The sequence below is a fragment of the Scleropages formosus genome, chromosome 23 (assembly GCF_900964775.1).
Source record: "Scleropages formosus chromosome 23, fSclFor1.1, whole genome shotgun sequence".
NCBI classification, from domain to species: Eukaryota; Metazoa; Chordata; class Actinopteri; order Osteoglossiformes; family Osteoglossidae; genus Scleropages; species Scleropages formosus.
The window spans coordinates 4,649,749-4,716,715 of NC_041828.1; the positions used below are offsets into that span (position 1 = coordinate 4,649,749).

Here is a 66,967-nt window from a genome sequence, read left to right on the forward strand (position 1 = left end):
TACTTGAACATGTGCAACAGGGAACTTGTGAGTAGCGGATAAATGAAATGATCCTCTGCTCTTCTTTCTTTGCGAACTTCAGCAATTACAGTTGCTCTGCGTGAAAAGTTTTCCACCCATTGGTAAAGGGAAATAATAAATCAGTGCTGGTGAGGCAGGATCCCTAAACCCAAGGCTGTTGCTGTGTCCCTGCACACATGGGCAATGTGCGCTGCCCTGGTCATCATGTGTAAATCAGTGTATTTTCTACCATATTTTCTTCTGTTTGAACCTTGTTATTATGGGCGATATGAGGCTGCTCTTCCCCGCCCCCCCCAAACGCGCGCATACACACACACACGCACACACACACGAACACACAGCCCGAAGGGCCCCCCAGGGTGAACAATCAGAGAAATCACCCTACCTCTGTGTGGATCAATGAATGAGTGACCTTTGCACTCTTCTTGGTTCATCAGGAGCAGCAGACAGCGCTCTGGGTTGTGTGCCTAAAAGTCCTCGTCCCCCATCTCCCCCCCTACGTGCTTCTGTAGATGAGATGCAAGTGTTCTTACTGGAGTAGTCCCTCCTATTTTACCTTTTAGAAGAATGACCCCATTGCACCCTGTAACATTTTATTTTCAGAGCAGAGGGTAACGGTGAGTCCTGCTATCAGGGGGAATGTGAAGTGTGTTCCAATCACGGCTCCAACCAGGAACGGGCACAGTCTGCTCTTGTGTTCCAATGAGAGGATCTGAACTCCCGGCCCCCTGCAGGAGCAAAACTTATTCCTCGACTTCTTCTCCTGCCCCCTCAGCACCCCCCCAAGGGGTTTGGCAGAGACATTGTGCATTTACATTTTCGGGGGGGGGGTGCAGGACCTCGGGGGAGAGGTCAGATCGCACCATCCCTCACCCCTCGAAGGAGGCGAGACAGAAGCCAGTGGGGCTACTGCAGCCCAGGCCTTTTACACAGGTGGTGTTGTCTTCATTACTACTACTAGGAATGTCCATGAAGTCTGAAGATGGAGAAAAACTGAATGATGCTGTACACACTGCTACTGTTTTTATTTCTTCTGTTCAAGATCGTTCCCCCCCGGTGATGGATGGACAGCGGGATTCTGCCTGCTTGTGTTGTAGTGTTTGTTAGAAGAAAGAGACACACACACACCACTTAACTTCGTGGGATGTGAGTCAGACCTGGTGGTCCTCAAGGTCCTGCAGTCACTGTGTCTTTGAGTCCCACTTGAGTCCCACTCCAGTCCCATGTCCACAAAGCAGTGCAGTTGCACCTTTCAGCTTCTGCACTTGGGTTCACATAAAATCACCAGTGTCTGTATCCAAAAAGAACAAAGTACCAGATGCATACAGAGACATGCACACATAAGGGTCAAGGTAGGGTCACTAGTTAACCTAAAGCACATCTCTGGACTGTGGGAGGAAACCAGAGCAGCCACAGGGAAGCTCGGGGGGGGGAATAAAATGTATAGATTCTAATGTCATTTTCAATAATGACCTCTTCCTCCACCGTGGTCAAACTCTCCTGTTCACTTTCAACACCAATTAATCAAGTGCCCCCCTTTTGCGGGCGCCTGTCCCCGCCACGGGACACGGCGGCTCCCGACGTCTGGCCTGCGCGCCACCGCCGGGTAATGGAGCCCCGCGTTAATGAGTCTGCGCCTCCTGGTTAAGTGGTTGCGGTGGGTCCTCCCTGCCCACGCTGCCCGTCACGGGTTATGGATCCAGACTGGAGGAGGTCGGCGCACGCAGGAAGGGAGTTCGAGGGGGGCATCGATCGCGAGACACGCGTTGACTGACAGCTGTCACACCCATCGTGCGAGTTAATGAGGAGGCAGGGGGTCGGATGTCCTTGCCCTCCAGCTTCATCCAATAACCACTTGTGCTGTGCGGGGACATGATGGTCAGGAGCCTATCCTGCAGGAATGGGGTGCGAGGAGGCAGGGTACGCCCTGGGCGGGATTCCAGCCCATTACACACACACACACACACACAGTGGGAAGAAGATGCCGGCTCCACCCAGCCTGAGCCAGACTGGTGAAATACTTTCTCGTAACACAGTAAATACAGATCTACCCAGCAAAGAAATTAACTGTTTAACTATGAACGTGGTAAACTGATATTTTCCTCTCCAAGAGCTGTGGAATAATATTAGTCCTCAATAGTTTGTTTTCATCTGAATGTATTTAAAATGCGGTATTAAGTCATTTTATTATATCCATGTTTTCGGGAAACTCTGCAACACAATTTTAAAAAAAAAAAGGTCAGGGCAGCTCTAGTGTTTCACGGCAGTTCCGCTCAAGCTCCTCCCACTCCTGTCCCGCAGGCTCGTGCGCCGGCGGCTTACCTCGTCTCCATGGAGACGCGCAACTTCTCCCATCGATGGCCCCGACTGATCGACAGGAGCTCGAGCACCCGCATCTGGAGCGTGCTGCTCCATTGTTCCCCCACCGTGACGGGCTGGAGTCCGATCGATAACAACCCCCACCTCCCACACACACACCCACACACACACAGTGATGGCAATGACAGACACACTGAAACACACACAATGATTCACACGCGTTGACACACGGGCACAGCGACTCTCACCAGCCCACTTCAACACACGCACGGATCCACATCCCCACTTGTTTCTGGCAACTCAGAATCTCAGCCGGAGGTTTCATTCAAATGCTTTAAATTTACCCAGCGTCACATGTGAGGGCTGCGCTCGTTTGCTCTGTTAATTTCCGTATAAAACGCAGCCGAGGGAGGTAAACCTTTGCGGTAAACCGCGGTGCGGAATCCAACAGGAGCCACGTGGCGCGTCGAAGGTTCGGCCATACGAGGACACTTTCTTCGCCCTTTATTGGTAAGCGTGCACTTCGTCGGAGGGCGTTGGTAAGTCGGGGCCCAAGGAGCCCCGACAGCACCAGCTCCCCCCGACCCCCCCCCTGAGGCCCGGGTGCGCGTCGCGGCCCCTCCGTTTTCATGTGCGCCGGAATGGTGATGAGTTCGCCTCGGGCGACGGCCGCACCTTGAGGGAGCGCCACCTTTTGAGTTCGCCGCCGTGCGACTCCATCCGTGACCCCTGGCCAGGGGGGGCCTTGAGGCGAGGTTTAAACGAGCTCCCCTCGGCCCCCCTTCCCGTTTCCCTCGCCTCTAAAACGGTCGAAAGCATTTGAATTTCCTCTCGGTGCCTTGACCTTCGCTTCTGTGTGCCGTGGTGGTTGCAGAAACAAGGTAAATCGCTGCTGGTCCTCAGCGGCGCTCGCTGGTCGTCGCAGGATTCATCGGTCCTCGCTGTCCTCACTGGTTCTCGCCGTCCCCCATGGTACTCGTACGTACTCATCGGTGCTCGTTGTCCTCATGGGTCCTCACTGTCCTCATCAGTTTTCACTGTCCCCATTGGTCCTCACTGTCCTCACTGGTTCTCGCTGTCCTCCATGGTACTCGTACGTACTCATCGGTGCTCGTTGTCCTCATCATTCCTCACTGTCCCCCGTGGTACTTTTAAGTACTCATCGATCACCGCTGTTTTCATCGGTTCTTGCTGTCCTCCTCGGTCCTCAGGGCTTAATGTCCTCATCAGTGCCGACTGTCCCCATTGAAACTTACTGTTCTCATCGGTCCTCATCAGTTTTCACTGTCCTCATCGGTCCTCACTGTCCTCAACGATCATCGGGGCTTAATGTCCTCATCAATGCCGACTGTCCCCATTGACACTTGCTGTCCTCGTCGGTCCTCGTGGGTACTCATTCACGCTCCCTGGCACTTGCTGGTCCTCAGGTTCTCACAGGCCACAGTAATGTTACTACAGTACTCAGTGGTACTCACTGGTATTCACCAGTAGTCACAGGACTCCTTCTCCGATACTCAATGATGCAATGAACAAAGACGAGTGAAGGTATCAGTAACGATACGAGTCATGCTGAACATTCAAGTGCGCAATGAAGGCTTCAAGTGCTGAGTTCGCCGTGAGTTATGTTACGGAGGTGCAGTAAGTACCATGCAGTACCAAGCAGTACCATCCAGTACCGTGCTGCACTTCACGCTGTTTTGTGTTTCATTCCATTGGAACGAGGATAAAAGTCTCTGATTCGCAGGAAGACGAAGAAACTTCCAGAGTCTGGATGGAGATGAAAACGCAGAGTCTTGGAACATAATTGTTAAATCTGAGCCTCATCGCTTCCCCCGTAATTTCCTGCCCTCTCGCAGAGCGAAGTCGAGGTTCCCAATGACGGGAGGTGACAAAAAACATATAGGCCTCGATATGGGGTATTGATCTGCACCCATCACTCCAGCAAAAAAATGTCGGTTCAGGGGCAACACAATTCCGACCGGACACGGCGATCGATAGAACGCTCCATCATCTGTTTCCATGGCGACGCACAGGAGGAGGACGTGGCCTGTCACTCGGGTCCGTCTGCCGGCGCTCGAACCGAGCCGAATCGGGACTTACGGTCTTTCGAGGTGAAGAGCCGTTCAGGCTCTCCATGAGCACCTCTGATAAAAATCACGCATCATTTTTATTTCCCGCAATTATTACTGCACATTAATGGAGTTTTCAGAGTCAACGTTTCGATCGTTCAAGTTGCAGATGGAACGTTGGCGCTGGGCTGTCGTGCTGTTACATTACATGCTTACCGTGTTCCCCTGTTCTTATTCGTGTATTTTTATTTGGTATTTGATCTGAGAGACGATTTCTGGTATTTCGGCGCTCGGCCCCCCGGCTGCGAATGAATTAGCGCGGAAGCTCTTACGGTTGGGAACGAGGTCTTCGTGCCGTTGACCCCGATGCGGATGTCGAACAAACGGCATCAGCGGAGTCGCGCCTCCAGACCCCTGCCCTGGTCGTTAACCCTCGAGTGGCCGCTAGCCGAGATCGAACGAGGGCGGGGGGGGGCGACGGGGGGTTGTGGAAAATGAGCCGCCGTTTTCTTCTTCGTGGTTCTTTACCAGTCACCTGGTTGGGTCCTCACTGGGGGGACACGTGGACCGCTACCGCTGGAGTCACCGGGTTCACCGGACTTCATCACGTTCAATCCACAGAAGCCACCTTCGAAGGCTGATGGGTGGAGAGGCGTCCGGATGACTGAGGTCACCCGGCTAGACAGGTGAGCACCTTCACCACGACCACCTGCCTGCCCTGTTTCCACACATCATTTCTTCCCCCAAATTCCGCACCCGAGCTCCCCTCCGCGAATACGTGACGTCCGACGTCTTTAACTTCCCATCGCTGGAAAAATGAACGTTTCACCTGCATGACAATTGAAATGAATTTCGGAATCTCTGGATGCCTTTCCGGAACTTCTTGGAGCTGCCTGATCGTGTGTGAAATATTGAAACTTTACGTCCTTGTGTTATGTACTGTTACGTCAGTGTGTTTTCGATGTATCCGTGTGCTGCCTCGATCGGTGTTGCTGCAGCCCAGTGCTCTTCTGTCATTGAAAAAATACATAATAATAATAATAATAACTTAAAATGTGCTGGCTGCAGGTTAAAAAGTTTGATAAAGGTCCATTCTTATGCGACAAGCGGTTTGGAAAATGTGTGTGTATTACAGTAATCATATTATTATTATTATTATTATTATTATTATTATTATTTTATTAAACTTTTTAACCTGCAGCTAGCACATCATTTTAAAAACTTGATCCGCACGTCTTTGTACGGCCCAGTCGCAATGGTGTGTGTTTACGCTGAAGAGTGTATCCTGAAAGAGATGAGCACGGCGGTTTTGCGAGCCGTGTGTGACAGCGATGCTGACGGGCAGGTGTCACCGCTTCCTCGACTCTCAACAAAGGGGATGCGGAAGGCCGCGGTGACCCCCGACCCCCTGCGGCCACCGCTGACGCCTTTCCGAGGCTCGGTCACAATCGCCCTACCCCCTGCTCGCTCCTCTGTCCGGCGCGCGCTCACACACGCGCGCGCACACACACACACCCAATAACGATCAGTGTCAGGCCTTTGTGGTTTCTGGGCCCTGCTGTGACGTGTGTCCTATTGATTTATCAATGGCCTTGCGCATTACTTCATGCGGCCGTCCCAAAAGCTGCCTCTTCTCAAGAGGGGAGGTTGCGACGGTGTGGGGGCAAGGGGGGGGGGGGGGGGGTCTTCCTGCATTTTACCCACAAAGCCCGGTTCTATGTGGCGCCATTGCTGTTTGATCATGGAACCTTAGATTTTGAACAACGTGGTGGAAATGTGGCTTGTGGTTTGGTCTTCAACCTGACTGTGTGTGTGTGTGTGTGTGTGTGTGTGTGTGTGTGTGTGAGTGGCGTCTCCCCCAGCACGGTGACCCCCGTCCCATCCCAATTCGGCCCGGATGAATGCGGAGTGACCACTGAAAGCCTGGGGGGCAGCCGAACGCTCGGGCGCACGCCTCTTCCTTTAACGCAAACGCTGAGGGCCAAGGGTCGAGTTGCTGACCTGTCCGTAGTGTCCAGCTGCGGGGGTCGCGCCCCCTGCCCACGTGCGGCCGTGTGCCGCGTAGCCATCTGTGGCCGAGGGTCTGCGGGGACCATATGGGCAGCTAAAGCGCCGGCGCCGGGGAGAAAAGGCTGCGCCGGCAGTGAAGGGCGGGCGGTCTGTCCGCGCTCGTCCGCGGCCGCGGCGATGGCGTCGCGGACGTCGAACCTCGAACCTGAGGCTCAGAGCCACCGCTCCCTGCCGCTGCAGCGGCTTTCTTACGGAGCAGCTTCAAATCGGGGTGGTTTGCTCATAGTTTGACTCTGGTGTTTTGTTATTGTCTCTGCCGCACGTAACACTCAGGGACATTATGCGGAGCATTATGTGGGACGTTACGGGGACATTTTAGGGGCATCCAAGGAGACCCTACCCCTTGTCCAAACCCTGCCTTGTCATCCACTCCGGCTTAAACTCTTCAGGGTAATAGTATTTACGCTGCCCTCCTGCGTCCACACGCCGGGTCAAAGCGGGTCGGCCTTTGTCTCGTAAAGGAGGGTGGACAGGGATCGGAGCTTAACGCTGTGTCCCGTCACCAGCACCCCCGTCCTCTTTAGGCCAGCGGAAGCTGATTGTTTTTCTTTTTTTTATCGCCGTCATGGAAAGAAACACGGAAAGAGACGCGGCGACACAGAGAGACGATGACATCATCCACAAATAAAAGTTTAAAAAAAAAAATACAATTATTTCCAAAGTGCGATCAAGTACCTTTGTACGGTGTCCAGGAAGGAGCTTAGGGTCAGTATGGATGAACCGTTACTTTTTACTCAAGGAAGGAGCTCCGTCATTCGGCTCGTCCACACTCTGTTATACAAAGTGAAGTGAGTATAGACTGGGTAACACAGCGGTGGCACAGCGAGTAGCGCTGCTGTCTCACAGTACCTGGGTGGTGTGAGAGGGTGTGGGTTTGATCCCCGCTCAGTCTGTGTAGAGATTGTATGTTCACCCCGTGTCTGCGTGGGTTTCCTTTGGGTGCTCTGGTTTCCTCCCACACTCCAAAGACATGCTGATCAGGTTCCGCATAGAACGAGAGTGACAGAGAAAGTGTGTTCCACTGATGTATGGATGAGTGACCAGTGTAAGTAGTGTATCTAGCAGTGTAAGTCACCGCGGTGAATAAGATGTGTGGGCTCCTAACACTACATAGAGTTCATTGGAAATGGCTTTGGGGAAAAGCCTCTGATAAATAAATGAATGTAATAGTTTGCCATATTATCGAAAACAAACTAACAAACAAACATGTGACCCATCCCTAAATCCAAATCCAGGCTGTGAACAAACACTCCGACAGGCACGGACCACACGTCCTGCCTCCTAACGACACGGCGTTCATAGAGCGATACATTTAATAAACATCGTTAATCTTACGGCTCTTATGATATTTATCGCTTTCTGCAGCTGACAGCGAACAGTAAATGCCCTAACAGTTTTTATAAGCTCAAAATTGTTGTTTCCATGATTTGATATTTGCTCGTAAGGCCGAGGGAGACCATGGAAGAACTCGAAATGCACCTTAATTTCATCGATCCTTTCGCCGTACTTTAAGGGGCACTTCCAACGTGCTTGTGGCTCGGCGGACTTCGTCGCGCATTTCAGTTTTTCCCGTTTGGTGCACCTGCTCTCACACGTTCCCGTAAATGTCCGTAATTACAACGGGGCGAGATCTTGGCGCGGCCCACCGAATCGCTCCGGTCGCATCCAGACGAGCCCCGGGCAGCTGTTGGGTCAAAGCGGGTTGGCTCTCCTGCGCTACTCATGGGCCCCTGTGCTGCGCAACTTCCCCGGCAATTTGTCAGCCTCCGTTTCCTCTCCCTCTCCCTCCGGCACCATCGGGGGCGCTGGGAGTCGGGCGCACTTCGAGGGGCATTGATCCCAGCTGGTAGCGGAGCCCCAGCGAGTCCCTTTACAGGCTTTGAGTCGCGGAAAAGGCCCCGCGTTCGAGAGGTGAATTCCGGGGGAGGAAAGGAGCGGAAGACCGCGGACCGCGGCGGCGGACGCACCAGGAGGGGATGGGCTGAGTTTGGCTGCAGTCCATTTATTATCTGAGGGATCGATAGCCCAGGTCTCCGAGCAGCCACCCTGGTTACCGTTGCTAGGCGACCGCAACATCCAAAATGGAGGTCCTGGCGTTGAAGGACGACAGCGTGCAAGGGTCAGAGGTCATTATGGCCAGTGGACAGCCTGACACCACCCCCATCTCGGGGGACGTGAAAGGCACAGATTGAGGAACCTTAAGTGGGGCTTTTGAGCGGGGAAGGGTCCTTGAAAGAGCCCAGCAGGTCACGGGGTCGCCCCCGTCCTGGAGCAGGACCGCGGAGCGAGGCGGAGCGGAACGGGAGGGCCGTTTCTCCCGGCAATTAATCGAAGCGCCGCCTTCCCTTTCCCGCCCGTGGCACGGCCTTTCGCTCCCAATGCGCGTTCCTACGTTAACGTTTCCGGCGGCTTCCTCGGCGCTCGCTAATTGCTGCCTTTGGGTGGTGAACCCCAGAAATGACTCTGCCTCCTCCTGCATGTGCTGAGGGTCCCATCCGAAGTGTCGGGAACACGAGGGAGGACGCGTTCGCACGTCGCGCGTAGATGGTTCGTCCAGCAAAGCGTCTCTGCGGGTGTTTCGCAGCGATGGCGACGGTGAAATATTAATGGACGGAACCGTCAATTAAACATTAATCCATACGGGCGAATGTCACACGATGGAACATCAGGCTTTTGAAAATGGAGCCAGTTGCTAAATGAGACCCGAATGTGATATGGAACGTGGATCCGAACGCGTTCCTCGTGTGTTCCGCACGTGTTCCTGATGCTCGTCTGCTGGGCTGGGGAAAGTGGATTCTGGGCAATGGGGTCAGTTAGTGTGTGTGTGTGTGTGTGTGTGTGTGTGTGTGCACCTCTATCTGTTATTATTATTATTTTTTCTCTCTACTCTGCAAATATTTAAGGATGGAAGGAGAGAGGGGAGCACAGAGAAGAAGGGAATCTGGAACGAGTCGGGGAGGAAGCAGAAGGACGAGACGGACGAGAAGGCGCCGCGAAGGTTCCCGGCGTGGAGAGGGCAGCGTTCGCTCGCTGGGTAATTGGATTGATGTGACAAATTTGCCCCCCGCATTAGGAAAATGATCATTTATTTTGATTAGAGCCAAAGGGTTGAGAAACCCAGAAAGCCCAGAGTCAGGATGTGCGGGTGTGTGCGTGCGTGCGCGCGCGCGTGTCTGTGTGTGGAAAGGGGGTGGGTGAGATAGTATCAATCGCCGGGGCCTTGCCATTGAATGTATTGATTAGTTACCTTTCTTATTAACATGCTGATTAAAAAGAGAAGGGAGAGAAAGAGAGGAGGAAGGAGACGCAGGCTCTCTCTCCGAGCGAGCGAGAGGAGCGCGGTTGGGGCTCGGCGGATCGGCGCCGCGCGGATGGAGGAAAGCGGAGGCCGGGGGGCGAAGGGCTGCCGGGAGGGAGAACGCGGGGCCGGGCGCCGGAGGACGGGTGCCGGCAGGGCCGCCACGAGGCCGAGGTCATGGTCCAAAGGGGGGGAAGGGCGGTATGGAGAGAGGTCCAGCTGCCGCCTGGGGCTCCGCCGCCGGCCCCTGCCTCGGCCCCATCCTCCGAAAGGGCCCTGAGCGACCGGGGCCGCGGGGGCCGCGGGACGTTTGCCTCCCGGGCCATCCAGACAGGGACTTTGATGGACCAGCGCAAGAAGGAGGACGGCATCTGATCTCGAGCCAACATCTCCGTAACGGGGATGTGGTTTCCAGTCCCACAGCTCCACCCTGGTTGCGCTCACAACGTCCATGAGGGACAGCGGCTGCGGCACCGGGGAGGGCCGACCCTCCCGAGTGCCGCGTCTGAGGGCTCAAGGGGGACTGGGGATCCGGCAGCGTGGACACCCTGCAGTGACGGAGGGAGCAGAGGTAGGATGCCTTGTGGGGGGTTTGGGGGTTTGGGGTTTGGGGGTTGGGGGTTGGGGGTTGGGGGTTGCAGGGGCACCGCACAGGGCTGTTATAGAAGCCAGGTTTGATGCCAGTCAAGCATAAAGTCAAAGTGCAATATGGGTTATTTTGGAATTTATATTTATTTAAAAAAATTATGACTGTCTTGCCATGTTTATGACCAGTAGGACTGGAAAGGTGTGTGTGTGTCTGACGCACAGAAATCCACGAAACGGCAAACAGAGTCTGAGCACGGCCACTGGCTGCACTTTACTGTGATCCTTGGTGCTCTTAGTCCCAAGAGCCTGTGGTATATATATCCTTACTTTCTGCTGAAGTCATTGGGGGGTGGGGGTGGGGTTCAAGGTTCGGACAACATGCAAAACATTAGACGGTTTTACCGTTCAGCTATTCCTTCCCGCCGACGTTGTCCTCGCTTTTCGGAAACATCCGGCTCATTACACCTCTGCCCTTCTGCTTTTGGCTCTTATTCCCACATGTTAGACCTCCTTTGGAAGGGCGGGGGGGAATCCACACACTGGCAGGTTCCGTTGAGCACGCAGAAACATCCAGCGAAGCGAAAATGGAAGGAAGTGACGTCACGGTGTCGGAGAACGCGCGGCACATGGCCGTCGGCTGAAAGGAGGCGTAATAAATAAGAGAGAAAAACACGCGCAGATATAACAATGATGTTATAATAAGATTTAATCCATCTCTGAAGGTAGTACTGTGTTTCGGGGGACGGCCCCGCAAATGGCCTGCGGCGTCCAGCAAGGGTCAGTCCTCAGGACACTGACCTCTGGAGAGCCGGAGCAGCCAGTTATTTGGGAACTTCTGCTTTTTTTGAAGGTTTAACTTGTAGGACACGTTCAGTTCACACACCTGGGGGGTGGGGCCGTGGGGGGCTACGGAGCTACGTATCCCAGCAGATGCTTTTTGTACAGAAGCTGTATGAGCAGCGCACCATCACGGCGGCAAAGTCATTTTTCCAGAAAGTTCCATCTCAGACAGAAGGAGGAGTTCGGCCCCACGCAGCGCAGCGGCCCCCCCGAACACCTTTAAGGACCAGATATTTCTTTCAGGGTTCTATTAATCGGTGGATTATTTTAACCCCCCCCCCCAAGCACGCGCACACACACACACGCCCCGTTGCGCCCCCCCCAACTAATCGCGCGCCGTTAATTGCAGCCCGGGCGCCGCTGTCTTCTCGGGTCTCGAGAACCTGAGACAAAAACGGCTCGCGCTGGCGGGCCTGGCGGGGCCGCGCGCGCCCTTAAATGAATTTGTCCGCGCGCTTTTAGCGGACGCAAATGGAGGCAAATGGAGCGCGCGCGCGTGCTAATTCGATTGCAGCACCCTGCTATGTTACGTCTCGCGCCGGAGGGTGGGCGGTCGAGGTTGGGGGGGCAGGGGGTCCGAGGTCCGAGCGCGTGGAGTGGAAACGGGGATTGCGGTGTGGCGGCGCGGGGGGGTCAAACGACTGGTTCACGTGCACATCAGGAGACGGAAAGCGCCGCCAACCCCCCACCGTCATAACGGCCGATCGGTTAATATCTGCGTATCGATCCGCTGAGGGGCGTCTGCAGCCCCCCCCCCCCCAGCAACCCCCCCTCCCCATCCCCACCGGGCCCCCGGACTGGCCTCATTGTGCTCAAATATCAAACACATTTCAGTGCCAATCGTTCAATAAACTTATAACATCGTTTTAAGTCCGCTTTGGAACATGCAATAAAATGCAAACACACACACACACACACACACACACAACAGCGCCCGTTGATCGTGTGTGTTTGCGGGAGCGAAGGAGCAGCGCTGCCTTAAAATAGTACTGAGAAAAGCACCTTTGATTGAAAAAAACATTTTCACTGTTGCAGTAAATCATGTTTCGGTGCTAAAAGCCTAAATTACACGATCACGCGGGAAAATATTTGTTTCTACATGAAGAGCTTGTGCAAATATTTAAAAATTTTTCCACCCGCTTTAGTCCTGCTTCTTATTTTCTTCTAGAGAAATTTCACATATGAGGATAGTGCTATTAATTGCACAAACAAAGTTTTCTTTTGACATCGCTGACTTTGTAGATTTTGACAAAAATAGATTTATCATATTTGTGGATGCCGTTCGAGGCCAATTTTCAGTGTGAAAATGACTTAAGCCCAACACTTTAGGGATCGAATGCGAGGTTCTTGCGTTCAAAATGTGTGTGTGTGTGTGTGTGTGTTACCGAGGCTGTCATTTCTACTGATTCATCTCCTGATTTTTGTTGTAACTAATAATTTACGAGGAATTTTTTATCTGTTTCATGGAAATATATACCTGTGTGACGTCAGAGAGAGAGTTTTAGGTACTTTCTTCGTTAATCATCATGGTCAGTTATTTTTAGTGCCTTCAATTCCTTTTAAAGTAAGGAGACACACACTTGGTTTTGTGTATCTCAGTTCTGCCGTGAAAAACCTCGATGCATTTATAACACTGCTAGTTGGGTGTTTTTTTTTTTAGTGTAAACTCCCTAAAATACCTTCACAGTGGTATAATTTTCTAGCCCTGACCGGTGTGTAAATCACAGCTTCCGACTCTTTCTACACAGTGTTCATGTGTTCACAGAGGTGGTAAAGTTACTGTTCATGTGTCCATTGGCTGGGTATGGTAAAAGTGTTCATGTGTTCATAGAGTGATTGCAGTTCATGTTTTCACATGGTTGTTACCCACTCAGGGTTCATGTGTCCACAGCCCTGCTTCACTTGTCACTTCTACACTTGTGCCAAAGCTTTACTTTAAATACTGTAAATACCCCTGTAAACGTGCTTAATTTTTCAGCGCGATATATGTTATGTCATATTGTATTTCATGTATGTGATACTTAAAAATTACCAGAGGAAGAAATGTACATTTTTAATTGTGATTTTAATTATTAAAAAGCACAAAAATTATGACGAGAGACGTTCTTTATGTTAATATATAATGACGCTGAATGTTTTATAGTTACTATGTGATATTAATAAGTACCTTACTGGTGGAGTCCTACTGTTTCTCACTGTCTTTCCACCTGTTGCTGATTTTGCCATCTATATAATTGATGGTTTTTATCACTTTGACAGCTGCTCCTCTAACGGTGGGTAAAATATACTATAGTTTGGTCATTTTTGTTTATAAGCAGTATTTATTTGTTTAGACTATATGACATGTTGTCTCGTTCCCCTTTTTCTCGGTGTTTTCTACAGTAATTGATGTCTCTGTAAAATTTGTCAGACAAACGGTGTTTGCTTTGATAAGACTAGTCAGTTTTTTGCATTTATTTCTCATAATTCACATTAAACTCCGCTGCGAAAATTAGAGACATGTTCGATGGCATTGATGAGCCAGAAAGTGTACAATATATAAATAACCATGGCAGTATGAATTTCAGCACCATAATTCCAATATTTCTAACTAAAATTCTCAGTTTTCTTTGCACATCACGCGTTGCAATTTACATGTGAAATGTGTCGGAGAAAAATATTTCTGTACTTTCCATCGAAATCGGTTGAAGTTTTGAAATAATGTCTTCAACAAAGCAGTTTTTTTCTGATTTTCTTATTTCTGTGGTATTGCAGACTGGACCCCCCCCCCCCCCCCCCCCCCCCCCCCTTTGTCAGTGAGTTTATCGATTGTTATTGATCTGTATAGAGGGTCGAGCATCCTTTTGTACTCCTTCCACTTTAACCCTGTGCTTTTGCCCACAAAAATAATAATTTAATTTTTGTTAGTAGGAGCAAGTTAGTACGAGTAATAATAATAATAATAACAACAACAATAAGAAGAAGAAGAAGGGTGCAATTTACTTCAATTATATCGTGTCGCTTTTATAGTGGATTTTAGTGAATTAGATAATGGATAAAAACAACGCAGTTAAAATCGTGTTACTGTATACAAATATGAATTTTGTAAATATGTCAATAGAGAAAGTCAACAAGGCGCTGGTATTTTTGTGTTTTGTACTCTTTTTTTACACGTTTCTATTAGCTATAGAAGGATGATCAGGGAGCTAGAAATTAAAGTCTAATCTAATTTTTAAATAATAATATAGAGAATAACTTATTGTAATTGACAATGATATATACTTTTATGGTTTTCAAACAGATTTTACATTGTCCAATAAATTTAAAGACAGCTTAAAATACAACTTAAAATGAATGTGAAATAAGAAATATATAAACTCCGTAATGAAGCCATCTAGTAATTATTTTATTATAGGAAATAAAAGGATTTCACTATTTATTACATTGCACAGCAATTATACAGTAATATATGAGACTATATATGTAGTGCTAGAAAAAAATAATCTATAGAAAATCTTTTTGGTGTATTTTTCTTTCAGAAGCGTCTCTTTCTGGAATGCAATGAATCTCACAGTCAGACAAACCGCGGAATATTGTATGAATATGAATTATTATATACACGTGATCGATACATGTTTTTGTTGTTAGATTTTATTTTATTCCCGCTATTTTGGCCTTAACTTTACTCTACGTGGCGCTGGTATGAAGAGTGGGATTTCCATGATCAGCCTGGTGCATGAAGTGCGATTCTGTCCATGTTATTTCTGAGCGCATCACTGTAAAGTCTAATAAAAGTATAAAACGGGAATATTTGATGTTGGCAACACTGAAATCTTTCCACGCAGCAGGACAGCGGCTACGTGGGAGATTTTTCCCAACACGACACCACGTGTCCTACGCTCTTTTCTCTTTATTGCGCGTTATTTTTGCGCGGCGCCTGGACGGGCCCCCTTTCCCGGGGGTCCACGCGCGTCCTCGCGCGACAGAATCACCCCACAGCATCCCACGCAGCTCACACACGGAGACGGATTGCGGGGAAGGTGCTGGAAGGGGGGGGGGGGTGGGTAACAGGCCCTTTACATACGAACGGCTCTTATACATGCTCTCTGACTCCCCAAAGGAAGGGTCATCTGGCCAGTGTGAGGAGACCACCCTCGGGGGTGTGTGTGCGGTTAAAACTCTCCCACTGAGGAGCTGCTGAATAATTAAGGTGCGGGATCACACTGTGGTTTGAGAGACGTGTTTTACACGTGCGCACAGAAGTGTCGCGCGCGCGCCGCACACCTGAGGAGGTGCCTTCATTCTGGGTTATGGACATGGTGGCATCAGAAATGTTCCTCCACGAGGAGCTCCACGGGCAGCGTTCACATCTGCTCATCTCGGGTTCCCGGCCCTCGAGGCTCGAGCCCAAGCGCTTCTGCTTTATTTTCATAAGAGCGATTAATTCTGCAGGCCGCGAGCGAGAAACATGAGAATGATGAGTTCGCACAGATATTTATGTCAATCGTTTCCTGCGATTATAAGAAGCGATGTGGTGTCTCAACTTTTTCTGAAGACAGGGCTACGGATATTATTTACATTCACGGAGACTATGGACAATAGATGGGCACAGGCAACATTTAAAACAAGAAAATAAAACCCATTAAAAAGGGAGAAAACAACCGCTGCTCATTACTGGAATAATTCCAGCTGAATAAAAAATGTAAAAAAAAAAAAAAAAAAGTTTTTCTCCCCTCTTTAAATTGCACGAAAATAAATTAGGTAACTAAATAATAATCTTTCAATATATGTCCAATTTGCTGCATTGTTTGAATGTAGATCGAACCATGTTCCTCCAAACGTTATCATTTCCCGGCAGTTTATACTGTAGTAATTTTCCCGCCTCCTTATTTATTCTGTGTTTTTTGCGGATCACTTCAAAAATGATATAAAGAATGTGTCACTTACAAAGCTTAATCTAAATAAAAAAAGACTTAATCTTATTGAGAAAATTATTTCTTGGACAAATAGGTTAGATATACGTTAACTTTCACTCAGACGAATAAGAATTTAAAAAATATTAATTGAAAAATCTTTTTTTTTTATATTTTAAATATTAAGTTGTGATACATCCATTAATAAATACGAAAAAAAAATGAATTGTTAATGTTAATAATTGGATTGTTTCCATTTTCTGTAGTTATACTAATAATTGTTCCTTGCATTAAGGTTACATACGAGCCAATAAATTGTAATAATAAATTAATACTCATCCCTGTGATTCGCTAGCAGGTGGAAACGGGATAAATATGTTTGTCTATTATTAAAAAGTGGAAACAAAGGAGAACTCGGCTCACTCCGGTAAGAAGGCGTATTACTGTAGTAATCTTAGTGATCGCATATTCTGTTGGAGTCTGAGCCTGTGAGCGTCCGATGCCCCCCCACCAGCCCCCCATCTGCCCTCCTGCCCCGGTGTCCGTCTCACAGAGATCACAAACCCGGATAAATGACCCAGAGTGAGTGGAGCGCTTGCAGTACTTTCGCTGGTATTTACTGTGTTTTACTGAGCACACAAGGTAATCCGCGACATCCCTCAGCAGCAATCCGCCAGCAACACGAACATTGACATAAGCGGAGAGTCTGGCATGAACACTTTCCTAACCCCACGTGAATATAGTCATGGTTATTGAAATAGAGTCGCTGTTCCAATAACCATGTTTATTTAGCTTTAAGGTAAAACACGGGTAGAAATTCCAGACAAGATGGTAACGATTCCCACACTATAGTGAAGCTGCTGTTTCATCGTTTCATCGACTATCAGTGGAGTCATCTTTTTCATTTTATTTCGCGTCACTTATATTTGCACTGTTTTTATTATTGTATTGTTATTATTGTCATCATTGCACAGACAGGGCGAATTAAAAATGTATTCGCACTTTAATGTGGAAAAAAGCTCCTTGCGTGATGCGCTGGAGGCGGATTTAAAGTGTACAAAGCGGCATGCGGCGTATCGATCGGTCATTTCGATCAGGTGTTCCGAATGTTCGCATCTGGGGAGGTCGGAACTCGGGGAGCGAGTCAGGGGAAAATGTCAAATGTGTGTTTTACGTTTTGTGAGATACTCCTCCCTGCATATTTGAGCGAAAGGGACCTTCGCGCGTGCCCCTCACGAAAATACGCGACTCTCGTTTCTGCGTACTTCACACACGCGTAACAAAAACGACAAACGTCCGCGCGTTCGCAAAACCCGCAGAGCGCGCGGGTGAAATAGTAATTTAAGTCCACACACACACACACATTTTCAGAACCGCTCGTCCCATACGGGGTCACGGGGAACCGGAGCCTACCCGGTAACACAGGGCGTAAGGCCGGAGGGGGAGGGGACACACCCAGGACGGGACGCCAGTCCGCCGCAAGGCACCCCAAGCGGGACTCGAACCCCAGACCCACCGGAGAGCAGGACTGTGGTCCAACCCACTGCGCCACCGCGCCCCCCTAATTTAAGTCCAATAAGAGGGAAATAATGATTTTTAGGGGTAACGAAGGGGGCTGTGAGGGGATTCCTCACCGGGACATCACGGGTCAGGTGCGCACCTTTCCGCCCGACCCCCTCAAGGCCCTTTAATATTCCTCGCGCCGAGAGCCGCGGACCACTTTACCCCCCTTTTACCCCGATCCGCCCCCAGCACGCACGCGCCCTTTCCGCTCGCGCAGCCCCGCATGCAGCCGTCGGCGCTGCAGATCGATAAGGCAGCATCTGCTGCAGGAAGGCCGCGGTCCCAGCGCGCGGATCCGCTCGGGGCTGCATGCGCGCGGCCCAGAGCCGCTCATCTCTGAGCATTAAACTGACAGGTACATGTCATTAGTGTGATGCAGCCCCAACAGCCTCCAACACGCGCGCACACACACACACACACACACACACACACCGCCCTGCGCCCATATGCGTCCTGGGCTTTGTTTGCCCACTGGACCTTAAACTAGGGGTCTGTGATTTTATAGTGGATAATTGGGGGGTGGTTATGGCTATTTCTGAACAATTTTATATAGTGTTTGCGGGTTTCAGATTCAAACCCAGGCCTTTTATTGATGGCGATCCATTACTGACAAGGACCATTTATTGGTGATCATCATCATGTGCCGCTGACAACCTGCTTCACCACCGGTGTCACTTGGCACTTCACTCCTGCCCGTGTAACCGGTAGAACGCGCGTGACACGCGTACAAATGCGAAACGTCCGTGGTCCTGATCACACGTGTTCGTATCTTCATAGTTCGAATCGCACGTTTGCGTTGAAATACGAGCAGTGCGCAGGGGTTCCAGCAGATTTCCTTTGTTCACCATGTTTTGAGGGACTACGAAGGTTCCGGAACCTTAAAAAAAATTAAAAACTCCATTCCACGAGTAATGTTTCTACGTAAGAACAAGACCGTAAGTAAACAACAACCATTTTTATTGAAATGACACTCCGAATAAGCGGCCGTGCAACATAAAAAAAGGAGCCGCAGTAACACGTTTGTTAAAATAAGTATGTCGTTATAGGACTAGAAGTAAAAAATGGTCCGGCTCCATTCGATTATATTATATGTTTATCTTTTCCTACCGAAAAAGGACGTGACTCTGGTTAAGGGGGGGATTGGTACTCGTCCCGGCTGTGTAAAAATATGTGTTACTGTGCTTCCACGGATCGCGCTTTTGAAGGCCGATTAGGCACAACCGGAAGGTACGGGTTCCGCGGCGGGGGGACACCCCCTCAGACCGCCCCCCCTCGGAGCCGTCCCGGGACGTAGGGGGTTAATCGGACCCGGGATTTCCACGCGCATCTGTCGGATTTTTAAAGCTGTGACGCTGAGAAGCGCAGGAGTGAGGAGAGCAGATAGGAGCCGAGAGAGAGAGAGAGAGAGAGAGAGAGAGAGAGAGAGAGAGAGAGAGAAGGGGAGGGCTGGGGGGGGGAGGGAGGTGCGCGCACACACAGGGCGAGAAGACGGGGGTCGGAAGGGATTGAGGGGGGTCCGCAGCCGATCGACCGGCCTTCCGTTGCTGGAGCATCTCCGTCTCCCTTCTTCTCTATCTTCCTTCTCCTCCATCTCCGTCCTCGTGCTCCTCAGGAGCCGGATCTGAGCGCCGAGAAGATCGAGGAGCTGCGGTGGGGGGGGGGGAGCGGCGCGCGGGCGCAGAGTCGCGGAACCCCCGGCCGGTCCGCGCGGATGATCCGGTCCTTCGGAGCGCGCGGCGCCGGACCCGTGTCCAGGTAGACGGCGCCCGCGTGTCATCATCCCTGCCCATCGCTCTGCGCGTCGTCTCCCGAACCCTCATCCTTCGCGCGCGCCCCACGAGGTGAGGAAATCGCTGCACATCGAGGGCTGTGACAATAACTCGAATAAACACAACAAATGAACATCCGACGTGCACAAAACACGGCGGCTCGAGCAGGAAACTCTTGTTATCCGTTATTTATTTATTTATTTATTTACATTGAAATGATACAGTTTTCACACAGTCGCGTTGAACTTTGCGAAACAAAACTGTGTTGGTCGAAATGAGCAAATACGCTGCATGGAAATCATGAGCGTTGAACTTCGGCCCAGTGAGCGCATGCGCGTGCGTCGATATTAATTCACACAAAAATGAACTTTGTGTGTGTGTGTGTGTGTGTGTGTGTGTGTGTGTGTGTGTGTTCCGCACAGGCTGCCACACCGCACTGTCCCTTGGAGAGATGGAGAAACGCGTGTGACGGGTCACCCGGGTTCCAGCAGCATCGTCTAGATAGACGACTATCAAAATCAATGTTTGATCCCGCTCCATGTGAAGAAAGGGACTTCTCTGACTGACACCTGGCCTGATCAGCTATTTATCACTTCAAGAACTTGAAAACGTATGTAATGAAAAGTCAATAACTCCGTTCAGTGGCCGAGGGAGGAGGGGAACAGTAAGGAGGAAAGGGGCGAGCGAACAAAGAGGGAGGCTGAGACAAAAAAAAGGTCCCGTGGTCCCGGAAGGAGCAATGGATGCGATGGGGGAGATGCCCGTCCACGGCCACTCGGAGCTGTCGCACTCCCAGGAAGGGCGGGCGATGCTGCATTCGAGGGAACTCTCAGCTGCCTTTCCGCGCCCTCCGCTTGGGGGGTCCTCCATGGGCCTGGAGCCCCCTGGCCTGGAGCACTCGCTCTCCTCGTTGGGCTACGGGGGCGAGCCGCCCAGCAGCTGTGGCAGCACGTACACAACCCTAACACCGCTGCAGCCCCTGGAGGAGAAGTTCCACCACCCGCATCACCCGCATCACCCGCACCCGCACTCCTGCCTGCCCGTCAGCAACGTGATCGGCAGCTTCACGCTCATGCGTGAGGACAGGACCCTTGGGGGCAACTTCTACAACACCTACGGTAAAGACTTGTCCCCTTCGCCTGCCGGTTCCGGCCTGGGCACCGTCGCGCACAGCTACGGCACCATGGGTGCCGGCCCCGGGGGTGGGCAGGTGCTGCCCGGAGGGTACGAGGTTCACCTGCCTGGCAGCGGCGGCGGAGGTGGCAGCAGCCGGGGAAACATCTTCTGCAGGACGGCTGAGTTTGCGCGAGAGATGTCCCCGCCGGCACTAGGCGACCTGGGCGCTGCACTTCAGCTCAGCAAGATGGAAGTTCCCCACCACCCCCAGCACATCCACCCGCCCCCTATGTACGGACACCCCTACCAGCACCCCCCCCTGGGTCGACGGGCCCCTTCCTCGCCCCTCGACGAGGACTCATCGCCCAGCCTGCACACCGCCGGTGGAGGAGAAGGCAGCGGCAGTTGTGCCGGGGAGGAGATCAACACCAAAGAGGTGGCGCAGAGGATCATCACGGAGCTCAAGAGGTACAGCATCCCGCAGGCCATCTTCGCCGAGCGGGTGCTCTGCCGCTCCCAGGGCACGCTCTCAGACCTCCTGCGGAACCCGAAACCCTGGGGCAAGCTCAAGTCCGGGCGCGAGACCTTCAAGAGGATGTCCCGCTGGCTCCAGGAGCCCGAGTTCCAGCGGATGGCCACGCTGCGCTTGGAAGGTAAGGCAGCTGCGTGACTAGTGGCCTTCCTGCGATCGGGGGTTCGACTGCACGTGCCACGTTTCTGTCGGCTTCGAGCGCTCCGTTCGTCCATCGCGTTGCATCTCAGGGCCACGGCGACGCCACGAGCCCCACGGCAGCGCCGCCATTCTTCCAGCTAACACCTTCTCCATTCCCAGTCCTGCGTGTCCCTCGCCGGGCTCACCTCCAGGCTCCGCTCATCCAGTTTAGCGAACTTTCCCCCAGCGTTCCTGTAACGGCGGCGCGGGTTCGGCGACATTCCCAAAAAACGCCAAAGGGGTGCAGAGGTCACTGACGTCAGGAATCGCGTTGAGGTCTGACGCTCATCATTATCTCTCATCTCCCCAGACTTAAGTGTGTGTTTCACGAGCCAGAATGAGAAGTTGCCCTGCTTTATACGCATCTCTGCGGACGCCTTCCCGGCATCTGCAAGGCTACGGCTGCGCTGGCCCTCGGGTCGCCCTCGTCCTCAGAATGCGATGCCTCGTCATAAACACGGCAGTTCAGTCGCGCATTAATATGAATTCTTCCCATGGGTTCTCCGCTGAGACCGCAAAGCAGTTGCGTTCATGTGGAAGACTAAGTGGGATTAATTGCCGCAGAAACAGTGCTGTGTTTTATTTCCTGACATCGGGTTTAATTCCGGAATTTTGATTTACTGTAGCAGCTGCCTTTGCCAAGAGGTCCAAGGAAACCTCCGTGTGGACGGCCCCTTAGTGACATTCGCCGAGCTCTCCTTGGATTTGCCTTGCAATTAAGTGCTGCTTGAATGAAGCCCGGCGTTTTATCGTTTTCCAAAACAGCGTGGCAAGACCTGATTTACCGTATATTTACACCCCACGGCCGTCACAGGAATCTCGAATCCGGGGCCCTCCGGGGGCATCCGCACTGTTTTATTATCGATTTGCAGAGGTATCGCCGCGTAAAGCGTTATTTCATAACGCTCCTTCGCAAGGCCCGTTTACGCTGGATCCGCAGGTAAGCGCTTGCGATATTTATCGAGCGGGGAAAGCAGGGGAATCGGAATCCAAAAGATAAACTTAGGAGAAAATTCTGTCGTTTCCGTTGCAGCGAGGTGAATGTGCGAGCGGGTGTTTCAGGGAAGCCATTTGGGCTCTTCCTGCCTCAGTTTCCTCCGTGTCCTTTTCGGGGTACTGGGCTCTGTGGCATTGTGCCGCTCGGGGCCTGGGAGGGATATCCAGTGTGGCAGAGGGGGGAGGGGCCCGCACAAGCGCTGTAATATGAGATGAGCCCAGAAGGCCTGGCGTGTGTAATGTCGCCGCCAGGCTGCTCTCTCCCCGCCACACCGGGCAAGCCACGGAGCGTCCCGTCTGGCCTTGCGCTGCGTCCGGACTGAGCCAGCGAAAGGTTCGATGGAAGCCCACGAGTGTCCGCGATGCTTCGGGGCTTTTCTCCGCTGCGATGTCCCATGGACCATAGAGGGTCTTCTGTAATCCATCCAGAGAGCGACTCCCCGGTGACTCCCTGCTCCATGATCGGCACCTCCGGCATCTCGTATACACCGTGTGCAAACGCTGCAGTTTTCCCTTGGCAGAACAGCAAGTGAACATCATCCCTAACTCTAATTAATAGCAATATTAATACCATGCAACCCAGCGTGTCCTTGTTCCTCGGATGTGGCCTGTAATTGACAGCTGCTCAGAGTGGGAAGCTCGACACGTTTCCCGGGACGCCATCGATTGGGCTTCGAAACGGACAGGAACAGCCCGTGGCCGGACTCCGGCGCGAGAGCGGCATATGGACGGCGGCGCTCGTCTCTCTTCTTAACCCACTTTCCAGGAGGCCTGGACTCGCCAGCCAACCCCCTTTGTTTAATTACCAAGCGCTATTGATTTCCCTGGGAAAGCAGCCACACACACCTTGGCCGCGCCGTGTGGGCTGGAGCCGGATTAACATGCCGAGTGCTCCTGCTCTGCACGCCGCCGGGGTCCTAACCGCTGGCTGAGTTCAAAGGGTTTCGCGATTCCTGCTTGGCCAGCGTAGGCCGACTCGCCGCCCATCTGGGTGTTTCCATCTGACGGCTTTCCCCCTTGGCCGCGGCAGCAGGCGTTACCCAGCGGTGTCCCCCAGCAGACTGTTAAGTGTGGATTTGCTCCACGTGAAGTTGGTGCGGGTGGGATTGGAGTCGAAGGTGGGCTGGAGAGAGCTTGTCGAGAGCTCAGAAATGGTGGTGGACGAGTGGTAGGTCACGGCAGCCTGCGTGCGGCCATCACCTCTCCACAGCCATCCAGCGATGGAGGGTGGGGGCGGGTAGGGCCAGTTAAGTTCTGCTGAAGGCCGCCCAGGGCATAGAGAAGATTTGAGCCCCTGCAGCTGAGCCAGGAGCAGAGTAATCAAACAGGAGCATCCTCCTCCACGGCGGGACTGCTTGAGAGTCGGGTGCAAGGATGCCGGCGTGGCTTCCTGCAGTTCCATCCTCTTTTTTTTACTATCGGTTTCGGTTGGGAGCAGCAGCAGCAGCGCAAGCCGCAGCAGTGAAAGGGTTAACATCCATTGGTGGAGCGCGGAGCCTGAGCTGCACAGATTTAATCAATAATTTCTATCAGCCCGTGGCCCGAGACATCTGTGGGGGGTGGATGAGGGTGGGGGAGGGTGCACTGGGGCTGGGCTACGGGGTTGGGGGTGGTGGGAGGGGCCGAGGGGGGTCACTGGTAGCTGGAAGGAAGGGAAAGGGCTTTCGATCACGTTTCACCAACACGAGACAGGAGCATACATCACGATTAGGTGCCATTGCCATGATCATAAGGACCCTGCGGGGGAATATATACATCTCCCTGTTTGTACGCCGGCACCGGCGATTTATAGCGTGGTAATTGTGATACTTTTACAGATGATTACAGTGTAAGGAAGCATTTACTTAATGGGCGCTGTTATATTTGGATGGAGAGAGCGGAGGAGGGAGGCAGAGCGGGAGGGAAAATACGGCCTCTGCATTTCACCCTTTCGCACCATCCATGGGTGCGTGAAAGTAAAACGCAGAAATCGCTTGTTACGCTGCCCTCGCCCTGACGTCGGTAGGATGAGGGTAAAGACGTAAATGTAAAATGATAATGAACCAATAACGAGACGTAAGGAGAGAAACTATCCTGCGATGCAATGCAGAAGAGTTTTCGTTAAGAAAAAAACCGCAAAGTCCCGTTCAGCGCAAGGCTGTTGTCATGGCACCGCACATCTGCCGTCTCTGTTTAATAGCGCAAACAGAGTGATGAGTCGCCTTCGGTGGACATCCTCTGATCCAGATGTGATTTGCACCTTCCCTAAGTTACAGAGAGGTGGGTGTGCGGAACAGCGCACCGCACACACCGAACACACTGCGCACGCTGCATTGAACGGCTTTCTGTCTGACATCGCCGCTCCGTTAACTGATCCCGTTCTACACTATATTATTGATACCGTTCACTCACGGTCATTTGTTTTCCTGCGTCTCGTTCGTGGTCATCGTTACTTGTGCTCGTAAACTCGCCCGAATTGTTCGTCCTTCTTCTTGTTCCCTGAGCTTATATTTCTGAGCGCAGCAAGAGGCAGCGCATCGTACAGTGATTTCAGTGTAAATTGAACATCTGCAAAATGCTCAGGGGTTCAGTTGTGCAGCTTCTGACTCTTTAGGTGCCCCACGGTGGGCTCATGTACCGGACTGTGCGTATTCACGATACAGCTTGTGTGGTTGTCGTGGCTGGAAGGTGACTGTCCCGTGTCACTGACTCCTGTCAGCCCGACGTTCTACGTTGAAGATCACGGCGCCCGGACAGCTGTTTACACGTCCTCCCCGACAACTGGGCCCATTCCTCGAAAGCCAGAGGAAGCAACAAACCTTCAAATGCAGGCTTTGTACATCAATGCGTGAAGAGGTACAGGAAAAACATGTTTTTCTTAGCTGAACCATGTGGGGTGGGGGGGGGGGTGACAGAAAGAAGACAAACAGGGCTTTCCTGGTTAAGCATGGCGAAATCGCCCTCTCGTGGAGAGCACGAGCATCACCGGGCCCAGACGCTCCCGTTCCCTGCAGTGTGCAGAACGAAGCCATCGGTAAGTAATGCTGATCCAGGCCTTTCAGAGACTCTGTTAGATCATTACTGGGGTTGACAGAATGTGCTGGACTCCACTTAACGATGCTGCCTTTGCTGCCCGCAGGCTCATCACCTCTTCGACTCCCCCGTCTTCGTGCAAAATAAATTAGGATCCCCTAAAGCGATAATCAGTCAGCAGCTCTGCTCGGCATTAACAACTTCTATGAGGAATAATGAGAGATGGGTGATGAAAAGGTGAAACTGACACGTGTGTGTGTGTGTGTGTGTGTGTGTGTGTGTCAGTTTCTACAGGCGTGTGCGGAAAGGGGGTCTGTGTTTTATCGGCGGAAAGAAGGTCGGGGAAACATATTTACTACCATTGCTTCCCCCCCTGCCCATCTCAACAGAAGACACCTTTAGTCTCACCTTTAACGCCTGAGATCCAGATGAGAATTTCGGGGTCTTTCCAAGATCCATCTGGACAAAATCGCGCAGCGTCTGCGTGTCGAGGCCATTGTGTGAACTGCGCGCGAGAAATGAGAGAAACATGCAGCTCTAGAAAGGGCTCTGCTGGGGCGCGTTGCGGTCGTGTTGCAGACGAGCCCGACCTCCGTCTTCCCGCTGTGCACTAATCGCGTTTGCCGCTCTTCTCTGTTCTTCGATGTAGCCTGCAAGCGAAAGGAGCAAGACCAGGGCAAGCTGGAGCGCAACCAGGGGCCCAAGCGCACGCGGCTCGTCTTCACGGACCTCCAGCGGCGCACCCTCATGGCCATATTTCGGGAGAACCAACGGCCCACCAAGGACCTGCAGCTCACCATCTCCCAGCAGCTGGGCCTGGAGCTTTCCACGGTCAGCAACTTCTTCATGAACGCCCGCCGCCGCAACCTGGACCGGTGGGCCGACGAGGGCCGCCCCTCCTCCACGGGCTCCAGCGGCTCCGGCTCCACGGTGTCCTGCAGCACGGCGTGATGGGAGAGGAAGGTGGGGGTGGGGGTCGAGCCTTCGCGGCAAGACCCCTCCAGACGCAGAAGAGAATTCAAGGTTGGATCTCTTTTTTCTCTTTGATTTCTTTTCAGAGACCATCTCAGCACATCGTAACCAAAGAGAGTTGGACCTCGCTGTTGGTGTGCGGCGAAGACCGCAGCAGAGTGGTTTTCATTTCACGTGAAATCTGTTTCACTGACGCTTTTGGGCTTCAGTCAAGGTTCACTCGCTGAATCAAGGGGTCACACCCAAACCCTTGTGTAGAACACATCCCATTGACTTTGGTCTTTCTGAGATCACTTACAGTCTCCATGGCCACCAGCAGAAGGATTGTTCTCTGGCCCCGTGACCCAACCTCCTACTGACCGCACGATGTGTTGTGAGCGAGAGGCCTTGTTCTGCAGACAGCGATCGCTGCAGGATGTGTCCCACGCCAAGTCAGAGTGTGACAGGAGGTGGCGTTGCTGGTTGTTGCTCGAGAGAAAAGCCATTGCCTCTTCTGCTCTTCCTCTGAGAGCAGCCGACGGCCTCCAGAACCCATCGACACCCCTTTTGGAAGCGGTAGAGGACATACGCAAACCTGCCAGGAAAGTGTTGTTGAGGTTGGAGGTTCTAGAGAAGAACCTCGCTGCTCATAACACGCCAGCGGACTGTCGCCCCGTTGAGAGACGTGAGCGCGTGGGTCACGGTCCCACCTGTAAGCGTTTGAGTCGCGGGGTCGGCTTTCCCTCCTTCGGTCTAAACGCGACGTACAGCATCGCATTTTTCCACCCAGTCGGACACTGGAATGTCGGGGAAAGTGTTTCTTCTCCAGCGCAATGTTCAAGCACACAGCTCTGTTTTCTAGAACTAAAAAGTAGCTCCTCTGGATGGCAGCAACAAGCATTTTGGTACCTGAAGCAAGTCTTTTTTTTTTTTTTTAAAAAAACAGAAACACGTCTACTTGTAGCCATTTTTCTGGAAGGAAAGGAAAAGTTATTGAACTAACACGTCAGTATTTATTACCGCATTTATGTGTTTGTTGTTATTTATTAATTTGTCTGTAATTATTTATCCGACGATGCTCTGTGTCTGTGTGAAACGATCTGATGACAGATTTTTTTTTTTTTTCCCGATGGGAACTTTTAGCTGTAGAATCCCATCATTATACCAAAGACGAAGACAGTGGTTCCCCCTGAATGTACGTCCCAGTTCTTCATCGTCGGACCCTCCCTCCCCGACCCGTGAGTGGGCTTCCCCGGTGGCGAACGTGTCTGCTATTGGGCCTTATTTCATAGGCGATGTCATTACCTCATTTGCACCGTTAGCGGAAACACACTTCCGGCTTCACGGCGCGGTACTTAGCAAAGGTCCTTCCCCGCATTTGCCTTCGTAGCCTTTCGGCAGCACGTCCGTTCCGGCTAACCAAGGCACGGTGAATACCTGTAAACAGCTGGGTTTCAGTCGGAGCCTGAACGTCATGCAGCATCCTCACATTTTGACAGAATGTGTGAAGGCGCAAAGGTGCGAAGGTCGGTGTTGTGCTCCGTACCGAAGGCCCCCGTGCTGAATGCTAATGGCAGCAGTTCTGGACCGGGGTGTCCGCTGTGGCTTGTGAGAAACTGATAGAACAGCATGCTGATGCCAGCGTGATTCCGCTAGGCCGGGCACGTGTCCCTGAACCCTTTTGTCAGCAGTCCAAAGGATGGGACTCTTTTCCACTGCCCAGTGTGTCCTGCATACTGTTGCTTTATGGTAAATTGTACCGAAGGGCTTGTGATACACTTTGGGTCGGCCACAGTGCCCTTTTTTGTCACGTTCGGCCTTGTCTCCAAGCTGGAGGAGAGGGCAGCATTGTTGCAAGGGCTTAGGCTAGGACGGAAAGCAGGCGTGGGGGGGTGGCTCTCACAGCGGGTGCTTGAGATACTGACCATGAAAGGGACCATCGACCTTTGTAGACTTCAAAGGCGGCAGAGGACACCGGAGGTGGGTTGTTCCTTTTTTTGCGCTCTCGACCCGAGCCATCTCCGAGCGCTTCTGGTCCAAGGCCCTCGCCCAGTCGGACACAGGAGCCCTGGGCACTCCAAAGGGGCTGAGATCAGAGGAGTGGTCGAAGCAGAGCAGGGCAGGGGGTTGGAGGGCTAATTAAAATTTAATGGTTGACAACCAAAAGTGTGCAGAAGGTGGGGTGGGTTAAATGCAGAGGCACCATGCAGGATCAGGCGGGTGTGCGTGTAGGGTGGGGGTAAATTAGATGGCCACCGTCCAAGGGCTCTGTGACCTGGTCGCGCTCTAAAGGTATTGGCTTTTGTGGCGTGTGATTTGTCGGATCGTTTGTCGAACGCTTGCCGGAGTTGGATCGTCAATGGGAAGACGTCCGTATATCAGCGCCGCCGCGGATTCCACCCTGCGAGACAGTGCTAAAACACGTCACGTCTGGCAAGGTCACGGCAGCGTTTAGGAGCGGAAAAATCAATATTCCTACAGGGAAGGGTGTTAAATATTTCCTGTCGGCCCTTTAAGATTTGGCGTGTGACAAACAGTCGCGGAGACCTCCAACGTTCTGCCGCTGAATTACGAGCTCGTCTAGACAAGGGGCCGAGCAGGATGGTGCCACTCGGGTGCCGTGGGACCACACTGTTCAGTCTGGATAGGAGGTCCTGGGGGATGTCCAAGCACAGAGCCCTGATGGTCCCGGCCACGTCTCAGAAACACCCAATTATCCGCACTTTTAAACAGTTTTACTCCTAAAACAAACTGATGGCGTCTCTCCAACAGCGTGCCTCGTTTTCAAAGCAAGTTTGCCAATTTATTTATATGCAGCTGGGTGTAGAAACCAAAATCCAAAGAAAGAAGGTAGTATTGTGGCTAACAGCGTGGGTGTGGAGCTGAGTTCCCCACAAGGGCCCAGCTACTGTACCTTTCAGCATGTGTCGTGGATGTGGTTGGAAAAACACATCATAATGGACCCCGAATACAGATCCCCAACTGTTTAATGTCTAAGACACAATGGTCAAAGTTATTATTTGCGGGTGTTTCTGCTCATCCTGGATCAGTGCTTTGTTCTATCACCCAGCCATCTGCTCATGGTGTGACTTCCCTTCTAGCCCCTTTGTGTCTTGTATGTGAAGAGTCCCCCGTCTACCTCAGGTGTAACAGAGGTGTGGTCGATGTGCTGCCGAACCAAAGATTCAACCCCCATCGCCCCCATCTCCCCATTGTCCTGTGAAGAGCACCTGTGAACCTTGCACCCTTAAACAATCAATCCTCTCTGGGCTGAGAGCCCACCGACCCACAGTTCATCTGATGCCAAGGGAAAGGGCTTCCTCCCCAGTCTTTTACAATCACAAAGCACCAAGCTGACTTTGTGAAGGTAGCACCACGGGCAGTACTGTTGCACGGTCTCAGTTGAGCCAATTACCACATTTTACTCTAACTGTACTCAGGTTTTTTAACTGACCTGAGACAAAGAAGAGGAGTCAAAGCAAACTCATTGGGCCTGTACTATGAAATTTCAACTGGATGGCAAACCCGTGCTGTGGAACCGGCTTTGTGATCACCACTTCCTTCATTTAAGTAAAGAGAGGTGAAGACCAAAATACCAGAAATGACAATCGGCGCAAGAGAACACTTGTTTTTTATTGGGCTTTGAAACGTTTTCTACCAGTTTTCCAAAAATAAAAGTGAATACAGTAACAGAATATGGAAAATGTTAAGGATTAGGGCTAGAAAGGCAGAAAATGATTTCTTTTACACCAAATAAACTTTGCTCTGTGGACAGCTTGGATAATTTCCCTTCACTGATGAGACACAGTGAGAAATTAATTTAAAATATGGGTGGCAGAAAGCCAAGAACAGAATTTTGCTGCATTTGTATCATGTCCAAATGAAATAAGCTCCACTTAAATACAACTCCAGTCTGTGATCTGGGAATAACACTGCGCTGTCATAGCAGTGCAAACGGCAGAGTTCCGCATTCCTTCTAGACAAGAAAATATGTTCTTGGTAACCACAAGTCTGATCTATAATGCAGATTACCATGCGTTTGTGTGTTGCTTAATGTTGCATTGCACCCCTGTTTGTGACAGTCCTTGGTCCTCCCCTTTATAGCAGAATTGTGAAGTACCTTAGGTATTTTAAAAACAAACCAAAAAAAAAAAAAAAAATCCTCCTCCCCCCTCTTCCCTTGCTGTCAGACCTCTTTGAACTCCAATGAATGTGGCTAAGTAACCAAAGGCTTATTAAACTGTAATCATTGTGGGACATTTTGTACCAAAAGGAAATTCTTCAAATACCTCATGTGAGTTTGTTGTGATGTTGCACTATGCTATTAAAATGTCTATTAATTTGGTGAACAAAGTGGTTTCTTGTTTGAGAACATCTGCATTTCACACTTACACTTAGGTGCAGAGATGAGGGAGAAAGTGGGGGGTTCATAAGTCCTGAAAGTTGGTCGCTCAACTGACCACATACTTTACGCAGAAGCAGTTTCAAGATAAAAGGGTCAGTTAATGTACACTAGAGTACCAGAAATGTAGGAACATGTTAGCTTTACAGTACACATGAATTACAAAATTAAAATGATACAATTTACCTGTATAATGTGAAGTAATTGTATGTTTATATCTGATATTTTAGTTCTGAAATTTGAATCATGTCAAAGAGGAACTGGGTCCAAGTTCATACTTTACAAACCTTGAAGAACATAAACCTGAACCTATGCTTCAACGTGGGGAAATTGAAATTAAGATTAATTAAGCCATCAAGGTGAAATTGTTTATTTAAAACATTTAAATACAGTACTAAAAACAATAAGAGGTAAACAAAGCATTAAACATTTTGCATCATCTACCATGTGTGCTTTCGCACAGTGCCAAAACAAAGGCTTAGAAATGCTGTCACATGACAGGCTAACAGGCACACTCTGCAGCTCCACACTGATTGCCCTTGTTTCTGGCCATTTTAACATATCCTTCTTCCCCATATTTCTGTCCCCAGCTGGAAGTGACAAATAGCACATCATGTTAACCGTGTTAATCTTCCCTAAGTGGATATTACAAATATGTAATACAAGTATACCTTAGAATAACGGTTAATGCAGTCGGTGTTACTGAAACACACCCCAAACACACCCCCTGCAAAAAATAGTACAGGGTAATTAGCTGGTTATGGATCAAGACCGGCATACCTCTTCTTAACCAATCAGTAGTCCTGTCCATTCGGAGCACCATAACCAACAACTAGGACACCGTGGTTTCCCTTCTTCGTGCATGTACGGTTGTTGTACACACCTGTAGCACAGGTTCACAAAGCACATCTGAGTCTAGATCTGACATTTTAACTTCCTAACAAGGCAAGTCACATTCGCACTGTTAATGCAGTAATTTTTCCAACAGTAATTAAGCTACATAGAACATCAACATAAAGTTTAGGCAACCTAACGCAAGGCAATGTGTCAGGTTAAAATCAGGTGTCTCATTCTGGCTTTTAATGGGGGTAGCAGAAATCACGCAACATAATATGAGCGGCACAGTGACAGAGTGAGTAACGCTGCTGTCTCACAGCGCCTGGGTGGTGCAAGAAGACATGGATTTGATCCCCGCTCAGTCTGTGTGGAGTTTGCATGTTCTCCCCGTGACTGCGTGGGTTTCCTCTGGGTGCTCTAGTTTCCTCCCACAGTCCACATACATGCTGTTCAGGTTCCCCCACAGTGTGTGAATGTCACACAGAGAGTGTGTTCCACTGATGTATGGATAAGTGACCAGCGTAAGTAGTGTATCTAGCAGTGTAAGTCACCTTGGTGAATAAGGTATGTGAGCTAGTAACACTACATAGCATCTATTGTAAATTGCTTTGGAGAAAAGCATCTGCTAAGTGAATAAATGTAGTATTAAGGAATTTCTGGCCAACTTATGACAGACAGGATGGTTATATACACCACACCCCCTCAGGACCAACACTCAAACCTGACTTCTACTTTTCATGGAGAATGGCCACCTACCACTGTGGTAGAAGTGGAAGTGTGGCCTGGTGGCATCAATAGCCACGGAAATGGGGCCAATATTAGCAACAGCCTCTTTCAATGCTTCCTCATTCCCCTTGGGGTGGAAGTGATAACCTGAGCAGTTTGCAGCACAGAAGGGAGGGTTATACCTGCCTTGTTCCATCTGAGTGGTATCATGGTAAGATATACAGAGTTAAGCCATGAAGATAGACTACTTCCAAGGAGTTCTACCCATTAAAGCAACTTTGAAAAAAGTCTAAAAACTACTTAGTTGACTATTTCAGGAAAAACAGAATCAGGCTTTCAGTCAACTGCAAACAATCTTGTTAACAGGATCACCAGTTCTCCAATTTTAACCACTAGGTTCTCACCTCACAGAGTAGGGGGTAATTGAAACTACGTTTGCTTAACGGTGTGTCACCTGCCTAGAAATTTTGCAATAAAGTCTATTGTTGAATATACCCCTGAATAATCATTTCAGTGAGCCTCTGAATAAGACCCTTTCCAAATTCAAGCAGACTTGCATAGTTCCTGAAGACTAACCTTGCCAGTGTAGGGGTACATGGTGTCTGAATCAATTTCCTGGTTGTGAATAACATATTTGAAGGCTTTGTGCATGAAGCCCCATTGCAGCCATCATTCCCATACTTGACGAAGCAGTCCAACAGGTTCTGAGGGCTAAGAGAAACAAGATTTCCTGTGGTTTTCTTAAGCTGGCTCTCTAGAGCACCAGCAGCACTGAAGGCACAGCAGCAGCCACAGGAGCCCTGCACATAATGCATCATTAGCAGAACTTGACAGACATCTGTCAAAGAACCCCAGAGTGCTCCAAGAAGGTCACTGCTTCCCCAAACAGTTGTTGAACAGTAAGCAGTTTCATACCTTGTTCCTGATTTCTTGAGTTAGGTTGTTTGATACACCATTTCCCTCCAAATTTAGTTTTTAAGAAAACTCCCCTTTATGCACAACATGCCCAATTCTTAGGAGAAACATCCTTTGATGTGGAAACATAGAGCCACAAGCTTTTCATTCAAAAGGTTACAAATTTCAAGTCGTGGAACTAGTATTTGTTGTAGAAGTTCTAATTTATTATAGCACTTGAAGCACCACACAGCTCCACCAGCATCTGTAGATAGTAAGCTCTAGTTGCTACTATTTATTACACAGGGTTAAGACTTTGCCATTCAAGTCATCCAAGGGATGACTGGGTCTTTTCAGATTCAAAGTAGAAGTTCAAACTTTGACCAATGGCAATCAAAGCACTACTATCTTCCTGTGTAAAACAGAATTTGATAACCAGAAGCAACCTGCTTTGTAAGCCAGTTAAGCAGGATATTACACCCATCAATTCTTGTACAACTGATAGAAGTTGGTAGCCTTTGAGATTGTGTACAAGAGAAGCAAAGACACAGGTATTCACCAGGTCCCCAAGGTGGTTCATAACCAAGTCATAGCTGTGGACACCCAAAGATGCTTCTAGGTTGTGCAAGTAAATGAACCTGAAGTTCTTCTCCCAGACCTGCCGGCACCAAAATTCTTTGATGTGTTGAAAAACACAGGACCCCACCTCATTCTGAGAAATTGAATGTGAACAAGGTCACATTTACCCAAAATCTTACTGACCAATTCATTTATCCACTCACTCCCATAACTTTGCCAAAAGTCACCTTGTGAAGGTAGATCTTGTCATGCTGGTGCTTCCACAACTGCCAGTGCTTATCCAGGTCTGGAGTGATGAAGGCCATTGCTGCCTGACATAATACAGCTAGCAGCAAGCTCCTAAACACCATCCTACGAGGGCACAAACTGGTAGCCGTGTCAAGATCAAAGTGACATTTATCACAACATGCCCAGATGTCTGCTTGACCACAACCATTTCCAACCTTTGCAATGGTTCCTTTTTAGTGTTGGTTATTGGACAATCAATTCCTACAGGGCAGAAACTGCCACACAAAGAAACCTTGACCTTACATCTTTCAGATTAAAATATTACCATCCCCACATTGAGTAAAAAAATATTTACTACAGTCATTTCAATAGTACAAGTAAAAGAGGTTTAATTCTATTGACTAACAATTAACTAACCTTTAAAGAAGTCAAATTAACAGATGACTCAGGTAAGAAATGACAATTTTTATTTGCTTAGTCAATTAAAATGAGAACATTTAGTTTTTGTCTTCTGAACCAGAGGCTGGAGCCTGAGAAGATTCAAACTAAGTCAACCTAAACCACTGTAAAGTAAATGTGACAGGAGGTTTCTCTTCTAGGGTCAATTAAGCTCAATTAAAATACAGAACACATGTACTGGGAAAGCATAAAATGTTAGCACAGCCTTAAAAATGCTCAACTTTCGTACTCCCCCCTAACCAATTCACCTTGTAAACGAGGCAGCAAAAGCCCCAAATCTGAGCCAATTAAACGACTTCCGAAGGTACTAGAATGATGGGCGCGTGCCACCGCTCGCGAGCCTTTTATAGCTGCCAATCACATGATCCCCTGCTTAAGCAGGTAACGGACGACGGCGGACAGCTCGACCTAAGGCAAAAAGTTTGTAAAATTATTAAGGACCCAGAAAAGTACTCGTTTCGGTTTCTGTCATTCATTGTCATAAGTTATTTATTATTAATATTATCTGGGGTTTTTGTGGAAATTTTTTTAATTAAAAAAGCCCCGGTAATAGACTAGTTTATAAAGTGTAGTCTATTACTACGGTACGGGTTTGTTACATTTCACATCTTACTAGTAAGTTAGCATATTTCAATGCATTAGATTAGTTATTTGCTCAGATATTGTGCTTGTTTGATACGTAAAAATGTTTCCTCAATTACAAACACGTGCGTGGCACATCACGTCATAACTAAATAAGTTAAAAGTTGCCTCAGAACTTAAACCTGAAGTTGAACGACCCCTGCTGATGATGGGTGTAATAATAAATGCCTGGAACCATGGTATGTACTTCAGTGAAAAACAACATTCTAGACTAGAGAGGTCGGTTATAAAGAAAATGCGTACGGTGGGGTTTGGTGAAAAACCTCCTTCGGCTCTGATAAACCGCCTTAGGAAATCGACCGGTACATGAGTTGCTAAGCAACGGCTCCCCTGAAGGCGGTCGCGCGTACACACGTTCTGCTTTTTGACATTCTGATCTTAAGACTTACAGCCACAATAATGGCGCATCATTTATATGTATATAGAGCTACTAATACGGGCTTGCTCCGGGTTAAATAGAGGCAACAGTATACAGCATTAGATTTACCATACTGTAATTTTTGTAATTATATAGTTCTGTTTATTTACGAAGGTAGGCGGTCATCAATTATATAGTAGCTACAGTACAGCAAGCAAAATGGTACATTTACATTGGTAATGTTTGAAATACAATAAAACTGTTTTATGTAAAGCAAGTGAAGTTGTGCTTTGCATGCTTTAGTGTTGTAAGTCACAATCTTACAATCACTTCTGTACCTTTGGTACTGAAGTTGGGGTTTTCGGTTGCTGGTTCACATCTGGCCATTTCACCAAAAACCAGAATGTCAGAACTACATTGCTTTGAATGACTTTGGTTAGTTGGGACTACAGTTTGGTGTCATTTAAAAGGCAAGCAGACTATGGAAGTTGAAATGTGTGATAAAGTAAGTGCAGTCCAACAGTTGCAGATTTTTTTTTTTTTTTTTTTTTTAAACAGTCAGCAGTACTTTTCCTCTATTAATACTATTTTATTATTGTTTTATTTAAACATGTCAAATAATTTTTATTATACTTGACGTGGGATTAGTTCTCCTGCTTAATCCTCTTTTACAATTAAATCACATAATCTGCTTCCGTCAGTAAACTCTCAAATAATTTCATTCTTTATGAAACGCACATCCCTGAGATCATGTACAGCATAAAAAATTAAAATATTCTTGCTGTATAAAGTCTATATGAAAATTAGGAATGGTAAAACAATTTCAAAATACTTGAGATGGTTTGTCAACCTATTTTGCATTAAGAATTTCTTAAAAGAACCCTCAATTAGCTACAAACTGTGGGATATATAGCAAAGTTGGCAATTCCACATAGGTTATTTTTGTTTCTGGCCACCCGAACAAATCCTTTTTCTCCCCATGCAGTTCCCCAGCTGCAAAAGAACATAACGAGAATTAGAGTATTTGTGTATTCAAAACGGCTGTGCAGTTTTGTTTATCAAAGGCTGACAGTGTGGTGGTTTTTCCTCTTGACTAAGCTTAATTTTATCACAATAATTGTAGCAGCAACTATTGTGATAAAAGCCACCTCACATCTTTTTCACATGTGTCAGTTTGCATTAATTACAAGTGCACACTGTGTCAGGATCTTGGAAGGCTACAGCATGTGCATGTTTTGACTAATTAAACCTGTCACTGAACAAATTAAAGGGTCTTCCTGAACACAGAGGTTGTTAGTTATTAAAATAAAACTAGAAAACTTGCACTAAACAAAGTCCCCACAAAGAGTGAGGACTGACAATATATATGACCTGTGAGTAGCACTAGGGATGCTAATAATCCATCCATACTTCTATGATATATATATATATAACTGCTTGTCCAGTGCAGGGCTGCAGTGGTCTAGAGTGTATGGTGGAAGCAAACAGATTAGCTGGATACACCATGGACAGGATGCTAAACCATTGCAAGGGAATCACACACACTCATTCATTAATTAATTCAAACATACATACACTACAGGCAATTTAGACCCACAAATTCCCCTTTGACACCTCTGTAATATAGCTGCATATTCAAAACAGTGGACAAGGAGGTAATGTCCTTGAGCAAGTGAGGGATATATGTAATACGCTCTTCTCTGGATGTGAATTCAGCTAAATGATTCCCACCTGTTTCTCACAAGCCAGTAGTCCTGCCCCTTGTCAGTGCCGTACCCAACAACCAGCACTGCATGGTTGATCTTCAAGTTACTGCAATGGATGTCATTATAAATTCCTGTGAAAAATTGCAAAGATGGCATCAGAGGAGGGCTGGAAACAAGTGTATAAAAAGTCATTTGTAGTAACTTGCTAAAAGTGCTCTGAAAGCTATCTGAAGGCTTTGAAAAACGCTTTACGCCTGGATCAGTAGAGCTTTCCAAAAGCAATGAAAAGGGAGACAAATTGCTTGTGTTTCAATTGCACTTAATGTGAGATCAGTGTTGATCCTTTTTTCATATATGAAAACAAAATACTTACAGAAGACCAAGAAATGCTATTAGACACCATTACAGACACACACACATTTTCAGAACCGCTTGTCCCATACAGGGTCGCAGGGAACCGGAGCCTAACCCGGTAACACAGGGCGTAAGGCCGGAGGGGGAAGGGGACACACCCAGGATGGGACGCCAGTCCGCCACAAGACACCCCAAGCAGGACTCGAACCCCAGACCCACCGGAGAGCAGGACCGGGGTCCAACCCACTGCGCCACTGCACCCCCCCCCTTACAGACATTATTCTGTTATACATTACACACACACATTTTCTGAACCGCTTGTCCCAAGCGGGGTCGCGGAGCCTACCCGGCAACACAGGACATACCCAGGACGGGATGCCAATCCGTCCCAAGGCACCCCAAGCGGGACTCGAACCCCAGACCCACTGGAGAGCAGGACCTGGTCCAACCCACTGCACCACCGCACCCCCCTCTCTTATACTTTACATTTATTTATATAGTTGATGCTTTTCTCCAACTTACAGTGTTAAGCTACCTACAAAATCTTCTTTTAAACAGTACCTTTGTATGCTTTGTGACCTATCAGATATATTATGGCTGATTTTGCTCACTCACCCCCTCTGTAGTGGTGGAAGGAAGGCAGTAAGGAATTGATGCCAATGGACACTGGACCCACAGCAGAGACGGCTTACTGCAGTGCTTTCTCATCACCTCGGGGAAGGATCCTGTAACTCCTACAGTCACCTGCTTTGCCCAGAACAGAGTAATGGCACCTTCCTTTCTGTAAAGGTAAGCAAGGTGGTGGATACATACATACAGGCACACACAAGCTATTGTGATGAAAATGCACACACTTAAGAACAGAATGTGACATGCTTACATTTGTTCATCGGTGCACTGATGAAGAAATGGACATGTTGTTTCCAATGATGTAGCCAAAGGCTTTGGACAGGAAGCCACCTTTGCAGCCATGGTTACCATAACTGGTGCTGCAGTCCACAAGGTTCTGAGGGCTCAGTGGTATCATCTTTACAGTTCTCCACTTCATTTGCCCCTCAAGGGCCCCTGCTGCACTGAAGGCCCAGCAGGAGCCACATGAGCCCTGGAAACAACAGTCCCAGTAAGGGGGTAGAGGAAACTAACTTCTGCTGTAACTGTAATGAACTGAAAATCTTCACAGGTAGAGTTTGCTGATATCTGAATAGGGTGTTACAAACACAGGAAAGGAGTGTGTAAGTAGAACAGTTACTGATTTGACAACACACAAATGCACCGGGTCATGTGACTATCAGTCCCAGAACCACAGTAATATTCTGTTAAAACAGGTCAGTTGCACTTCTCTCACTGTCTCCTAATTTTGAGGTCTGTGCATGTCTGACCTCCAACATCCCATAATCTTCCTGTCAGGTTGTTTGTATACCTGATTTCTTACTGGGCTGACCAGGCCTTTGGTCCTCCAGTCCACGGAATCGGGGAGGGTGGTGTCTTGTGGTGGTTTGAATGTGTAGTTTCCAGACTGGAGGGCATCCGGCTCTTCTCTCAAGCAGTCGAAAGTAGTGTCCAGCCCCTTCTCTGTCTGCACGATCACACATTGAACAGTTTCCTCAGAAAGCTCCTTTGTGCCGTGTACAGCATGCTGGGTCCTTTCAGACCTTATTAAATGAGGACCGTTTCTGCTCTTTGTGGGGGTCAGTAAATATCCACCCTTCCCTGACCCTGTTTACTCTTATAACCACATTTAACATGTAGTTTAAGCAATTAACTCATCTGTTAGACCCTCACTCCAGTTTTTGGAATGTGGTGCTGTATCACTTATCAGACAAATACAATGACAATATCAGCGTTTGTTTTATATTCATTTTTAATGCTAATGTGAACTGTGATGAAACAAAATACTATGCTGTTTGTATGCATAAATAGCTGGAGTGGTGAGAAATATGCATAAATAGCTGAGAGGAGGTTAGAAAATGTTACCCTGTCTGCAAGATGGTTGAGCCCCATGGTGAAGGAGTGCAGGCCTTGTGAAGCCTCCAGATTGTGTTTCTCTATCAGCCTTAGGGTCTTCTCCCAGACCAGCCTCCTGTAGGCCTCCTCACCCTGACCACAAGACATATGCCCACACACACTGACACACACAGATGACAGAACACACAACAGGAAGTAAGATGATGCCATGAAGAATTGCATCTGTGCTCTTGTGACACAAACACATACCGGCATTGAAGTTGCAACTTGTGATTTCTATAGCCTGGTTTAAAACTTGTGAGTGGAGTACAAAATACATGTCCAGAACAATTCTGAGTTGGTCTGCTACAGATGAGGAAGCCACTGATTCCACAAAACTGGTACATTGCACTGTAGAAGATCTTCTGTACCCAGTTAGGACAGGAGTGTTTGTGAGCCCGTGTTACATTACTTCTTACAGAAAGTCCTAGACATGGGTCATGCTCTCTAAAGCTAGCCATGGTTCCAAGTGAAAGCAAAAGGAGAAATCCTTCTTTTTCTTAGGAGACCTAAAACTGAACATCATCCACTCATCAATGTGTCCTATTTTCATCCATTCATGATTGCTTCTCCAAAGCAGTTTGTCACATGGCATGCAGCTACATCCAAAGGTACCTTCTACCTATAACCAGCTGTCGTGACCAGTGACCTGTCCATGCCTGGTTTCTGTAGTTCTTGTGGTGCTGTTTCTTCCACAGTTCCCAGTGGCCATTCAGGGTGTTGTCCAGGGAAGTGTGGCACAAAACCACCATGATTAGCGCAGTCACAATCAGGAGGACATGCATCCTAGTGCAAATGGGAGATATTGGATAGCTCATAAAACTTTCTGAGGAAATGTGGATGTGGCTTGAAAGTCTTAAATGATGTGAAAACATTGTCATTTATAACCTTAAACACTCTGTTTTTGTTAATGAAGAACAGATGCCCAATACAACTGAATCTGAACTCTTGTAACAGTTCTGTATTGCTGTTATGCAAGGGCAACAAAAGCGAAACAAGTAAAACATGTAGGTCTTTGTTTCCTCTGCAGATCACTGAGTTTTTAACGGTTCATACAAATCCTTTTCCACTGTAGTCAGTAATTGACAGGAAATGAGAAAGAGGAAGAGGGCTCAGAACACTTTTCTGAGTTCACACTGTACAGTTCACTGCCATCAGTAAATACACAGTCCAACCACACACATGAAGGCCTGCTCTTGTGCCGTTATCTAACCCCATTGTCTGTACACATATAGCCAGTTCTAGGCATATCTCTAAATGAATTTTCAGAACAATAAGGAGGGATGTTTCTTACCTTAGTCTGACCAGAATAAGAGTCTATCTCTGAGCAGAGCTACCCTTGTTGAGTCAGTCTCTAGGTTCAAGAAGTGTTTTAGAGAGGAAGTCCAATTTCCTGACATAGTACAAGTTCTCTCTCTCTCTCTCTCTCTCTCTCTAATCATATGAAAACATTTTCAGACTAAGAAGCACAAACTAACTATTACCATGTCAGTGTCTCTCTGTTACTTTTCTTATTTGAAAGATATCTTCCTGAGACCCAGAAAAAAAGGTTTTGTACCTATTTTTAGGAAGTTGTTCAAGCCCCATGGGGGGGTGCGGTGGCACAGTGGCACAGTGGGTTGGACCGGGTCCTGCTCTCCGGTGGGTCTGGGGTTCAAGTCCCGCTTGGGGTGTCTTGCGACGGACTGGCGTCCCGTCCTGGGTGTGTCCCCTCCCCCTCTGGTCTTACGCCCTGTGTTGCTGGGTAGGCTCCGGTTCCCTGCGACCCTGTATGGGACAAGTGTGTGTGTGTGTGTGTTCAAGCCCCACCCTGAAACATGGTATCATTCAAAACCATAGAATGCTTTCTATTAGCTGGATTTAGACTCAGCATTATACTACTTACCATGCATTTTTGGGAGATGCACTTAAAATGTATGTCCTCTAGAGTGGACAAAAATGATTGACGGGATCTCAGGAGGATATATAGAAACTAGCATTTTGAGTACTTTTTTCTATGAGTAAGAACAAAGCAGAATCGTGATGATTTTAAGGTTAAGTATTTCGTTTTGAAGTTGAATTGCAATGAGGTAATTAAACACAAATTGAAACTTCTAGATGAACACAACACTTTTCTTAAAGCTTTATCTTGAAATAGAAAGCACACCTTTAACCTCTATCCTGGTGATGTTTTTTCATTTTCTTGAATTGATTTAATTTAGAATTGAATGAAAACATTACATCAGCAATTGTGTTATATCTGTACAAAATGAAAAATGCATCTCTGTTTATTACGAGTTGTACATTGTTCTGAAGAGAACGTCTTGTGAATGAATGAATGAATGAATGAATGAATATAAATTAACTGGTGACTCTATATGATCCTTTCTGTATGTACTTGTCTGCAAATGAGTGTGTAATTGCCCAGTGATGGACTAGTGTCCTATCCATATTGTACTCTGAATCTCCCCTTGTGTTTCCAGGATAGGCTCCAGACTGCCATGACCCTGCACTGGACAAGAGGTTGCTGACAATGCAATGAGCGATCCAGCTCCCAGACATGGACTGGTAGTGCCCTCTTGTGGTTGACAGTACAAGTGAGTTCTGCTGTCAAGTGTTAGGCTTGATATCCTGAAAGGTAAGTTTTGATTTGGTCTTGTGGTGACTTGGGTTAACATTGTATTTGGTTTATTGATTGTATAAATTTTTAGTTTTTTAAACTGCAGTTAGGTTGACTGTCACAAACCACTGGGTTCCTTTGAATGTCAGCATGGTTTACTGTTGACAGATTTTCTTTAGTTGGCTGTATGTGATGCTGCTTATTCACTTTTTCAAGAATATCACCAGCAGTGATAATTAAGAATACAGCTCTTAAAATCTACAGGAAAGCATCAGTTTAATGAATAAATGTAAATGTAATGTAAACTAAAAGAGCTGGATGAGTTAAGTAGACTAATTGCATAGTGGATAGCAGACTTAGCCAGCATGCATAGCCAGTTCCTAGTTCATGAACTTCTTTATCGATATTCATGGAGTGTTATTTCCACACTTATGGATACTATTTCTCAGTTTTGCAAGTTGTCAGGATACAAGGTTAATTTGGAAAAAAGTGGGTAGTCTCTACACCACAGTGACCCATCACGGGACAGGCAGTTATGGACAATGAATGACTATAAAAGGAAGCTCAAGCATGCCTCATTACTAAAAGATTCTCATTGGAGGAGGTGTTTGGCAGTGGCAATTCATATATCCAGTGATTTTAAGTCTGAACTCAGCTGAATTATATATGTAGGTAATGGAAATGCAAAGCAAAAAGCAAACAGACAAAATCCTAACACAATAAAATATATAGCAACTCAAAAACTAAAACTGCATGGAGTTTTATTTCTGGTTATTTAATTTACTTGGTAAATCAGTTTTTTAATTTGATACATCACGACTTGTGTTATAGAAGTGTATATGACAAGTTTATATTAAAGCAAACTTGAATGGATTTTGGAATGTGTCTAGTTAGGCAGTGATATCACAGTATGGGATATACAGGCAAGCTAGCAATTCCACACCGATTATTTTTATTTCTGGCCATTCGAGCATATCCACTTTCTCCCCAGGCTGTTCCCCAACTGCAAATAAAGAAACAAATAAATGGCATTAATGATCTGTAAAGGGGGCACGGTGGCACAGTGGGTTGGACCGGTTCTTGGTCTCTGGTGGGTCTGGGGTTTGAGTCCCCCTTGGAGTGCCTTGCGACGGACTGGCGTCCCGTCCTGGGTGTGTCCCCTCCCCCTCCAGCCTTACGCCCTGTGCTGCCGGGTTAGGGTCCAGCTCTCCGCAACCCTGAATGGGACAAGCGGTTCAGACAGTGTGTGTGTGTGTGTGTGTGTGTGTGTGTGTGTGTGTGTGTGTGATCTGTATTTATATACGGTGCCAGTGAAAAGTCCATTTGCTGGCAACTAGTTTTTTTGTGGAGCATTTGGCTAACTTTGGTCAAGAAATCAGACAGCATGTATTCCCAGCTTTTCTGCACTTGTTTTGATTTCACTCTCCACCCCACTCCACTTCCTTCCATTCCAGTATTGCTCAGGTTGCCTATGTGTGCTCACGCTGTTCCCTGGTACTACAGTATATTTAAACAGCAGGTCTACCTCTAGCCTTGCATTGTGCTTGACCACTGAAACATTTGAAGATCTGTGATTTAAATATGTAGCCTCATATATGATTATTATAGGTACTCAAACTTTTGTGTAGGCTAATGAAGATAAATGAAATAAACCTGATCAGTAGGAAATTGTACATTATATATTGTAACGACCTGCGTTACTGTGTTTTAGCGGGAAATGTGTTAATTGTTTATTGGTTAGCACTCGGTGACGCACGGGGAATATAAGGGGGTGCTTGCGTCTTCCTGGAGGGTGAAAGAGGAGAGAGCCTGGGGGTGCTAAGCAGGCTGGGAAGGCTGGCTAGACGCGCAGGTCCTGGAGGAAACGGGGTCTTCGGACCGAGAGCATTATTTCCCTGGTACTGGTGTTCAATCAAATCGTTCACGGTGAACGCTGCCTCTGCATCCTTCTTCACCCCATCCAAACCCACGATGCTGCGCGCCACAATATACATTAAATTCCACCAGTAAAATCACAGCAGCATGAAGAGAGTGCACATTTGTAAAAAGAACATAGCTCATAATTTGTACTTCCAGACTGAAATAAAACTGCATATAACTGAGGACTTAACATTATGCATCAGGAGACATTTAATTCAATATTCAAACAATGCTAAGTTCAAATTAAAATATTGTGGCTGATATTAAACCAATGCAGAATGTACATTTTCATTTGTAAGTGTGAGCACAGTGGAATGAGTCCCACCTGTTCTTCACAAGCCAGAAGTCCTGCCCATTGTCTGTGCCGTACCCCACCACCAGCACTGCATGATTAGTGTTAGAAGTGCACTGTGGATCATCAAATATTCCTGTCAAGGTAACAGTAATAATTTGATGAAATCTGACCACTGAAAAGTACTGAAGAGCAGAATCTTGCATTGATTTAAGTGGTCTTCAATATTTCATATTACAGTGGAGACAAAGAACATTTGTAGAACTTTTACTAAAAAGTTAATTGTTGCATTAAGTTATTAACGTAATCTTACAAGTTACATTGATTGTGTACCAATAACCTTAACCTAGAGAGGGTAACTTTTTTTAAATGTCTTTAGTTTTGAAACTGTGGTATACTCTCTATTTTATCTGGTCTCAACATTATAATAAATATGTTTCCAGTGCTGTTGTCAAGACTATCTTAAGCAAAACAATGTACTTCCACAGATTTGCAAGCACACTATATATTTTTACATTCAAATGATTTTTACTGGTGCTTGACAATACTGTACACTGACTCCCCAATTCAGGACTGATTCATCACACTGGATAAAACAATTGTGAGCTGTAGTACATAAAATACTTTCTAAGACTTAATTTTAACAATTCTGTAAAGTTTACTTTAAAGTAGAAGCCAGTTGAATTACAGAGATTCCAACACTCCTTTTAGACTTTGTTTTACTCCCAAATATTGGCTGGTTGCAGAAAGTCAGGTCACTATCATGTGCCACAACAGACAGAAATTTAAGCAAACAGATTGGTGATGAAAACTGAATAAACTGGAAAAAGTCTGTATCTCCAAAAATGTATAACTTGAATGTTTCTGACAGTCAGCCAGTATCCATCATTAAACTCATTTTCATTCTGAACATGTATTTTAATACTACAAAAAATCGACTTGAATAAAATTTGATGCAACTTTCAGTTTATAATACACCCTACAGGTGTTTTAAAACCACAGATCAACTTTTGTTTTATTTAAGGGTCTTTGTAAGTGGGACAGCTGGTAGTGTAGTAGTTAGAACAGCTGCGTTTGGACCCAAAAGGTCACAGGTTCCAGCTGTAGTACCCTTGAGCAAGGTACTTACCCAGAATTGCTTGAGTAAAATTACCCAGCTGTATAAATGGGCAAATAATTGTAAGTAGATTAACATAGTATGTTGCTTTGGAGAAAAGCATCAGCTAAACTTAAGAATCATATGTCTGCAGCGTTGTTTCTTTCTCCTAATGTAATGCACAAATTGTATTTTTGCTGAGATGTACGTCGCTTTGGAGAAAACCTTCTACTAAATGAATAAATATAAATGTAAGTGCTGATATTGAAAGATAAGCCTAAGCTATAACTGGTCCAGTGTATTTGAGCTGATTTTGTTCTCTTACCTCCACTGTAGAGGTAGAAGGAGTGGGTGGCATTAATACCGACAGATACAGGGCCTACGGTGGCAACAGCGTGCTGTAGAGCCTTCTCATCACCCCGTGGAAGGACCTGATATGTACTGCAGTATCCAGCTTTCCCCTGAACTGAGTAGCGACATTTCCCATCCTGCAGGTAAGTTGTGTGAATACAGCACACAGTCTGACACTAATACAGACCAACACATGGCTTCACTCACGCTACTGAAGTCCAGAGCATGTGATCACAGCACAAACACACCTTAAAACAGGAAGAGACAGGTTTGGAGACATTTTTGGAAGTTTTGAGTTTGCTAACAGTACTACCAATTTGAGTGTCCCTTAGAAGATCCTGTGGCTGCTCACCTTTCCCTCATAGGGGTAGAAGTAATCTGAGTCGATGCCATCATTCTCAATGACGTAGTCAAAAGCCTTGTACCGGAATCCACCTTTGCAGCCATGGTTACCATAACTGGTGCTGCAGTCCACTAGGTTTTGTGGACTGAGTGGTATCATCTTGCCAGTTTGTAGCATCATCTGCCCCTCTATTGCCCCCGCTGCGCTGAACGCCCAGCAGGAGCCGCAGGAGCCCTGGAAACAACAGCTTCAGTCAGGGTGTAGAGGCAAAAGAGAAAGGTCACATTTGTTGTAACTGTGATAAACTGAGGAAGTTTGCAGGTATTGTTTGTTGATACCCAAATAGTGTGTTACTCACAAACACAAGAAAGGAGTGTGTAAGTAAGACAGTTGCTGATTTGACAACACACAAATGCACTGGATCATGTGACTATCAGTCCCAGAACCACGGTAATATTCTGTTAAAACAAGTCAGTTGCACTTCTCTCACTGTCTCCTAATTTGGAGGTCTGTGCATGTCTGTCCTCCAGCGTCCCATAATCCTCCTGTTAGGTTGTTTGTATACCTGATTTCTTACAGGGCTGACCAGGCCTTTGGTTCTCCAGTCCACGGAATCGGGGAGGGTGGTGTCTTGTGATGGTTTGAATGTGTAGTTTCCAGACTGGAGGGCATCCGGCTCTTCTTTCAGGCAGTCAAAAGTGGCATCTAGCTCCTCCTCTGTCTGCACAAACGCACATTGATCAGTTTCCTCAGAAGCTCCTTTGTGCCATGTACAGTATGCTGGGTCCTGTCAGACCTTATTACATTAGGACCATTTCTGCTCTTTGTGGGAGTCAATAAATATCCACCCTTCCCTGGCCCTGTTTGCACTTACAGCCACATTTAACATGCAGTTTAAATATGCAACTAATTTGTTAGAATCCACACCTTTGGAGTGTTATATCACATATCAGACAACAATAATTCCAGTGTTTTTTCACATTAATTTCCTTGACTGATGTCACCAATTGTGAATTCTTATCCTTTAATGATTGTGGTCTGATTAAGTCACCATGTCTGCAAGATGGTTGAGCCCCATGGTGAAGGAGTGCAGGCCTAGTGAAGCTTCCAGGTTGTGTTTCTGTATGAGCCTCAGGTTTTTCTCCCAGACCAGCCTCCTGTAGGCCTCCTCACCCTGAGAGTAAGACACATGTTCATACAAACACATGTGCACATACACAGAATAGACACATAAAATACATATATATATACAGAAGGAATACTGTATATACATACATGTATAATAAATGTATCTTCATGTCAAAAACCAAACGCAGCACATACACAGTGTATATAAAGGTCATTGCACTTCAGTGAAATTGCAAATTATAATTTCAATGGAAAAGTAATATTTCAGAAATGCATTTGTTCTTTGGCTGTAACTGTTTCATAAATGTGCCTGATTGACTAGTGTTGACAGCAGATGCCAGTTTTTGACTGCAGAGTGTAAGGAAAGCAGGTGTAAAGCCATGATTAGGTAACATAATCAGAATGTTCATGGGAAATGTTGTGCATGCTTAGTGCATGTTGATGTTTTAGGTTCAGCTTAGTTTGAAGACTCAGATTAGTTTGGCAGATATAAATTAGCAGGTACTTTCAAACATTCATGGTGTTAGATATTGATTTTATATTTCTTACGTTACTATGGGTGACCGAGGAATTTGGTAAACTTACATTAAAATAATGAATTGAGCGACTGTAATGACTGGAGTCAGCATAAGTAGAAATGGAGGCCATGGCAGAAGTTTATGGGCAGGCATGGTGTCATGGTTCAAGCCAGCACTTTTGGACTCAGCAGACTTAGGTCTGAATCCCTCATTTTGTTATAGTAGCCTTAAGCAAAGTGCTTAGCCTGAATTGCTCCAGTAAAACTACCTAATTATACGAATGTGTAAATCACTGTAAGTAACTTAACATTAGAAGTCGCTTTGGAGAACAGCTAAATAAATCTGATGTAGGATATAGAAGCCTGAACAATCTTATGGACACACAGCCCCAGAGTTTGTGTTTCTCCTTCTGCTCTGTGTTGTACTGTCCACTTCTCACCTGCTGTGTATAGATTTTATGATGGTGACTTTTCCACAGTTCCCAGTGCTCATTCAGGGTGGTGTCCGGAGACGTGTGACACAAAGCAGGGATTACCAGTAGACAGAGAGTGTGAAGAACACACATCCTGGCACACTAACCACACAAAAACAACACAAGTGTTCCTGTTAGAATAATAAATAAATAAATAAAAAGAAGAATAAATTGCAGCAAGGTTTGCACAGGAAGTACAAGCAATGGTTGAGGTTTTAACATGAGCCTGATGCTGGTGAATATAAATGCAGTTTTGGTATCAGTGGCCTGTTCAAAAACTACTTGAACTACTTGAAAACAAGTTTGTGTCTCATACGTACAAGCAGAATTAGAATGTTGTACCAATTGTTTTGTGCTCTTTTGTTGTGCTTCTTATGTTAATGTTTGCCAGTAATATTTTGAATATATGTTGTGTGGTATGAATATGCTGTTTCCTGCATGGATGCACTACTGCCTCCTGTATGCAGTGAAAGAGAGTACGACACTTTTACAGTGAAGCAAATTCATGTGTGTACTTGTCCATTTATCTACTACAGAGAACTTGTGAAGTACCGGAGTATGTTCCTGAAGGAAAGCTTTGACCAACAAATATCTCTTACCTTACTCTGACCGGAACAGGAGCTGATCCTCTGTGGTGTTACCATTGCTTGTGTGCCGTCACAAATAGAGCACACAGTTTTACTTCCTCTGGCAAATGGTCGGGTCACGTGAATGGGACATCTGTCTGAGGAGAAGGGAAACTAACAATTTTTTTTAGTTTTTCATTTTTTCACTCTCTGTTATGAAAATGAAAGTTTTCTTTCCAAGTCTTTAGAAGTAATCAGAGTGCTTTGAAAGCAGTGTCTTCTGTCAGTAGGACAGGGTTACCAAGTTTGTTCAAGTGACTTGACCTCGCTGTTGAAACTTGAGTTGAGCAGAAGGTCACACAGTTGACTGGAGTCATGTTCTTTGTGTCTTGTCTTTTGTTTCACTCTTCATTATATAGCTGTTTTATTGTGTGAGGTTAAAATGTAGTGTATTAATTGATCCACAGAAGGGTTGAACATGTCCCAGAATTTCAGCGTACAGGATACTCAGCAGTGGGGATGCGGTGGCGCAGTGGGTTGGACCACAGTCCTGCTCTCTGATGGGTCTGGGGTTCAAGTCCTGCTTGGGGTGCCTTGTGATGGACTGGCGTCCTGTCCTGGGTGTGTCCCCTCCCCCTCCAGCCTTATGCTCTGTGTTACCGGGTTGGCTCTGGTTCCCCGTGACCCCGTATGGGACAAGCGGTTTCGAAAATGTGTGTGTGTGTGTGTGTGATATTCAGCAGCTGGACAGGGTTTGCATGGTTGTTAAGATCCTAGACCAGAAAGTCATAAGAAAGAGACACAGGAGGAATTCATCTATTGTAGCCTTCAGTAGGGTACCTGGAATTGCTCATGTCATCAGTCTTCCTGTATAATAAGCTGGGTTGATCCACAGTAACTTGCCCGTCTTGTAGAACTGAAAGCTGGAGAGGTAGGAATCAGTGCACACAGACACTGGTCCAACATTTTCCACAGCCACCTGTAGAGTCTTTTTTCTTTTCTCTGAGGATCTATTTGTTACCATGGCAAGAGGAAGCTTAGCTGACTTATTGTAGGCACAAGTCTGGTCCTGAGGAGATAAGCTGTCATGCTGGGAGGTTGCAGAGGGATGCTTTACTGGGAGGTCTTCCTGAATGACAGACTAGGAGGAAGTATTGAAAGATTTACTTTAAACTGAGAAAGAAGGGTAAGAGTCACATGTGTGATGAGGCTGCCTGCTCTGCTCTTTCCAGGAGGGGTCAGCAGTGTGTAGATCAGCACAGCGGTTTTTCAGTGTTACGCTGCAGTTCTGGGTAAGGGTGGTTATTAAGTCCAGTGGACAGTACATTTCTTATAGCAGTTTATTAGAATGAGCAGTAAAGAGTTTAAATTTCTGTTTTTGTAAGGTATTTCTCGTAAATGTGAGAATGTCCTTCTTAGTGTGAGTCACAATGCAAGGGAAGTTTCTACACACAGACACAATACATGTGATGTACATATATGCACAAAGAGCTTACGTGTGTATATGCATGTGAATGAATCTGTTGACCTTTTCATTTAGTTCCTTATTGCAAGTGAGATCAGAATTTATTTTGTGTAAATAGAATTCAAACACCGTAAGCAGTGACCATAATGACAGAATTCTGTCCCATGTGGAACAGGAAACCAAGTCAGATGTTTAGAAACCTGGACAATCCTATGGATAAGACAGTCTCAGAGTTTGTGTTTCCCCCCCTACTTTATGTCATACTGTTAATTTCTCATGTTCTGTGTATAGATTTTACGGTGATGTGAAGTGATGTCGACCCTGATGAACCAAACTACATTGTTTTCATGTAAACGGTTGAGGTGAAGAAGAATAGGGAGGGTTAGGGTTAGGGTTAGGGATACTCCTTACTGTTTTCTGAGCAGAGCAAAAGCTGCCATTGCTGTTAAACGCTTAGAGTTAGGGAAGGTTTAAAGAGAAAGGTACATTTCCAAATACAAACTTATTTGTTTTCTCTGTCACTTTTCAAATTTGAAAGACCATGCAACAAAAGGTTTTTGGTTGTATTTCTTGGACGTTGTCCAAGTCCCACCCTTAAACATGTAACTTAATTTAATAGCATAGTGTTCTGTGTAAGGTGCATTTACAGTAGACCTGAGCGTTGGAACATTTATGCTTTGGGAGATATATTTATTCTTTTTTAGTGGAAAAATAATGACTGCGTCTCAGGAGTGAATAGCTGTAGACACACAAGGTTTATTTCCAGGTTTTGACTAGAAACGGTTGCATTTTGCAAGCACACAATACTCTCTAACTGTGAGTCAGTGCAAAGGAAATTCAATCATTTGACTTGATCTTAAGATGATATCCATCTGTGGCTGAAGTGACATGTGGTAATTTACAACAAATGCAAATATGTAGATAAAATCACAAATAGATAAACAGCTGAAGTTTCTGTTCATCAGTGTGCATAAATGAACACTGATCAACTTAAATTCTTAGTATGTTCAAATGCACATGGGCAATAAATTCGTACCTTAGGCTTAGAGCTCTTTCACTCTTGTGGCTCTCAGTAAGCAAAGCAGTTTACGACAACCTTTTGTTTTCACACATGTGTTTGGACTGAGAAAATGTGCAGCTGGTGTTTCTTCCACATTTTGAGCATGATTTTGCCTCCTCTCAGATGTGCCGCTCGGCAAGAATGAAGAGGCCTAATAAAATACATAGGAATGCAATCAAATAAACACATTTTTACTTTTTGATGACAATGCAAATAAAAAATTATTTGCACATTTTCTTTTCCTTTTATTGCCACTCATTTAATATTTTTGAAAATTAATTAATTCTTTTAATTCAGTCATATTTGACCTGTTTACATGAAAGGTGTATTTTTAAAAACAATGTTAAACACATATGAGAATGTGTGTCATTAGCCACGAATATCACACTATTGGATACACAGGCCAATTGGCAGTTTCACACAGGTTATTTTTACTTCTGGTCATCCAAAGAAACCAGTTCTTTCCCTAGTCTCCCAGCTGCAAAACAAAACAGAGACTGCCATATTATACTGTTATTTTATTTATTGTCTATCAGCATAGAAATGGAAATTTTTTCACTGCTGTTGTCAAGATAGTCTCAAGGGAAAAAAAGGTTAATTCCTGAAGATTTGCTGACTCTTAGGTTCTTAAAACTGTGTCCTTGATTTTTAATGTCACATTTCTTACTGTGAAATGAGAAAATCAAGTAAATGTTTCTGTAATTATTAATTTGTGGTGTAGCCTATAGATACAGGAAAAAAGTTGTTTTTAAACACCCAGTCTGCTTCCTTTGTGAAATGTTGACATGATACTGATGTTGACAGATAAGCACAAGCTACTTTATCTGAGTTTGGTGTATTTGGGCTGATTTGCTGACTCACCCCCCTTGTAGAAGCGGAAAGAGGACAGTCGAAAAGAGAGGTTGACAGACACAGGGCCCACAGTAGCAGCAGTGTACTGCAGAGCCTTCTCATCACCCTAAGGAAGGACCCGATATGCACTGCAGCGTTCAGCTTTCCCCTAAACAAAGTAGCAGCATTTTCCTTGCTGCAGGTAAGCAGTTTGAAGACAGCACACAGTCTCTGGGGGCTCAGTGGTATCAGGTTGGAGATTTCAGTTTCTGACAGGGGTTAAAAACTGAGAATGTGACTTTGTTGGGAGGTCCAGGATATTTGGGGCAGTTGAATGCTAAGAAGTTGTCCTTGATGGAATTCGCTTTGTCTCTGATGAACAAGGTGAAATCATCAGCGTGAAAGAGGATGGAGGAGGAGGACAGACTAGGAATGTGAAGGTCTGTGAGGGTGGTTGACTGCAGACTATAGTTTACTGTGGAAGAAGGTGTTTTCAGCTGAAGAAACAGCAGAGTGAAAGGCTGTTGGGAGATCGTTGTAATCTTTGATTTCCACCATCGTTGTCCAGCAGCCGGGAGTTTGGTCCTTCTGGCATGCGGTACATCAGATAGCCTTGGGATGGAACTTGGGTGTGATGGTCTAGACGTTACAGGACAGAGAGAGTGTGGAGAGGAGGATAGAGCTGAGAGGAAGACACTCTCTCAGTCAGTTGAAAGTGGCATCCTGCTCCTCTTCTGCCTGCACAAACACACATTGATCACTTTCCTCAGAAGCTCCTTTGTGCCGTATACAGTATGCTGGGTTCTATCAGACCTTATTAGATTAGGACCATTTCAGCTCTGTGTGGTAGTCAGTAAATAGACACCATTCCCTGACCCTGTTTACACTTAGTGGCTTGGCTTCATGAACAAAGATTTAGGAAGGAGGCTGCCCACGTCGGCTGCAGGCTCGCTGGTGGCTGACGAGGCCAATGCGGGACAGGCAGGTCTGGCCGCAGCAGCTGCAAGGGAAACTTGGTCGTAGACGTGGGCGTGCCCTTCCAGCTTGCGCAGTAGAGTTTTTAGGTGGAGTGCAGTGTGCGCAGTACTGGCCCCACCCTTTAAACCTGGGGTTCATCTGCCATGGCCTAGCAAGCTGGGACAGTGACAGCAAAGTCCCTGAGTCATAGGTGTTATGTCGGAGTGTTCTTCTAGATGGATGGCCTGACAGTTGTCCTTTTCTTAGACTGGCTGCCAACCAAGGCTAACGAGTCCAGCCTACCCATCCAGTTATATCGCCAGACACGGTCGCACCATGACATAGCAAGCTCTGTGGAAACTAGGGGAACCGATGAGCAGGCGTTGCTACAGACGCAGTAATGTAGGAGAGGCAGTTTGTAGTGACCTCCTGCCTGGCGAGCCAAACAGTGGCCACGCAGCAATCGCTACACTGGGAAGGAGAGGCGGTGCGTTGCATGTGCACTTTCCTTAGGTGAGTGGAACGTCTGGCCCAGACCCCATCCTCCCACCCGTTTATACTTACAACCACGTTTAACATGCAACTTAAGGATTTAACTCATCTGTTCAACCCTCACACCAGTTTTTGGAGTGTGGTGCTGTACCATTTATCAGACAAGAACTACTTCAGTGTTTGCTTCATATTCATTTCCATGGGTGGTATCAGCAATGGTCAGTCCTTATCTTGTGACAGTTGTGGTTTGAGTTTGAGGAAGTTACCATGTCAGCAAAATGTAGAGCCCCATGGTGAAGGAGTGCAGGCCTAGTGAAGCTTCCAAGTTGTGTTTCTCTATGAGCCTCAGGTTCTTCTCCCTGACCATCCTCCTTTGTTCAGTTTTTTTGGCAGTATTGTGGCACAGCAGACAACACTGAGGCCTACAAAGCTTTAAACAGAACAGCAAGGCTTCCACCCTTCCATCTCAGAGTATAGTGACCATGTATGCATTTAAACTCAGCATTATTGCATATTCGCTTTGGGAGATACATTTATTCTCTTCAGTGAAACAAATGAATAGCTCGGTTGTGGGAGTGAGTGTGTGTGAGTGTGTGCGAATGAATGTTTATGTTGGAGGTCTAACCATAACTGCATCATCACGATTCAGTAGAATTTATAATATTTTAGGCATACATTGCTTTACACTAACAACTGTTCCTCCAGAGGGGCATCTGTACATCTTAAGTTTGTGGAAGGTACTACTTTGTTCGGTCTCATACACATATGCAGTGGTGCTTGCAGACACAAAGTGGAGCAGCTGGTCTTCTGGTGAGTCCCATAATAGCCAGGAGTTTAATGCTCTGAAGGCTGTAGAGATGATCATGGACTTCAGGAGAAGCCTTAGTCCCACTCACCCCATCAATATCTGTGGTTTAACAGAGACCAGGGTGGAGCCTTCCAAGTTTCAGGGCACCATGATATCCCAAAACTTCACATCGGAATCCAGCATCACCTCAATCATAAAGAAGGGTCAACAGAGGATTTATTTTCTGAGACAGTTAAACTCCACTTACCACAGTCATTGTTGAGGCAGTTCTACGCTGCCCTCACTCAGTCCACCCTCACCTCCATAATAACTGTCTGGTTTAGGGGAGCTACCATACGGGGACAAAACAAGATTACAGCACATTATCCAGGCTGCAGATAAGATCTTTGGGTGCCGCTTGGTCAAACTCTAGTACCTCCACAATTCCAGGATGAGAATGTGTGCAGGCAAGATCTTTGAAAACCCTTCCCAGCCCTACTGTCACATCTTCCAAATACTGCGTTTGTTAGAGGGTGATCAGGGCTCTGACAACAAGGCACAAAACAGCTTTTTCCTGAAGGCGTGTGTGTGCGTGTGCGTGTGTGTGTGTGTGTGTGTGCGTGTGTGAGTTGAATCCATATCACTCTTCAGTGGACACTAAGACTGTTTTTTTGGTCTGATTCCAACAGTGGGTAGTTGTGCAGTGTTGGGGTTGGAACTTCTGCCTTTGGACAAAATAGTTGCAGGTTTGAATCCCACCTCTAGCTGTAATACCATTAAGCAAGGTACTTAACTGAAATGCCTGCAGTAAAATTACCCAACTGTATAAATGGGTAAATAGTTGCAGCAGGCCCTAGCCAAACCCACTACACCTCCGTGCCCCCGGCATCTCTAATGTCTTTTCTCATGTGTTAAATGTGCCTGAATGAGCAGATGAGCATCAACCAAGTCTAATTCATAGTACGTGCGGATATTATTTGTCAATAAATTCTTATCTCTAGGGTTAGGGCTGCTGAGTTTTGTGGTTTTCTCAGTAAGAGAAGTGGTTCACACTACTTTTTGTCTTCTTCCGTACATGTCTGTGCATTGTGAACATGTGGAGACAACACATACTGCAGATTCTGAACTCCACTCAGATGTGCTACTCAGCAAGAACAAAGCAATACCTAATAAAATGCATTGCAGTGCAAACAAATGATGAGACTATTTGTACTTTTCTTTGCCTTTATTGCTGCTCATTTAATATTTTTGGAAAATGAATTATTTTAATTGAGACACTTCACTTCAATTTGTTTTCTTTACATGAAAATCATATTTAAAAACAATGCTGGGCACATATTAGAATGTATCTGATTAGCCAGTAATATCACACTATGGGATATATAGCCTGGTTGGCAATTCCACACAGATTATTTTTATTTCTGGCCATCCGAACAAATCCATTCTCCCCCCAGCCTGTTCCCCAGCTGGAAAACAAAACAGACAGAAACACTTGTATTTGTATATTTAATCTTAAGGTGTTCACCTCTCGTGGCTGAGTGCTGCAGTTTTTAACGATGGAAAATTTACTGTGAATGTGACATCATACATGACTGTTAGATATACTGAAATTATTGTGCATCCTATTTCAGTGGAACAAAATAGAGATAATAATCATTAAGTGTTTCATAATTTTTAATTTTTGCTTGTCATACTGAAGAACCACCATATATTACTAAGGACTTAACATCAAGATACATATATAGCTAGATGTGTTGTGAACAGTTTTTAACTGAAGGTTCATGTTTACATCTCTCAGTGTGAGCAGAACCAAATCAGTCCCACCTGTTCTTCACAAGCCAGTAGTCCTTCCCACGGTCTGTGCCGTACCCCACTACCAGCACTGCGTGGTCGGGTTTCAGAGTGCATCTTGGATCATTATATATTCCTGCCAAGACACAAGAGCAGTAGTATCCTGTGAGTAACTGGAATTTAGTTCACACATTTGTCCAAGGTGACTTGCAGTACTAGATATACTGTACTGAACTACCTGTAATGATTCTTCTATTTATATAGCAAACTAATGTATGACACATTTATGACAATTTAGAGTTACAAATTAGACAATTTAGTTACAAATACACCTTCAACATATGCGTTTGTAGTGTGAGAGGAAACAAGAGGACATACAAACTCCATGATGACTGAGCCAGTTTTCATACACACACACACTGAAACCTCTTGTCCCAAGTGGGGTTGCGGCAAACCGGAGCCTAACCCAGCAACGCAGGGCACAAGGCCAGAAGGAAAGGGGACACACCCAGGCCAGGATGCCAGTCTGTCGCAAGGCACCCCAAGCAGAACTTGAATCCGAGACCCACCAGAGAGCAGGACCAAGCCAAACCCACTGCGCCACCGCGCCCCCCCCCAGCCAGTTTTCAACCTCTGTTCGAACACGGAGCCCAAGACCCACATGCTTCGAGAGGGTGAACTGTGAGTACTGAAATCAATGCTCATATGCAGAATCACATATTGCTGTTGTATCTTTGTTTGATGTATTTGGCCCGACTTCATTCACTCACCCCCCTTGTAGGAGCGGAAAGTGTCCAGAGTGGAAGAGATGCCGACAGATACAGGACCCACTGTGGCAACAGCGTATTGCAGAGCCTTTTCATCACCATGAGGAAGGATCTTAAAGTCCGTGCATTGTCCCGCTTTCCCTTGAACTGAGTAGTGACATTTCCCTTCCTGCGGGTAAGCGGTGTGAATACAGTACACAGTCTGACACTAATACAGAGCAATATGTGGCTTTACTCACATTACTGAAAGTCAGGGCATGAGATCACAGCACAAACGCACCGTAAATCGATATGCGGAAAAAAGGTTTATGGACGTGCTTGAAAGTTTTCAGTTTGATGACAGTACTACTAATTTGAGTGTCCGTTCAAAGATCCTGACGCTGCTCACCTTTGCCTCATAGGGATAAAAGTTGTCCGAGTCGATGCCCTTGTTCTCAATGACGTACCTGAAGGCTTTGGACAAAAAGCCACCATTGCAGCCATGGTTACCATAACTGGTGCTGCAGTCCACCAGGTTCTGTGGACTGAGTGGTGTCATCTTGCCAGTTTTTTGTGCCATCTGCCCCTCTAGGGCCCCTGCTGCACTGAAAGCCCAGCAAGAGTGACAGCGGCCCTGGAAACAACAACCCCAGCCAGGGTGTAAAGAGAAAAGAGGAAGGTCACACCTGTTGTAACTGTGATGAACTAAGGAAGTTCACAGATAGAGTTTACTGATACCTGAATAAGGTGTTACTCGCAAGCACAGGATAAGAGTGTGAAAGAAGAAATTTACCATCTGATAGCACAAAAAACCCTGGGTCATGTGACTATCAGTCTCCAGGCCAAAATAGCAGCCCTTTCATACAAGTCAGATTTATTCCCTCATCTCACTTTCTCTTAATTTAGTGGCCTGTGCCTCTTCGTCTTCCAGTGTGTCTGTGCATGTCTGTCTTCCAGTATCCCACAACCGTCCTATGAGGTTGTTTGTTTACCTGATTTGTTACTGGGCTGACCAGGCCTCGGGTCGTCCAGTCCACAGATGGTGGAATGGGAATGTCTTGCGGTAGTTTGAAGGTGTCGTTTCTAGACTGAATGGCATCTGTCTCTTCTTTCAGGCAGTTCAACATGGAGTCCAGCTCCTCCTCTGTCTGCACAAACACACATTGATCAGTTTCCTCAGAAAGCTCCTTTGTGCCGTGTACAGTATGCTGGGTCCTATCAGACCTTATTAGATTAGGACCATTTCAGCTTTTGTGGGAGTCAGTAAACAGACACCATTCCCTGCCACTTTTAACCACATTTAACATGCAGTTTAGTCATTTAATTCATCTGGTCTATCTCACACCTGTCTTTGGAGTGTGGAACTCTCTCACTAATCTGACAAGAACAACTTCAGTGTTTGCTTTGTATTAATTTAAATGGGTGGTGTCACCAGTGGTCAGTCCTGGTCTTTTAACGATCGTGGTTTGAGGAAGTTACCATGTCTGCAAAATGGTTGAGCCCCATGGTGAAGGAGTGAAGGCCAAGTGAAGCTTCCCGGTTGTGTTTCTCTATGAGCCTCAGGTTCTTCTCCCAGACCAGCCTCCTGTGGGCTTCTTCTCTCTGAGTACATATGTAAAAATCCAGGAACAAGTAATCTAAACATGTGTTCATATGACAGTTTTTAAATTTGTCTATCTCTCTTTTTTAATTTTTTAAAATTTTATTCTTTTGTTTCATGGCAGTATAGAGGCATAGCAGGTAATACTGATGCCTACTAAGCTTTAAACTGATCAGAAAGGCTTTCCTTCGCTTTTTCAGTTTTAAGACATTCATTGAAACTTTTTTTGTTTGAGTTATATGAGTTTAATGCTATGATAAAAGACTATGAAAATATTATGTAACATTAACATATAACAGTGGTAAAAGTCATGAGATTTCTAGGACATGTACATAGGTTTGCAGGAGAAGCCCTTCCATGCATTGCAGCAAAGTGTCATCTTTTCTGGTGATTTACCTCCCTAACGCTTGTATTTAAATTAAAAAATTTTTGATTTTTATAAGGTGTTTCTCAGAAGTGTGAGCTGATTACAAATATAGTTTTTGTTTGGGTGTAACTTCTAATACATGCTGTCCACTACAAAGTGTGAATGATTCCCTAGTGTTAACCCATCCCTTTAAGTTGCTGTGAACACAGACGTCACGTTAAGAAACAGCACTGACAGCAAATGACTACTTAAGGTTACAGACTGTGATATGAGTAAAAGGTCGGCAGGTAGTGCAGTAGTTGGCCCCACTGCCTGTGGTGTCAAAGGACTTTTAGGACCCAGGTTCAAGCCCCTCTCTGGCTGTAGAGTTAGTTCTTTCCCACCTACTCTATGTCATACTGTCCACTTCTCACCTGCTCTGTGTACATTTTTTCATGTTGACTTTTCCACAGTTCCCACTGGTCATTCAGGGTGGTGTCCGGAGAAGCGTGGCACAAGGCAACGATGACCGGTAGACAGAGAATCTGCAGGACATGCATTCTCGCACACTAACCACTGTAAGAACACAAGTGTGAAAGGCAAGAAAAACTTATCAGCAAGGTCTCCATGGAAGTACAGGAATGGATTAAGGTATTGACATGAACCTGATTCTAGTAAATGTAAATACAAAACAGCGGTAATTAACTGCTTTACTGGTGCACCTCCCTGAATTAAAGGAATCACTGGTCCTTACCGTACCCTTTCCTTAGTCTGACCCAAATAAGAGTTGGTCCTCAGTTGAGGTGCCTTTGCCTGTGCGCTCTCAAAATATAAAGCCTGTAGACATAGACCACAAAATTATGAACTTCCTGTAATGGTTTAAGAGACAAAGAAACTGATAAATAGTCGGTTTGTGTGGTTTGTCTTTCTTAATTATTCATTCTCTAATATGAAAATGTTTTATTTCCATGTTCAAAGATGTACCAGGAGCACTTTCCAGATCTTTATCTCAGTAAGTCAAGACACGCATCCAGTCTAATGATATGACCTCAAGTGTTGTATGTCTGGACTCTACAGCTTGGACTCGTGGTTTCCTTGAGTCACTTTCTTTATGACTTATGACTTGTTTTGGACTAGACCATTGATGACTTCCACTTGGATGGACAGAGTTGTCCACATGCTAACAGTGTCTTCCTCTCAGCCATATTCTCCACTGTAGACTCTTTCGGTCCTCTAAAAACTAGACCAGTACTACTCAATGACACCCTGTGACTAACAGATGTACTCCATGCCAACAAGACCAAACTTGAAGCCGCAGAACAATGATGACAGAAATCAAAGACTCTCATGGACTTGGAAGTTTAAAAGGAACTCTGAGCAACCTTCCTCTGTGCTGTTTCTTCAGCTAAAACCATCTTACACAGTAAACTATAGTCTGCAGTCAACATTCCCACACAGACTCTTCACTACCTTCTGTTCCTTACTCTGCCCTCCTCCTTTTTCTCCCTCCTCTCTTACAACTGATGATTTTGCTTTGTTCTTCAGAGACAAAGTGAACTCCATCACGGACAAATTCTTGGCATTCACGTGCCCCAGTTATGCTGCATCTCCCAACAAAGTCATGTTCTCTGCATTTCAACCTCTATCAGAAACTGAAATCTCTGACCTCCTGCTGTCACACAATACTGCAACCTGCTCTTTCAATTCAGTTTCTTCATCTCACCTACAGCACATGTCCTTGTAACTTATCTCTTTTATCTCCAAGATGATCAACTCCTTCCTATTTTCGTGTCCGGACATGAGTCCGACATGGACGGACATTGCTGTAACGTCCAAACACTGGCGTAAAGTGTAAGGACCCCATGTTAAGAGTGTACTTATTAGTGCACAGTGCAAACTGGAAAATACAGTGCAGATGCAATAAACATAGAACAAAGACATGGATGTGTGTACAAGTTAATAAATGAAACAGAAATGTGATTAGAGCGGAGAGGCGTCACATCATACAGGACTGGAACAAGGGAACTGGAGTGGCGTAAAGAAGGACTCAGACAAGACAGAACACGGGACTTGAACACAAACACCCATGTGACGGGATAGGATGTGGGAAACCAGTAAGTGAACAAAGATCGTTAGGCTATCGCAAGAAAGGCAGTAGAGCGCTGATCAAGAATCCACAACTTTGGGTCTGTTCTTTGTTGCTTTTATAGCTGTTTATTGTTGAACATCAGATGATTAACAAGTGTGTGGGTTTGGGTCTCCTATTATCGCAGGGGTTATTACTCATCGGATGTGACAGATATCCTCTGGCTGTTTCCCATCCCCCTTCAAAACTTTCCCCATTTCACTGCTGTTGAAGAAACCCTCTCTGGGCCATCAGTGCAGGGGGATCCTGACTCTGTCCAAAACTAAATGCCAGTCTCCTTCCTCCCTCTTCTATCCAAAACTCTGGAACGAGAAACCTGCCATCAGCTGTCTCCATTCGTCACCCAGAATGATTTCCTTGACAGTTACCAGTCTGAATTCTGGATGGAATTCCATCGTAACTGCTCTCTTCACAGTATCAGATGCTCTCCAGTAAGCTGGAGAGGCCTACCTCCCCTTGGTCCTCATCCTCCTTTACCTGCCTGCATCATTCAACTCAATTAACCATTAAGTTCTCCTCTGCACTCATGGACAGCTTGCCATCAAAGAAACTGCATTGAAATGGTTTGAGTCCAACCTATCAAGTATGTTTTACGAAGTGGTCTGGTGTTGTTCCCAGTCATCCCCACAGCCTTTCTCAACTGGTGTTCCACAGGGCTCGGTACTGGGCCCCTTACCCTTCTCCATTTACATCTCTTCTCTCAGCTCTGTCATGTCAATGTTAAATTATGAATGAACTGTGATTAACCACATGTTTTGGAAAGCTGAGTTAAACTTCACTTGCCACACCCAGGCCTGATTACTGCCAGACCTGTTGAATCAAGAAATCACTTAAACAGAACCTGTCTGAGAAAGTGAAGCACGTCTCAAAAAGCAACACATCATGCTGCGATCTAAAGAAATTCAAGAACAGATGACAAACAAAGTAATTGACATGTATCAGTCTGGAAAGGGTTACAAAGCCATTTCTAAGGCTTTGGGACTCCAGTGAACCACAGTGAGAGCCATTATCCACAAATGGAGAAAACTTGGAACAGTGGTGAACCTTCCCAGGAGTGACCAGCCTTCCAAAATTACTCCAAGAGCGCAATGACGACTCATCCAGGAGCTCATAAAAGAACCTAGAACAAAATCTAAAGAACTGCAGGCCTCACTTGTCTCAGTTCAGGTCAGTGTTCATGATTCAGCAATAAGAAAGAGACTGGGCAAAAATGGCATTCATGGGAGAGTTCCAAGGCGAAAGCCACTGCTGACCAAAAAGAACACAAAGACTCGTCTCACACACACACACACACATTTTCAGAACCGCTTGTCCCATACGGGGTCACGGGGAACCGGAGCCTACCCGGCAACACAGGGCGTAAGGCCGGAGGGGGAGGGGACACACCCAGGACGGGGACTCGTCTCACATTTGCCAAAAAACATCTTGATTATCCCCAAGACTTTTGGGCAAATATTCTGTGGATTGATGAGACAAAAGTTGAACTTTTTGGAAGGTGTGCGTCCCGTTACATCTGGCGTAAAACTAACACAGCATTTCATAAAAAGAACATTCTACCAACAGTCAAACATGGTGGTGGTAGTGTGATGTTCTGGGGCTGCTTTGCAGGTTCAGGACCTGGACGACTTGCCATAATTGATGGAACCGTGAATTCTGCGCTCTACCAGAAAATCCTGAAGGAGAATGTCCGGCCATCAGTTCATGACCTCAAGCTCAAGCGCACTTGGGTTATGCAGCAGGACAATGATCCGAAACACACCAGCAAGTCCCCCTCTGAATGGCTCAAAAAAAACTAAATTAAGGATTTGGAGTGGCCTAGTCAAAGTCTGGACTTAAATCCAACTGAGATGCTTTGGCATGACCTTAAACAGGACGTTCATGCTCGAAAACCCTCCAATGTGGCTGAATTAAAATAAATCTGCAAAGAAGAGTGGGCCAAAATTCCTCCACAGGGATGTGAAAGACAATTAGGGGACAATAACTTTTTAACATGGGGCCAGGTAGGTTTGGACAGCTTTTTTCCCTTAATAAATGAAATCATCATTTAAAAACTGAATTTTGTATTTACTCAGGTTATCTTTGTGTAATATTAAAATTTGTTTGTTGATCTCAATCACTTAACTGTCACAAATATGCAAAAAAATAAAAAATCAGGAAGGGGCAAATACTTTTTCACGGCACTGTATATCTCAAACCTGTCTTTGGATTTTGAAACTGTATCACTTATCAGACAAGACCAACTTTAGTGTTTACTTTGCATTCATTTCCATGGGTGGTGTCAGCGGTGGTCAGTCCTTTTCTTTTAATAGTTGTGTTTTAAAGTTTGAGGAAGTTACCTTGTCAGCGAAATGTTTGACCCCCATGGTGAAGGAGTGCAGGCCTAGTGAAGCTTCCAGGTTGTGTTTCTCTATGAACCTCAGGTTCTTCTTCCAGTTCAGCCTCCTGTGGGCCTCCTCACTCTGAGTATTTGGTGAAAATCCCAGAAACAAACAATATAAGCACATACTACACGTGACAGTTTTAAAGGCTTTCCTTTGCCTTTTCAGCTTTAAGGACATTCATTTAAACAATTCCTGCTTTAATTATATGGGTTTAATACGATGATAAAACACTATGAAAACATTATGTGACAGTAAGAATAACACTAAGATAAGAAAAGTCATGAAATTTCTAAGAGATGTTCGTAAGTGAGCACACAAGTGTGAGCCAACAGAAGTGCGCAGGAGGAGCCCCACCATGAATTGCGGCAAACCGCTCAACTTCTCTGGTTCTTGACTTCACTAAAGCTTGTGTTTGAATTGAAAATTTGGTTTTCATAAGGAGGGGTGGCACAGAGGGAAGCCTTTCCACCTCATAGCATGGTAACCATGTGTGTATTTAAACTCAGCATTATTGCACGTTCGCTTTGGGAGATACATTTATTCTCTTCAGTGGAACAAATGAATAGCTGGGTTGTGGGAGTGAGTATGTGTGAGTGTGTGCGAATGAATGTTTATGTTGGAGGTCTAACCATAACTGCATCATCGCGATTCAGTAGAATTTGTAATATTTTGGGCCCACATTGCTTTACACCAACAACTGTTCCTCCAGAGGGGCATCTGTACATCTTAAGTTTGTGGAAGGTACTGCTTTGTTCGGTCTCATACACATATGCGGTGGTGCTTACAGACGGTGCTCCTGTAACAGCCTGGAGTTTAATGCTCTGAAGGCTGTAGAGATGATCGTGGACTTCAGGAAAAGCCTTGGTCCCACTCACCCCATCAATATCTATGGTTTCACAGAGACCAGGGTGAAGTTTTGGAATCCAGTATCGCTTCAGTCATAAAGAAGGGTCAACAGAAAATTTATTTTCTGAGACAGTTAAACTCCACTTACCACAGTCATTGTTGAGGCAGTTCTACGCTGCCCTCACTCAGTCCACCCTCACCTCCATAATAACTGTCTGGTTTAGGGGAGCTACCATACGGGGACAAAACAAGATTACAGCACATTATCCAGGCTTTACATTAACTTTAATTGCTCTTTTACTTAAATGTTGTACAGCATCTGTAATGTCTTTTCTTATGTGTTAAATGTGCCTGAATGAGCAGATGAGCATCAACCAAGTCAAATTCCGAGTACGTGCAGATATGGGTTGTCTGTAAATTCTTATCTCTAGGGTTAGGGCTGCTGAGTCTTGTGGTTTTTTCAGTAAGAGAAGTGGTTCACACTACTTTTTGTCTTCTTCCGTACATGTCTGTGCGTTGTGAACATGGGGAGAAAACACATACTGCAGATTCTGAACTCCACTCAGATGTGCTACTCAGCAGGAGCAAAACAGTACCTAATAAAATACATTCTAATGCAAGCAGATCAAAAGACTAGTTGTACTTTTTTGCTTTTATTATTTTAATTATGATACTGCAGAACAAGGTGTGGTGGCCTGGTGGTGCATCAGGTTTCACCAGGACCCGCTGTGTGATAGGTTTTGGGTTCGAGTCCTCCTTGGGGTGCCTTGCTGCAGACTAGCATCATGTCTGGGGTGTGTCCCCTCCCCCTCCAGCCTTGTGCCCTGTGTTGCTGGGTTAGGCTCTGGTTTACTGCAATTGTAGACATTGTGTGTGATACTTCAGCTTACATCAAAAGCATATTTTAAAACAACAGAATGTGTCTGATTTGCCAGTAATATCACACTATGGGATATATAACCTGGTTGGCAATTCCACACAGGTTATTTTTATTTCTGGCCATCCAAACAAATCTGTTCTCCCCCCAGGCTGTTCCCCAGCTGGAAAACAAAACAGACAGAAACACTTGTATTTGTATATTTAATCTAAAGGTGTTTACCTCTCGTGACTGAGTGCGGCAGTATTTGACGATGGAAAATTTACTGTGAATGTGACGTCATACATGGCTGTTAGATATACTGAAATTATTGTGCATCCTATTTCAGTGGAACAAAATAGAGATAATAATCATTAAGTATTTCATCATTTTTAATTTTTGCTTGTCATACTGAAGAACCACTATATATTACTAAGGACTTAACATCAAGATACACATATAGATAGATGTGTTGTGAACAGTTTTCAACTGAAGGTTCATGTTTACATCTCTCAGTGTGAGCAGAACCAAATCAGTCCCACCTGTTCTTCATGAGCCAGTAGTCCTGCCCACGGTCCGTTCCGTACCCCGCTACCAGCACTGCGTGGTCGGGTTTCAGAGTGCATCTTGGATCATTATATATTCCTGCCAAGACACAAGAGCAGTAGTATCCTGTGAGTAACTAGAATTTAGTTCACACATTTGTCCAAGGTGGCTTGCAGTACTAGATATACTGTACTGAACTACCTGTAATGATTCTTGTATTTATATAGCAAACTAATGTAACACACATTCACACACTTGGGACAATTTAGTTACAAACTCACCTTCAGCATGTGTTTGGAATGTGTGAGAGGAATCAAGAGGACATTAAAACTCCAGAATGACTGAGCCAGTTTTCAACCTGTGTTCAAACACAGAGCCTAAGACCCACATGCTTCGAGAGGGTGAACTGTGAGTGCTGAAATCAATGCTCATAAGCAGAATCACATATTGCTGCTTTATCTTTGTTTGGTGTATTTGGCCCGACTTCACTCACTCACCCCCCTTGTAATAGCGGAAAGTGTCCAGAGTGGACGAGATGGCGACAGATACAGGAGCAATGGTGGCAACAGTGTACTGCAGAGCCTTCTCATTACCATGAGGAAGGAACCTAAAGCTCCATCAGTATCCAGCTCTCCCTTGAACTGAGTACCGGAATTTTCCATCCTGGAGGTAAGCAGTGTGAATGCAGCACACAGTCTCACAGTAATACAGAGCAATGACTTCACTTACACTACTGAAAGTCAGGGCATGTGATCATAGCAGAAACACACCATTAAAATGGTATGCGGAGAAAAGATTTACGGACATGCTTGAAAGTTTTCAGTCTACTAACAGTGCTACCAATTTGAGTGTCTCCTAGAAGGTCCTGGGGCTGCTCACCTTTCCATCAGAGGGGTAAACTTTGTTTGAGTCGATGCTATACTTGTCAATGACGTACTTGAAGGCTTTGGACATTAAGCCACCATTGCAGCCATGGTTACCATAACTGGTGCTGCAGTCCACCAGGTTCTGTGGACTCGGTGGGATCATCTTGCCAGTTTTTCATGCCATCTGTGCCTCAAGGACCCCCGCTGCACTGAAAGCCCAGCAAGACTCACAACAGTGGCCACACCTGTTAACTGCAATGAACTGAGAAAGTTCACAGAGTTTGCTGTTACCTGAATAAGTACCTGAATAAGTTGTACTCACAAACACAGGAAAGGAGTGTGGAAGAAGAAATTTACCATGTGATAGCACACAGAACCCTGGGTCATGTGACAGTCAGTGTCTAGGCAAACGTAGCATCCCCTTCAGACAAGTCATATTTACTCCCTAATAATCTCATGGTCTCCTAATTTTGAGGTCTTTACATGTTTGTCTTCGAACATCCCACAATCCTCCTGTCAGGTTCTTTGTGTACCTGATTTCTTACTGGGCTGACCAGGCCT

General features: G+C 46.3%; 3 protein-coding genes, 1 long non-coding RNA gene and 2 pseudogenes across 6 annotated transcripts; 1 reads left to right on the forward strand and 5 right to left on the reverse strand.

Moving 5' to 3' along the window:
* Positions 1-19,921: 19,921 nt before the first annotated feature.
* On the forward strand, positions 19,922-26,216 carry LOC108930362 (hepatocyte nuclear factor 6-like). The gene is made up of 2 exons (XM_029248528.1): positions 19,922-21,198; positions 25,915-26,216. Exons 1-2 carry the CDS (start codon positions 20,169-20,171, stop codon positions 26,214-26,216), a joined length of 1,332 nt encoding a protein of 443 aa, XP_029104361.1. The 5' UTR covers positions 19,922-20,168.
* A 4,892-nt stretch (positions 26,217-31,108) lies between these two features.
* LOC108930363 (cathepsin S-like) lies at positions 31,109-33,959 on the reverse strand (annotated as a pseudogene).
* A 2,228-nt stretch (positions 33,960-36,187) lies between these two features.
* Positions 36,188-39,560, reverse strand: LOC108930418 (cathepsin K-like; annotated as a pseudogene).
* A 3,219-nt stretch (positions 39,561-42,779) lies between these two features.
* LOC108930417 (cathepsin S-like) lies at positions 42,780-48,783 on the reverse strand. 2 transcript variants are annotated; one of them, XM_018745638.1, is made up of 8 exons: positions 48,724-48,783; positions 48,092-48,226; positions 47,058-47,180; positions 46,584-46,727; positions 46,016-46,240; positions 45,638-45,800; positions 44,250-44,352; positions 42,780-43,007 (listed from the first exon to the last, which is right to left on the reverse strand). In XM_018745638.1, the coding sequence occupies exons 1-8, from the start codon at positions 48,766-48,768 to the stop codon at positions 42,908-42,910; spliced, it is 1,038 nt and encodes a 345-aa protein (XP_018601154.1). In that variant the 5' UTR covers positions 48,769-48,783; the 3' UTR covers positions 42,780-42,907. The 2 variants fall into 2 exon arrangements, with proteins under 2 accessions (XP_018601154.1, XP_018601153.1); XM_018745637.1 differs by having other exon boundaries at positions 46,572-46,727.
* A 6,812-nt stretch (positions 48,784-55,595) lies between these two features.
* LOC108930412 (cathepsin L1-like) lies at positions 55,596-59,607 on the reverse strand. 2 transcript variants are annotated; one of them, XM_029248210.1, is made up of 8 exons: positions 59,525-59,607; positions 59,200-59,341; positions 58,299-58,421; positions 57,812-57,967; positions 57,229-57,453; positions 56,844-57,009; positions 56,107-56,209; positions 55,596-55,748 (listed from the first exon to the last, which is right to left on the reverse strand). In XM_029248210.1, the coding sequence occupies exons 2-8, from the start codon at positions 59,323-59,325 to the stop codon at positions 55,649-55,651; spliced, it is 999 nt and encodes a 332-aa protein (XP_029104043.1). In that variant the 5' UTR covers positions 59,326-59,341; positions 59,525-59,607; the 3' UTR covers positions 55,596-55,648. The 2 variants fall into 2 exon arrangements, with proteins under 2 accessions (XP_029104043.1, XP_029104042.1); XM_029248209.1 differs by having other exon boundaries at positions 59,520-59,607.
* A 3,687-nt stretch (positions 59,608-63,294) lies between these two features.
* LOC108930414 (uncharacterized) lies at positions 63,295-64,373 on the reverse strand. Its single transcript, XR_001965847.1, has 3 exons — positions 64,287-64,373; positions 64,078-64,178; positions 63,295-63,370 (listed from the first exon to the last, which is right to left on the reverse strand). It is a non-coding gene; the product is annotated as an uncharacterized LOC108930414 (long non-coding RNA).
* Positions 64,374-66,967: the final 2,594 nt, after the last annotated feature.

What these genes read in the sequence shown, in the direction of transcription:
- LOC108930412 (XM_029248210.1), bottom strand. Translation starts at nt 59,325, where the DNA reads ATGCATGTCCTGCAGATTCTCTGTCTACCGGTCATCGTTGCCTTGTGC. An exon ending in AAAAAATGTACACAGAGCAG is followed by an intron (nt 58,422 to 59,199) that starts GTGAGAAGTGGA and finishes ATATGTACTCAG; the next exon opens with AGAGAAGAAGCCCACAGGAG. An exon ending in TCAACCATTTTGCAGACATG is followed by an intron (nt 57,968 to 58,298) that starts GTAACTTCCTCA and finishes GTGTTTGTGCAG; the next exon opens with ACAGAGGAGGAGCTGGACTC.
- LOC108930362 (XM_029248528.1), top strand. Translation starts at nt 20,169, where the DNA reads ATGGATGCGATGGGGGAGATGCCCGTCCACGGCCACTCGGAGCTGTCG. An exon ending in GGCCACGCTGCGCTTGGAAG is followed by an intron (nt 21,199 to 25,914) that starts GTAAGGCAGCTG and finishes TCTTCGATGTAG; the next exon opens with CCTGCAAGCGAAAGGAGCAA.
- LOC108930417 (XM_018745637.1), bottom strand. Translation starts at nt 48,768, where the DNA reads ATGGTAACACCACAGAGGATCAGCTCCTGTTCCGGTCAGAGTAAG. An exon ending in TCAACCATCTTGCAGACATG is followed by an intron (nt 46,728 to 47,057) that starts GTGACTTAATCA and finishes GCGTTTGTGCAG; the next exon opens with ACAGAGGAGGAGCTAGATGC. An exon ending in TCTACCCCTATGAGGGAAAG is followed by an intron (nt 45,801 to 46,015) that starts GTGAGCAGCCAC and finishes ACTTACCTGCAG; the next exon opens with GATGGGAAATGTCGCTACTC.